General features: G+C 42.9%; 1 protein-coding gene across 6 annotated transcripts; it reads right to left on the bottom strand.

The window, feature by feature from the left end:
• Positions 1–5,930: 5,930 nt before the first annotated feature.
• Positions 5,931–60,064, bottom strand: SCEL (sciellin). Of its 6 annotated transcripts, none has more exons than XM_081198476.1 (23): positions 59,879–60,064; positions 50,177–50,249; positions 48,442–48,559; positions 44,736–44,798; positions 43,896–43,964; positions 40,182–40,250; positions 39,607–39,666; positions 37,836–37,901; positions 35,354–35,407; positions 33,296–33,334; positions 32,752–32,823; positions 24,470–24,538; positions 23,666–23,725; positions 22,429–22,488; positions 21,643–21,702; positions 16,259–16,315; positions 15,256–15,318; positions 14,398–14,484; positions 13,238–13,306; positions 12,069–12,140; positions 10,439–10,547; positions 9,346–9,448; positions 5,931–8,542 (listed from the first exon to the last, which is right to left on the bottom strand). In XM_081198476.1, exons 2-23 carry the CDS (start codon positions 50,217–50,219, stop codon positions 8,526–8,528), a joined length of 1,479 nt encoding a protein of 492 aa, XP_081054602.1. In that variant the 5' UTR covers positions 50,220–50,249; positions 59,879–60,064; the 3' UTR covers positions 5,931–8,525. The 6 variants fall into 6 exon arrangements, with proteins under 6 accessions (XP_081054602.1, XP_081054603.1, XP_081054601.1 ...); XM_081198477.1 differs by having other exon boundaries at positions 12,069–12,143; positions 22,429–22,485; XM_081198475.1 differs by having other exon boundaries at positions 12,069–12,143; positions 59,879–60,053.
• Positions 60,065–62,567: the final 2,503 nt, after the last annotated feature.

Genomic DNA, 62,567 nt, shown 5'->3' with positions numbered 1-62,567 from the left:
GGATTATCTAAAAACACTTGGTTATTATGAGTGATTGTTTAACCCACGCTGTGCAGGAGGGTAATGGACTGTGGCTGAAATCTCAGGGAAACAAATGGGGTGGAAGTAAATTTTGTGCGGTGGGGATTGCAAGCCCTGGCATTGCCCTTGGCATTGTCCCTGCTTCTCAGCGGACCTGTGAGTCTCCTGAATGCATGCGAGGCAAGAAGGCTGCTCATACGCTGAGCCACTGTTTGGAAATGGCATTGAAGCAGGACGGGGTGTCGGTTGTGCACCTCTAGCCAAGCAGCGCACCATGCTCTCTGGCAACCGGATGGAGCAGCAACTCTGGGCTCGGTGTGCATCGTGATCAGCTTCCTACTACACAGTAAGTGCCCTTGATGTGGAAGGTTGGCACCTCTCCCTGCCACCTTGCTGCCAACAGCAATCTTTGTGCTGCTCACCGCAGCCTGGTATTCTGATGTTGAGAACAGATGAAGTGGTTCCTAGCATGGAGATCAAGTGATGGGGGAAGCAGCCTGTGCTTAATGTCTGTATGCTGAAAGTGCAGAAGCAAGGTCTCTGCAAAAGCAGTGACCCAAAAGTTTAGATTAGGTTGCAACTTTGGTTGATATCCAGTGCTAGTTATCTACAGAGCAGGACCCAATGAAATTCATTGATTTCAGTGAATCTGCTTGGCTAGCTTATGCCCACTTGCCACCTGGGAGTAAGCCCCAGCTGAGCTCAATGACTTTATGAGTAGCCGTGTCTAGGATGTGCACGTCGTTTCCGGTGAAATATGATAGCTGTGACTAACTCATCCCACTGATTTCAGCTGGAATGAACTGTTACTTAGGCTGCAATCCTGTACAACCTTACCTGAGAACAAGTGCCATCTTACTCTCAAAGGCACGTACTTCTGAGTAGACATTATAGGATTGTGCCTTTAGTCTGGATACAACCCACAGTAAAATCAGAGTTCAGAAATTATCCCATTCACAAGTGTTTCTGACAATCATTTGGTAGCAAGGTATACTTGCATAAAACTATGGAAAGCTGGGATGTTGTGTTTTCTTTGCTTAGTCTCTGGGACAAGACTTACTCAGACGTATGGAAGCTTTGGCCCTCAATATGCTGCTAAACTACAGTACCCATCACCCCTGGCCATGCTTGGTGGGGCTGAAGGGCATAGGCGCCGACTCCATGGGGCCTGAGGGGGCTCGAGCCCCCTCAAAAATTTTTTTGGGGGGGCTCAGCCCCCCCAATAATCTCGGGCGCCCTTCCAGCAGAGCGCCGCCGCCGTCCCCCGCCTCCTCCCCACCTGCTCCTTCGCCAGCCAGCCAGCCAGCCGCGCGCCCTAGTCGGAGAGCCCCGGCCGTCCCCCGCGAGATTAGGGAATCCCCGGGGGCGGGGGCTCCTGCCTCGCTGCTTCGCAGCACCACCGCCACTGCCAAGGCACTGCCGGAAATCCCGCGAGAACAGGGGAATCCCGACTGGCCACACCTCCCAGCCAGCCAATCGGCTGGCTGGGGGGGCGTGGCTTGCCCTATTTAGGGCCGGAGCCACTTTATTTGCATATTCATGAGCTTATTTATTATTCATGAGCTTTCCCGGGGCCCCCCCCCCAATATTTTTTATAAATCCGCGTCCCTGCTGAAGGGAGTTGTTGTTCAGCAACATCATGAAGGCCTAAGGTGCCCCATGCCTGGACTGGATGGCCTTCAGAAACAGTACTAAAAACTATTGATCTAAATGCACCACAAAAATCTAGGCTTATATCCATTGCTGAATTAGGAAGCTCCCAGAATTACGTTCCTTCAAAAAGGGGGAGAAAAGATAACAAACCATATAATTAGAAGCTGAAACTGCTAATTTCAGTGTTGTAATTATGCAAATATAACATTGCTGAAACACAAATCACCAATATAGGTTGATTGTTTTAAATGACTGATAACCTAAGGGGAAGCTGCACGTGTGCTTTCTATACCCAATCATTTGGAGGGAAGAGGTCCTTTTAATTCATATGTATTAACATGAAATGATTCCATTGTAGATGCACTGTAGACAAAGAAACACTGGAAAGATAAGAGTTTCATATTCTAAGACTGTGTTTTCATGAGCAAAATGCTAACATTGGGAATAGAATGCACATGGTTAGGATGGTAATTAAATTGCATTTACAAAATGCTTTTTTGTTTAAAAATACACAAAATGTACAATAAATCAAATAATGGATTTGATTTCTATAGAGCTAACTCAACAGAATGTATCTTTCTTATAAATGAATAGTTTTGCACCGCGATTGCAATTTACTCAGAACTGTTCATTGGAGTTGTCCTGAGGGTTATGAAGTCCGGGTCATCCAGACTCAGTGGACGGCATGTTGTAATTTATTTTCACAGTACAATACTTTGCAGATAAAATTGGACGCCTCCACCTCAGTCTGAAAGCCAGTTTTGTTGCAACTAAGTTGCTGGCTGCTACTCAGAAGGCATCTTGTTTGGGTTCAGTGGATCAAGATATTGTTTTTAATCCTGTAACAGAACCTGGGACCTTACGTGAAGGGCGGAAAAGTCAATCAATCAATCAATCAATCAATCAAATCATGTCCATAAAGTGCACGTTCAGTCATTCTTTGCTGGGGGAAGATGTCCATATAGGTCTGGAAGTTACTAATGCCTCTTTAAGAGATAAGATGGTCCCAGCTGCTTGGACCACTCCCCAAGAAATTCTCTGAAAACCTGAAAATTGTTCTAATTGCTGGCTAGTCTCAACTCTGCACATTTTGGTTAAAAGTTCCCAAACACTCTTGAAGGACACATTATGTGGATCCATTTCAGTCTGGCATCTGGCCTGGGTTTAGTCCTGAAACTACATTGGGTGTCCTGATGGACAACCTGCGCTGGGAGAAAAAGGAGAACCATGGTGACCTTTCTAATTCCCCTGGGCATCTCAGTGGTTTTCGATATCATGGGCCAAGGTATTTTTCTGGACTGTCTAGGTTAGCGACTGGGAGTATAGAAAGCACCCGTGCAGCATACAGATGTGAAGCTATGGGCAATCCTAACTTGCTGGATAACTTTGGCTCAACCCAGAAGGAAAATACCCACACAACTTTTGTGGTAGCAAATACCAGAAGACATGCAAGAGCTGTGCGCCATGGCATTTATGCTATGCAATACAGAAGGACCAAATATTGTCTTCTGTGCTATTTCACATCTACCTCATGGTTGGGGAACCTTCAACCCATGAGCCAAAGTTATCCAATGAGTTCAGATTGCCCATAGCTGGACCTTTGTATGCATTCACCGTCTAGTCTTTTCCTTTTCTATCCTATCTGGGATCAGTTCTCATAGGGCAAAAGAATCTATTCAGCATATCCTGAGAGGTGTGGTGGCAATGGCGGGACTCAAATGTTCTCATTATTTCAATATTTATTATTACCATGTCCGTAATAAAACCAACCCGTATGTTACGCCATATTTAAATAATGCATAATCTTGCATTCTTGCTATTCGATTATTGCGAATGTATCTATCATTATGGACACTTATGTGTTGCTTAATGGGTAGTTTGGGATTTGACAATATAACTCCATAATGTCCCTTTAATGACGGTTTGTTTCCTCAGTGAGTTGGTTTGCTTTATTGTCTTGATTGGCTGTTTGAGCTTCAGGAGTAAGTGCTGGCAGTATGGGGGCTGATATGCCTGTCAGAAGTAGCACAGCTGCAGAATTTATTAACCATGCTGGCCCCTATTAGCCTATTACACCTGGCAGGTGATGTAACATCCTTCACACCCTCCCAATAACTTACGGAACAGGTGTGAGGCATTTGGTCTAAGGTATACACAGTTCCCTGATGGAGCCTGACCTTTTGACATAACAGGAGGGGGAAGTAATCTATCTTGCTTGTGCTATGTTATTCTGCTTAACGACTGCTCCACTGCTTTTTATTATGTATTCAAGCCTGCTACTTAATAAAAGCACTGAACTTCTTTCCGCTAGAGGCGTTATTGCCCCAAATCCAAAAGAACTATTGCATTTGGCAAAACAACATCTTGTTCTGCCTCAGGTCTCTTGGCCTCAGTCAGGTTGTGAAGCTCACTGGGTCACCTTAGCTAGTCACTGTTTCTCAGCATCTACTGCATCACTGGATTTGTGAGAGGACAGAATTTGGTTTAGTCTGACATATACCAGCCTGAGCTCTTCCAAAGCAAATGGAATAAAGACAGACACACCACATGAAGCACAAAATGCCACAATGGGCCAAACATGCAACACATAAAACCTAGCATATAGAATAACTTAATCACCAACACCAGCTTCAAAAATGAATGCTTGAGTAGTGTAGAACCATGCTCTGCTTTTTTAAAGTTAGGACCATCCTCTCTCCACACAGGAAAAACCCAGGCAGGGGAGAGAGTGGCAAAATGAATGGCCTTTTTTCTGTTCTGATTGATTCCTTTGCTTTAGGAATTGTGCCTTGATTAGTAAAATAAAGAAGTAGTTTCATTATGTGAATGGGAAAATGGACTTGATGAGTCACAGATATCCCTATAATTTATGAGAGCATTCTTCAATGTGGCTAATTTAATCTGTTATTGAAGAAAAACCATTCGTTAAAACAGCTGCCAGCAAACCATTCCTTTGAGGACTCCATCATAAAAACATCCAAAGAAAAATGAAAGCCTCAAGGCAAGTGATATGTAAAACAGATGTAAAAAGAACTCCTGGGTTGTGGGGTTTTTTTTTACATCAGCATTGAAATGATACCCCCCCCATTTTTTTGTTTTAAATAAGAGATTGTGTATCACTATCCCATCCTATAATGTTATACATTCCAGAATCCATTAAAGCATCCTTTATTTCATGGCTCAGTTATTAGATAACTTATAATAAGAGCAATAAAACACAACATGGTGCAGTTACCACAGCTGCTTAGCAAGGACTCGTAAGTGTGAACCAGCCCTTATTGTTCATGCCTTGCTGTGTTCTTGTGGAAAAACAAGCCATAGCCGGCTTATGGTGTCGATGGTCTTTGATCAAAACCTTGCAGAACAGATGCTCCCAAACATCTTTAATTTTTGAATCACTCGAAGGGCAAAAGAGCTCGCGTTCTTTCTCAATGGCCTAGTGAAAACACTGGATGCAGCTCTCCTCCAAAGCCTACATTCACCAAGGATGCCAAAATAAAATGTCATCCAGTTGAGATCAGGCTTTAGAGAGAGATTTTTATTGCTAGGGGGAGAAAGGCTTACAGTGTGTTACGGTAGGTCCTACACAGTATGTGATTTTGACGTAACCAATTAGCCATGCTTAGAAGCCGTGCAACGTAGAATCAGTTAGGAAAGGTGCTTGTGTAAATTGCATGTAAGAGGCTGCACACATTGAAGGGGCTGCTCTCCCTGACATCCACACACTGGGCAGGGAGCATGCATAGTCTTCCACAATAACTAGAACTCCAGTGGCACAGATTTCCAGCTTGCATGGAAAGTCTACAGGCATTGAGATTTGAATGCTTGGGGTTTCCATACATTGTCTGTGGACATCAGTGTTTGAGTTCAGTGAAGTGCTGGGGACAGCCCAGCAATGCAGCCCTGCTGTGGCCTAAGTTGTCCAGAAATGGCTGTGGTCCTGAGGAATGACAACATTTCTTAAATAGAGAGGCAGGGAAATCTCTGAAAAGGTATCTCTGCCTGACAGAACAAAATGCATGCCTGGTAGACTGTGTTCAGCAAAGTACATATAATAAAATATCACCTTCTGGTGTGGTTTTCGGTATTCTGACTATTTTTACCCATCCTTGTAGAATTATATTTCACTTTGAAAAGAGCTTCTAATTGGCTTTCCTCCTTCCCCACTGCTGATAAATCTCCCCAGAGCAGTCTGTTATGTACATACTTTGAAATTCGGCGCTTCCTTTGAAAAATGTATTATTCCCTAGTCACACTTGATCTTTAGTAATCTTTATTGGAAAGATTCAGGCAGGGGAAAATCAATTTCAAACAACATTGATATGAGAGACAAGTAACAAATAAAATAACTGTACAACCACTTCTTTTTCCAATGTCACTGAAACACTGTTCTATGTGGATTATTTTTAGGATTGTATATGAACAAATAGGTTTTACTATGCACTAAATGGTAACTTTAATGGCTGCATCGCAATAAACCTCAAGCTCACACACTTCCACCCCCAGAACAATCATGGAGAAACTGGAAAACTTTACTTCCATTTTTGGAACCACCAGGGTTTAGCATTCTGTCCAAACCCTAAACTTTGGTTAATTTTAACTATGGCCTGTGAAGGAAAGCTAGTTCCATAGCCCATTCTATTAATTTGGCTTGTTTCAAACAAACAATAGTTAAGGTTCATGGCAATTTGTCTGGTTCACATGAAACAAGCTGCACTTAATCAAAAATGGAAGCAAGAGCATACAGTCTCCTTTGTTCTAATCACAACCATGGTTTATCTCAGAATGTCTGGATTCAACCAAGATCTTATTTTTAAAAATCTTTTATATCTTTAGTTTAATAGGTTCTACATAACAGCGAACTTTCTCTACTCTTTATCACTAGTGAAGTTAAGCTGTTTGCATGCACTAAGACTGACAAAAGAGAGAAAAGAATTCATGTTTACAATTCTATACAATTGTAAATCCATGAGTTTTAAATAAAACACAGTGCAAGCTGAGTCCCAATCCTTAGAATATTTATCTCTCATATGTGGAAGATGAGTGTTTGCATGATCATTGTATCTGCAGTAGATTTTAATGGAGATGGGCTGAAACTTTCCAAGCCAAATATATATATGTATCCACCAGGGTGTCCAGTCCCTGCTGCTGCTTCTCTCACAATCACCACCTTAGCTCACATTAGCATTTATTTCAGCTGCCATACTACTCCACGCAGAGGTCCTGCCTAAAGCATAACTCATTCATTGCATACTCAGCCCAGTGATTACCGGAAGACCTCTATCCCACGGGTGAGCAACCCTCAACCTCATTTTGTGCACTCCATCACTTCCTGAAACCGACCCCTTTCTGCCATCCCATTAGACCGTCTTCCTGTTTGTTTCCCTGATTTTTTTTAAAAAAGTGTTTCCTCCTGCTTCCTTTCATTGCAGGTTCAGTACAATTGGAAGGGGGAAATAATTTGATAAGAACAAATTGATGCCTTAAAAAAAATGTTTGTCCTGGTTGTGTGGCTTAAGGAAAAGACCTCCCCTTCCCTGCTGCCATGGGTTTGCATAGGGCACCCATGTCAAAAAGGAATTACTTTCACTTGCTTTCCAGAATAGGAGCTGTATCAATTACTGTGTTGAATAATAATAATAATAATAATAATAATAATAATAATAATTAATAATTCTGTACTCATTTGAAAGTAACCCCCTCAAACTCAGTGGAGCTTACTTCTTAGTAGAGCGGAATAGGATTGGGAATTCTGAGACAGCCACAGAAGCAAAGCAGTCTTTATTCTTGATTAGTTAACCCAGGACATTTTTGTCTCTCTCTGCCCATCATTGGTTCTGTCCATGCTCCCTGCAGGAATGTGGCCTCCCCCCGCCCCCTGACAGATTACCTCTGAGCAACTGTGGCCCTGGAAAGAAAATAGTTTACTAACCCCTGATCTAGCTTGTGATGCTGCAGACTGTGTTGACATGACCACTGTCGTCTCCTCTGTGTATCTGGGGAGAGGATGTGGTTGCATGGTAGAATTCTGTGGATGCCCCCAATCTGTCCCATGATCAATCCATCATTGCTTTATTTACTTTTCTTTTAATTGCCTGGGAACTGCAGAAGGTCAACATGCAGACCTGTCCATGTGGCCATTAGGCCGAATAAGATGGTTGGTTTTGGCAGCAGGCTTTGGACACAATTGAAAGAGTGCCACTCACACACAGATACCCAAACAATATTGTACCTTCTGCCTCACCTAGTGCTGCTCCTATTACTTCCAGTATAGCAGTAAAATGATGAAAGGGAGGAAGCCCTTATGTGGTAACTGTCTCATGATTTCACTTCTGACCCACTGATTCCCATGGGACTTAAAACACAACTCAAGTTATCTGGACTGGACCCACTGAGCTGAGATGTTGTCTTAGATCTATAATGACTCATTTACAGACACAAGTATTCAGATTATAAGCACGGGTGTGTGAATTGTTTCAGAATGAACAGGAACCAGTGGAACCACAGTCAAGAATAGCCAAGATACACTTTCACTACAATCCTATGAGTGTTTACTCAGAAAAAATAAGCTGTACTGTTTTCGGTGAGACTCATTCCTAAGTAAGCAGACAGAGGACTGCAGTCTTAGACGTTGTTTACTTACTGATAATGCACACACACATATTCTAGGCAGAAGCCACCATGCACTTCCTTCTTTTTAGAAGTAGTGTTATAGTTTCATTTTTCACATCTTCAAATGTCTACCATTTATTATTATTCTTGGAGTTCTTTACTCATCCTAAAAAAGCATATGATTTTCAAAGATAAACGCATGCAGCTGATCCATCAACCTGAACTGTCTTCAGTCAAAATTAGTAGGCCCATGATGCTGTAAGGGAAAGAAAATGCCCATTAGAAACTGAAAATGTGCACAGCCTTATCAAGTCAGCCATTTCAGACCAATGTGTTAAGTTTCTCTAAACACAGAGCTATTTCAGTTCCATATTATTTGAGGTATTCCAGATACTGATTGTCTTTTAAATGTGATTCTTAACATTCACTGGTGTTCAGGGATGGAAGGATCTCTCAGTTTCAGATCTCTCAGTTTATCATTTTTCCAATCTTAAATTCAGTTCAGCAGTTTGCACTTTAAAATTATCATGACATTTTGCCAGCATTTTACTGGGAATTTCTCCTAATCCACACATTTTTGCACAGTTGTGACTAATGTACCCAAATTTTGCAAGCCATTCCCCCTAAAATAATGCATGTTACTATATTATCTTAACTAATGCATTCATTTTAATGTGTATCTTTACCTAATATATGCATTTTGTAAACATTGTTTGGTTAGAGAACGGTATCACAAAATTTGGATAAGTGTGAATTTAGAAGGGTAACTGTGTCTCGGTTTGTGTGTTGTTTCAGAAAGCATGAGTTTGATATATTTCTCTTTACACGCAAACTGAACTGAATTTTCTCCCTACCGGTGTTGTGAATATCAAGCAGGGAAACATATATTTGGACATTCAATAAATGTATGTTGGACTTCTGCATTCACCAAATCCTGCAATCTACAGCACCATAAACAGGAACTGAACTGAAGTGTTTCAGAGGTACTTTGAACCCCATGCCTCCCTGGTTGTTGTTAACAACTGAACCTTCAAGCAGGTGCCCTCCAGTACAACTTACATTTAACTCTGGAATAGCATGGTTCACAATGCACCGTGTTCTTGTAAATCCAAATGCTATCTCCCGCCTTCACGTTTTCCAAAGGTGCTTTGCAGATTTCGCACTAGGAACACACAGAGTTAAACAAAAACCTTTAGTTATTATTTATTTCATCAATTCTGAGTCAGATACCAACCGGGATAAAAGCTTTAGAAAGCTTGTTGAAAAAGTGTGAGCGCCTTTAGCTGGTGCCAAAAAGACAACAGAGAAGGTGCCTGCCTGATATGAAGTGGGAGGGAGTTCCAAAGGACAGGTGCTGCCCAGCTTCAGCATTGTGCAGGACACACCTCCTGACAAGGTGGCATCTGCAGGACGTGTTTGCCTGCGGAGCACAGTGACCAGCTGGGCATGCAGGAAATGATGCAATCTTTTAGGCATCTTGTTCCCAAAGCTTTGCAAGGCTTTGTACACCAAGACCTTGAATCCAGTCCAGTAGCTAATCAGCAGCCGTGTTATGAAAATGCCTGATAGCGAGTCATCTTTAATATACGTTATGGTGTGCAAAACATGGAAGACTCACTAACATTTCAGTACAACTGAACTTAAGATCTCAGAGAAATTCAGCCTCAGGGTTTTTGCCCTGTACAAATATAGTTTTCTTTATTCTTTGGCTGTCATGTGGAGAATGCAGGATCTGTTTAAATGCCATATCCCCATGTTTTTCCCCCCTTCCTCACTGCACACCGATGCTACATTTTCTTATAACTTGGTTCTACAGAAGGAAAATCAGTGTAGCAGCTTCAGGGCTAGTATACTCCCTCTGCTGTTATGGGTGCTTCCTCCAGTCTGTCCCATGATGACTCCATTGTCATCTCCATAAGAGTACCAATAGCAGAGCAGCAAGAGCAGTGAATATTTCCACCCGTGGACCTCCCTTTCCATGAGACAAAGAGGGAGATCTGCCCTATCCTATCATCCTTGGGATGCCCTTCCAGGGACCTTAGGGTTGCTCTCTAATTTGATTTAAAACCCGGTGCTTTGATCAAAATTCACAATCGTCATACTACAAATCCATGCATATTTAACGACAGTTGGGTGAAAGACATGTTCCTACCTTGAAGCAAGTTGCATGACAGCAAATCTGCAAGGCATCAAGAATCATCTTTGTGTCTATGCCCAAGGGCTTCCGGCAGTAAGTGCACATTTCTTTTTCAATAACGGCTCTGTATAAGAACAGGATTCATTGAGTGAATACTACAGTACTGGAAGGTTTCACTGTGCAAATATTCTCACTTTTCCATGCCTGCATGAAGTTGTGACCTTCTCACCATGGCTCGATGTGCAAAGAGCAGGCTAGAACCGGTTTCAAGATTGAGTTGTCTGAAGGCATAATGCGCAAGTCACCTGGGCAAGCCCATGAATGGGAGCTGCATAACTGCACTGCTAAGCTCTTGCACAGCTCTCATTCATTCAGGAAGGTAGCCAAAGCACAGATAAACAGATCACTTGGAAGAGCTGTTGCTAAACAGTGAATCTCCCAAGGCAGGTATGGGGAACCTGTGGACCTCCAGATATTGATGGAATCTGGCCCATCAGCCCCAGCTAGCATGGTCCATGATTTAGGGATAACGGTAGCTGCGGTGCAGTAACATCAAGCGACAACTTAAATGTATGAGTGGATTGACACAAATCTAACACTACAAATTTTCATATTCACTGACATCATCTTAGTAGTCATACCTTTTCAGTGAAATCAATTCACCCACTCTACTGCTAGCAATCTAGCATACAGTGTAGAGAAATCGAGTGAAGAATGTGGACATGTGAACGGGAAAAGCTTTCAGGTAATAATAATAATAATAATAATAATAATAATAATAATAATATTTTTTTATTTATATCCCACCATCCCCAGCCGAAGCTGGGCTCAGGGCGGCTAACAACAATAAAATAAGACAACATTTTAAAGTAATAAGTGTAAAAACTTGGGTATGGGGCAAAACGGACAAGATGTTTCTCACTTTGATGTAAAGAGACAGTAGGAACATTCTACCACATGTGGCGGCCTTGTAGGGTTATTAAAGACTACTGGGAATTAATCCATAACGAACTGGAAAAAAATGTTTAAAAGATCCTTTACGAAAAACCCAGAAGCTTATCTTCTGGGTATAATATCGATAGAAGTCTCAAAAGAAGAAGAAGCAAGTGAGTCTATTGCAACTGCGGCCATGTGGATTTTACTTGCACAAAAGTGGAGAACAGACGCAGTTCCAAGGAGCAGTAGCATCATAAACTGCTGGAATATGTGCAACTAGCGGATATGACTAATAGAATAAGAAACAGAGATTTAAAAGAACTTAAAGAGGATTGGATGTTATCTATAGAATATATGAAAAAGTATTATAGTAAGACAATGAACCTAGCGAGATGAGTATAATTCAGCAGCGTAAGTTATAACATGAGATAAAGAGAAGGAGAGAGGAAAATTTAGAACAAGACAATGTGGATAGTTTGGGAACAGAGAGGAAACTTGGGAAGGAGTGGAAGGGAAGTATATGAAAAGAAGTTTTCTTTCTTATTCTTTTTTGAACGCAACAGTTGTACTAATGTGGATCTACTAATGAAGAACTGCAGCAGAAAAGCAAATAATAGATGATAGATAAAAGATAGATAGATAGATGTTTCTCTCTTTGCTTTCTTCCTCTATATTTCTTCATTCTACAGTGTTCAGTATATATACCCACCTATCAGAAGTAGAGTAAACAGTTTTGATAGATTTTCCAGGAATGTTGTCTTCATAAGCATCATGAGGAAATCTGCTGTGATAGAAGGAACATGTACCAAGTGATGAACAATAGGGTTGGTTTTTTTTTAAAAAAAAAAACTTTTCAAGTTTGCACTCCGACAAAGAGAGTGTATCATCAATCAACATCAAAGCCATCCACAGAGACTTGAGGACAGACTTCAAAAATATACAGATATACAAGAAACCGTTTTAAAAGAACAGTTGGGGGAGGAGGGCAAGATGAGACTTGTACTGCATTATACAAAAAGGGCACAAAACTTGCCTTTGCATGGCTCCCATTATTCAGCAGGGCTCATGCAGAATGAGGATTTTGCCCCCAAGGGGCTTATATCTTAAGAGCATGCTTAAGCACTCGATATTTTAGAAGTAATGGATTTCTAAAATAACAGAAAAGCACACAATAGTGTCAGATAGAGATGTCATATGTGAAGCCATTCAGCAGAATGAAGACAGATAAGGCACAAGGTGAAATAAGAAAACATAAAACTGTGCTATTTTATGTTTTGCAACACTGTTCATTTATGAGACTCAGAAATTTATTGCAGGGCCAGAAAAGAGTCAATAGAAATGCTGCAATCATTGTTTACATGTTTGCAGTCCCAGCCAGGCCAGCAAAACCAGGAGATTTATGATACCCCTGATGGGTTCAACAAACATGACTGCATTCATCTTTGTGGGTCAATGCATGTCTCCCTCCATAAATCCTAACTATTATCTTGTGTTTACATGCATGTATACATTCTTTCTCTCTCCACATAGATCCCAGCATTAGACATGCTAAACCTCTATAGGAATCAATGAGCTGAGCTGAGCTGTGTATTGTACTGTGGCTATAGTCTGGTAATATATATCTAGCCATTTTGTTTTAATCCCTTATCACTTGCATTTAATTTCACATTTTATTCTGGGATGACATAAAACCATATATTGTATTAGATTATATTCATTCTATGCATTCAAGAAACCAGAATATTAGCCATGCCATAGCTGGGGGTGGGGGAAAATAACATTGCTTGTGTTTAAACAAATCATGTTTAAACTGTTATTTTTGGAATTAGTACACGAGGAAGTATTTCTGGAAAAATACGACGTGTATTTTTCAGGTACCTATTCTCATATGTCCTTGTGTACACAATTGTGTCCTTTGGACTTGAGTAACTGCTTGAGGCAATACAGCTGAAACACATACAAAAAATGAGGAGAATTTCATTCTCTAAAAATAAACATACAAAAGCGGTAAGAAAAAGCAATGTCATAAGAACAGAGCAAGAGATCCCTGATGCATCAAGCCAGAGGCCTGTCTTGTTCCACCACCCTGGTTCAGAGTGCCCAACCTGATTTAGTTGGGCAGGGACACAATAGCTGTCTCCTGGCATTATTTTCAGCAACTGGGATTTGGAGGCAGGCTGCCCCTGTTGCTGGGGGGTAGCTTATAACCACTGTGACTAGTTGCCATTGCCTCAGCCTTTAAACTTGCTGGACATCACCATAGCTTGGGTAGCAAATTCCATAATTAACACTGCATGGTGTAAAGAACTGCAATTCCATTTGTCTGGCCCAAATCTCCCGCTATTCCATTTCAGTGGATGGCCCCAGGTTTATTAAGAGAAAGGAAGGGAAGCTTTTCTCCAACCACCTTCATGATGCTACCTGCAAAATACTACAGGTTCCATTGTTCACTGTTTAGGCCCTGGTCTTGACCACATTTTTGAAACACTGGATTGATACGGACAGATGTTTAACAAATGGTAACTTTACACAGGGCACAAATATTTGTTTAGAAAGCTGTTCCTGTTTCAGGTTTTACCTGATGGAGAGAAGTTGTTTTTTTAAAAAAATCACAATTCTGTGTAGGATCACGGGCGAATACAATCCTAAACTCAATGGAACAAAGCAAGAATACAGAGTTCCAAGGTGGTAGAATGGACGGTAACACTTCATACTGTGGCCAGAAAGAACTATGGGAAAGGGAGCTTCTGAGAGAAGCAGTTTGTTCTCTGATGCCTGCCCAAGCAATTCTTTTAAATAAAGGGGTTGGTTTGTACATGCAGAACGCTTCTCTTCCCTGAGATTTACAGACGGGCAAAGCTACGTGTGTGTGTTACCCACATTGAACTTCCCCACCTGTACTCAGAAAGAGTTGCTGGACTGGGGAAGCTGAATTTCTTCTAACACATTTTCCTTGGTAGGAGTTTATAGGAGAGATAGCCTTTTGCAGCTGGGGAAAAAGGAAAAACACTCCATTTATTGGCTTAAGAATACTGTACCTGGATCCTCTTGTGTCCTGGTATAAATGGTTCATTTCTGACGGACCATCTGGAATACTGGCAGATTCATGGTCCTGCTCTGGTGCCCTGTGGAGGACAAGGTTGGAGTAAGAAAAAGAAGTCTAGCCATGATTTATCTTCACCACCATTTCTCTATTCTTCTACTATGCATGTAGCAAAGGAGCGGGATTTAAAATATTAAAAGGGGAAAGAGGAGGGTGGGAACTTAAGAGGGAAAACTCTCAGAGGGAATGCATTCATCAAACACTGGCTACTCTGCCTTTATTTTGAATGCCTGTTGTTTTTGTGCCAGAGCCTTAAGCTCTGCTAAATGAATAGCCATCGGTGCCAAGCACTGTTTCATATGCAGAACATGTAGCCTGAGAGAGGGCCTCTCTGCTGTTCTTCCAATCTAAAGCAATGAGGCTGATCTGAGAGCAGAGAACGGAGCTCATTCTTCACATACAATCTTTGGCTGCAGTCCTACTCTTGCTTGAGCTGACTCTGAAGTTAGAGAGGTTTCACCCTTGCCACCATTCCACCAAAGGCTTCATTTAATTAAAAAACAACAACAGCCAGCAGCCTAAGGGGTTTATCAGACCCCGGAGAAGCATCTGCAGTGGTGAATGGAGAAAGGAAAAAGGAAGGGGGAAAGGCAACATTGTATACTCATACCAAGTCATACTGGCGAGGAAATGGAAAGTGTGGGATGACATTGGCTTGAAGCTTCATCTGACCTCCCCACAAACAAATCAGAACAAATGCACAATAAACAAGTCCTCTCAATTAATAAACAAGTGACATGAATTAACCTCTACAGGACTGCCATGGTTATAAGAACTAAGATTTAAGACTCACCTCTTTTTGTTTTGATCCTCAGGAGAGGATTTTACTACAATGAGATCATCTAGTTCTTGGCTCCTGTCAAAGATAAAGAGCAGAGCCTGATGACTACAAAATACTGGATGTTTTGCTGGACGTTTTAAAAAAATGCAAACACGAATGTTACTTTATCAAGTCATCAATGATTTCTGTGAGGCAGAATCTGTTTTAATTTTTATATCAGATTCAAGCACCAGACAAAAAGTATGAAGCATTATCTGCTATGAAGAAATATGGCCCCTTCATTACAAATCAAGACATTTGACTTCATGTCCCATAGCCTGATCCTGTGTTTATTTATCAAGACATAAAGCCTACTGTATCTAATAGGACTTGGTCCCAAGTCCTTACACATTATTGCAGTAACTTCTTAGAAAGTAAGTGTGCTTACAACCATCCCACTAATCACGCCTACAGCTCACCAAGCCCTAATTCCATGTATCAGTCATTTATTCATTTTTGAAGAGGCTTGCTTAGTTAAACGTTTGGAGCATAGCAGCCTACTGCCCTCATCCTGCAGACTTTACAGGAAGGAGTGCTCCACTCCAGAGCTTCGTGTTCACAATGATGCACACAGAACTCTTTCCTGACCTGCAGGACCCCACATGCTTCTATCCTCCTGGTCTCCAATCACTGCCATCTTCTAGGCCCCATTTCCTGCCCCTCCCAGGCTATCCTTTTCCAGGTTCCCTCTCATGGAGGAAGGGAAAATTCTGGACATGCATTTGATACAGAAGTAGTGCTGCATGGGCATGGAAACCATGTGCTCACAGCTACACATATGTGGGATGTAGCCAATGTTAGTTCTACTCAAGGGTAGACCCACTGAAATTAATGGCCACGACTAACTTAGGGCTGTTCATTCCACTCATACTCTGAGGAGAACTTAGTTGGCTACAAACCCTCCCTACATTTTTAACTCAAGCCACAGGTAACAGATTTTCTAAAGTGCAGGAGAGATAAAATTTAAAAGAATTGCCTTTTGTTTTTCTGAGCAGTGTTATTTACAGCGATGAGGTCATCTAGGTCTCTTCCTCTGTGAGAAAAGCAAAGAAACAAAAAAATTGGACTAGTTACTTTTGCAAGAAACGGACCCCTGATCACAAATACTCTCAGGGAAGAGCGAGGGGAAGAACTTAATGCATTAGGTAATCGTCAACTCATACGGATATTTATTACAGCTAATAATTCCACCAAAATGTTTTCCTTCCAAGATTTAAATATACTAAAATTATCCTGAGATTTGTTTCTCTTTTCCTGATTAAGCGACATGATCAAAACTAAGCTTCCTGAAGAACTCTAATGCCAGCACATAAACCTACCCTGATATAATGCACGACATCCCATTTATGTCAATGTAAAGGAAATGCAGTCTGAATTGGAGGGAGGGAAACATCACTAAGTTTCATGTCATTTGCGGACAGAAAACAGCAACAACAGTGAATATCGATGGCATTCGCTGAATTGATTTTGTTTCCAGACCTAGGACAAAGAAGCCATTTCTACTCCTGTTCCCGTTTTCATCGGAATTCTCTTCACAAACTGGCCTTGTTCACGGGTCATGATAAATTAGATTAGCCTCAACCAGAGCCAGGGCCTTTTCAACACTGGCTCCAGCCTGGTGGAACACTCTGCCTCATGAGACCAGAGCCCTGCAGGATCTGATTTCTTTCCGCAGGGCCTGTAAGACAGAGTTGTTCCACCTGGCCTTTGGATTAGAATCAGTTTGATTCCCTCCCCCTCTTTCTTTTTCCTTTCTCCTCCTGTGAAGAGGCTGCATCCTAATGTTTTAATGTTGCATCTTAATCTTTTAAATTGTATTTTAATCAACTTGTTTTTATTATTGGTTGTTAGCCGCCCTGGCTGGGGAGGGCAGGGTATAAATAAAATTATTATTATTATTATTATTAGCCGTCTTGGCTGCGGAGGGCAGGGTATAAATATTATTATTATTATTATTATTATTATTATTATTATTATTATTATTATTATTATTATTAATATTATTAATATTATTATCCAGGCTAACCACATGCTATAACACAGGTTGGTCCTTCCCTGTCCAGTATTTATCTCCCCTCAGCTACTCTCCCACAGGTGCTTTTATCCCGGTAGGGCTCACTATTGGAATTGGGAGCTCAGTTGAGGGACGAATTATGTCAGCAGGGAAAGTGAAGGGAAGGAAGTAGCAGGGAAGTGCCGGCAAGATCCTGTGCTCACTCACACATCCCTTTTGCTCTTAAAAATCAGACTCCTTATCCACACCGGACCTACTTTCTTCTACCTGACTGCAGCCGATTCAGGTTTGACCATTGGAGCCTGCTACCATAAAATGTAGCTTCAGGAGCTCTTGCTGTTTGCTCAAGTAACTGACACTTTGGTGCTAAGTATTTTGAATCTCTATGCAGCCACCGGAACATTGACTTGAGGATAAGCGTAGATACTTCCGATGCTAAGCAGCTTGCATTAGCGCACCATGTCTCAAGGCATAAAAATCCAATGCGCTGTCTTCTTAATACAGCTATTAATATAAGCATTTCATAACCTTCCTGTTGTTCAAGAATTATGCTTATAGCCAAACCATAAACAAACTGCAGTGCAATAAATACAACATTAGTTCGGGAATTCTATTGGAGCAGAGGATTATTTTTTTTCTGGAGCAGAGTTATGAGTCATATATCTTAGGGGGAGTTTTATTTTATCTATTTTCTTACAGGTACATTCTGCCTTTTTTGTACCGTAAGAGGTTCCTAAGCAGTTTCCTACCCAACTATTGACCAGACCTAAACCTGCTTAGTTTCACCAACGTGGTGGCCTCCTATAACTTCAGACCATACCCTGGGACATTCTAGGGAGATGAACATCTCTGAAGACTTGTTCATTAATAAAAACAGACCAAACTAGACTTCTAATGTCAACAGAATCAATGTGGCTGCCTAGTGGTTAGGGCACTGGACTCCGAACTCAACTCTCTATTTGGCTACAAAGCTTACTGAATGGCCTGGGTTCAGTTAGTTGTAAGTTGCCTTGAGCTGCCTTTGGCAAGAAAAAGCGATCAATAAATTTAGTAATAATAATGTACCACATCTGAGCAGCCTTTACCTTTCAAGGGGTTGCTGTGAGGGCAAAAGCTCTGATTTATTTATTTTATACATACATACATATACACACACACACACACACACACACACACACACAGTATGTCTATGTCTATATCATCTATATATCTATATATCTATCTATATATCTATATCTATATATATCTATATATCGATCTCGATATAGATATAGATATGCTTCCCTTCAAATGAATTTGCCTCAAAAGCTGGCTTATGGAAAAAATGAAAGACAATAGCATGAAAACAGAAACAGGAAATTTGCAAACATTCTAAACAAATTCAGGAAACATCCTAAAATGAGAGTCAGGCACATAACTTGCCTGCCATCAGTAAGTCAAATGGTTGATAGAACAGGAACATTTTTAATCAGTTGGTGGGAAACAGTAAGAGAGAGGTCCAAATGGATCTCCCATAGAACCCCCCACCCCAGGAACTGCTTATTAAATAAATAATATCTCTATGCTCTCAAAATGTAACATAAATGAATACATACATCTAAAATCATGGTACAAATAGTGCCAAACTGATAGCTAACAAAATGAGGAAAGGGGTGGAATTCTCACCGGTCTTTGGGGATTTCTGCAGTAAGTGCCAAGCCCATCACGCCCACCAAACGTTCTGGGCAGCCCAAGCACAACAGCTGGGTCTGATGCTACAGGAAAGAGCCCAGCCCTTTTGTACCAAACATGTTTACAGCCATTCGGAACACGTGCAGATATAGTCTTACAACTGGAAAATCCTGCTAAGTCCTCACCTAAACATTTTTTTTAACATTCCTTGTCAACGTGTGTTATTTTCCCTGCTTTAACTACAGTGGTACCTCAGGTTAAGTACTTAATTCGTTCCGGAGGTCCGTTCTTAACCTGAAACTGTTCTTAACCTGAAGCACCACTTTAGCTAATGGGGCCTCCTGCTGCTGCCGTGCCACTGGAGCCCGATTTCTGTTCTCATCCTGAAGCAAAGTTCTTAACCTGAGGTACTATTTCTGGGTTAGCGGAGTCTGTAACCTGAAGCATATGTAACCTGAAGTACCACTGTACCTCCAAAAGCTTTCCATTAAATGCCACCTTCTCTGGTCTTTTAAGAGTGCAATTCTAACTTTCCCCCAGCCCAGCAGGGCAAGGCCATTGCTGCCTCTGCAATCATGCCAGAAGGTGGGGACAGAGGCAGTTTTAGGGTAGCGTATGGTTACCAGATGTCCCGTTTCCTGGGGACAGTCCCCAGATTTACAAATCTGTCCCCGGACAAAATCCATCCCCGGAATGTCCCCGGATTTCATTTAATGTCCCTGGATTTATATTTTAACTGATGTAGATTTTTTATTAGGGAATGAATGTTGTGTGATTGGTTCAAGGGCACAAGACACATCATATGGGGACTTCCGGTGAGGCAGAATGGCGAGCGCCCCGGCAGTGAGCAGCTCCTGAAGCCAGCCAGAGCCAACTGTGCTACCAGTCTGGCTCTGGGCTGCTGAGACTGCTGCTGCCACTGCCAAAGGGGAACCGGGGATGCCTAGCGCGTCAACAGGGGGAACCACTGACACACACCCGCGATCCAAATTGATCTGGGAGTGAGAGCGCCTGGCTCTGCCCAGCGGCACTCTGGGGCCAGTAAAAACCCTGGAGCCGACACAGGGAGAAGGAGGAGAGGAGAAAGAGAAGGAAGAGAGAGAAAGAGGAAGGAGAAAAAAGAGGGCAGCCCGTGCTTGTCACGCCACTGCCGCCACTGAGGCGGAGAGGTAGGAGAGCACCAGGAAGGCAAGGACACGTGGCCGAGCCCAGGCCTGACCCAAGCCTACTCCACAGTGGCTAACACTCCAAGAGAGCAGGCCAGGGCCCAGAGGAAGGCCACGCAACACAGAAGCGAAGATATTACTTCTTTTTTTAAAAAATAAAGAATTTTAATAACTTTTTTTTCTCTTTTCAAAAGAAAAAGTGCCCCCAGATTCTTTGAAAAAAGTCTGGTAATCTTAGGGTAGCGCAACCAGTTTGGTCATGTTTATTCAGGAAGCGCTGCAGCAATGTTGCAGAATGGAGCACGAGAGGTGGAGGGCACAATTTTTTAGTGGTGCACAGGGCGCCGCTGAAATTTGAGAGCCCAAAGTCTACCATTGGTGGGGGTAAGCGGGTAGCTGAGACAGCCGGGCGCTGACTCAGGCCTGAAGTGCCTATTTCTGCCCATCCATCTCATAAAGAACTGGTTCACACAGTAGGTTGGGTCCATAATTAAGGTTGCAACCCTCATCATGTTTATTCAGTAAGCTCTGCTGAATTCAGTGGGGCTTACTCCCACTTGGAGACAATCAGTCAGGTTGTGTATCCACAGCAGTGACCAGAGGAGGAATGACCTTTGGGAACAGTGCAGACGGAGGAAACACCATGGTACACCTTTTAAGTTAGTCATGGCTACAAGTCCCATTGATTTCAATCTACTCTGTGCATGGCTAAATCTGGATTAAATGATGCACACTGGATTAAATGATGCACAATGATGCATCTATGTGGGAAATGTCTAGCATAAACAGGGATTTCCATGAGTACAACTACCATTCTTGTTTCAATTTCTTTAATTCTCCGGGTCGTGAGAATTGTCCCTGAGAAACAATGGTGGTATCTGTGGTTCATATGAGAAATTCTCTATCTACAGGGTCAAAACTGGCAACATAGACCAGCCCAAATAGTTTTGTGGGAAGATACCACCCACGTTTTTGATAGGGAGTTAGATTCACTGGCTTTTTATGTTTTCCTACTATTCTGTGGTTTTATGACCATACAGGCTATTTTCACGTGTGGATTTTTTTTAAAAAGAGGCATTCCATCTAATCCTACCTTGGGAAACTAATCTTTGGATGCCTTTTCTCTTTTGTTGTCAACTCCTTACACCTGCGAAAAGGAGATCTTGCCGATATAAGGAGAAAACTCTGTACTATATTTAAATTATGTTGCCTTCTTTTGAATTTGTGCAGTTACACAGCACTTGAGCTGGGAGGTGGGGGAGTTAACTACAGGCATGTCTATCCGACAAATTTAAACAATCACTTAACTGTTTCAGTTCCCAACTAAGATATCATGGAAATTCTAGTTCAATTAAGGAGCTATCAATTGCCTTAAGTCTCTTACAAAACCAACATTTGCAAAGTTGGGTGGGGGAAGGAAACATTAGAAGTCACACTGTTAAAACCAAAAACCAAAACCAGATTAAGCCTTCAATGCATGTAAATGTGCATCTCGATGACAAGACTCACCCCTTGGCATGTCCATTAGATGTACGGTTCACTTTGATGAAATCATCAAGATCTTGGTGTCTTAAAGAGGAGAGAAACACAAAGAAGGTTATGGTCAATGTACCGGACCTTTTAGGTAGCGTAGGCACCAAGGAGGAAGGGGAGAAACCACCACAGGTCCCTTGCCTCACATCCAAAACTTTAGGACCTAAATGCCATGGATTCAACCACAGCCACCTGACACCAGCGCAACTTTGCATGAGTAAGAAAGCGCAACAGAAGGGGACCGGTAGTGATTTCTCAAAAAATGCTCTGTCCCACTTGGCCTTGCAGAATCTTCAACTTTGCTTCTTGCAGTGCAAGCCTCCCTTAGAATTAGACTGCCCCACAAACCATGGACTTGCTTTGAACCACAGACTTGAAACAAGAGTTTGTATGACAGGGGCAGGGAGATTTATATGAATGTAGTATTGATCCAATGGCTTTCCAGGGTCTGGAATATATGCCAGAGGGTCCTGCTTCTCTTGGACCTTCTGAGGAGACTTCAGGTTCAACGTCTGGATGGGACTGGGCAGTTACAAACCTCAGCATGTTACAGATTCTGGGAGCAGATTGGCAGGGTAGGGGGAGTATTGTTGGAAGAGAATTTCATAGCATTAGATCATTCCTCCTTTGCTTGGAATCCAGTGTTTTCCTTCTAATTGATTAAACTGCTTTATGAAATCGTTCTTGGCATTTATCCCGTGCCCTCTCCACAGCTTAAACTTCGGAAATAAATTAAGTGGTAAAGAAACTTCCGAGACTTACCCTTTATCACCTTTATCGCTTTTAGTTTTGACTTGGATGAGATTGTCCAGCTCTTGACTTCTTTAAACAAAATCAGTGGGAACAAGTACAGAGATATTTCATTTCTTAACGATGATTTTGATATCGAAACTAAATAAACCACACAAAATATCTTACAGCTGGAGTATATCCACGGCAATTTATAATTAAGATAGATTTGATTTTAGGCAACAACAACAAAAAAGTCTCTCAACTGGAACCTTTTGCTTCATAATGTCCTGCATAAATAAATACTATGTCTTGTTCCTTAATAGACTATTTATCATATTTGTATCTCGCCCTTCCTCCACAGAATTTGAGACAACAAGGTCCTCAACTTCTACAGGTCTGATGACATCCAACTTTAAGACTAGGGCAATGGCATTTCACTAAGGGAGATCCAAGATGGGGTGATGGATCTACTGTGTAGTGGGCAGAGATCTTAGGTCAAGGGATGGCTGGAGTCCAATTCTCAGGTGCCACCTATGGGTCCTTTGAGGGTTGGAGACTGCATGTCAACTCATTCCCAGCAGCTAGCTTAACAACTATACCCCACTCCCAGGTGAGCACTGTAGGTGCTCACAGATGGTCAAGGTAATTAGCTCCCTTGGACATCCTTTCCACTCAGGTACCCCAGGAGGTAGCTCTTCTGTCAGCAGATGGGCTGCCAGGTCCTCCCTGACCATGTGTACCAAAATTCATGTAGCCTGATTAAACCAATTTTTCCCAGGTTTGCATGAAAGAGATGCCTTCTGCCATTCCGAACCCTGACCTTCAGCTTTGCGTCAGTCAGCAACCCAGATGACCCTAGTGACACATCAGTACCTACAGGGTTTTTCATGTTTGCACTTAGCTGGCCAGCTGATTGGGTCTTTCTCTTTGTCCTGAGCCCACAAGTCTTGCAGGATTCACACTGCCTTGCCTAGAGTCTCGTGGTTTGCTAATAAACTACTAGAGGAGCCATCTGGAAGCCTTTCTGGACACTTTGCAGGACCAGGTCTTATTGCTGGAGGAGAGAACTTTGAAGCTATACTGGAAAACAAGCAAACTTGGTGTCTTTCATTGTTTCGGTGTCATGGACTAAGCACATGAGCTGGGCCTTATGATATCCATGCATTATTTATCTTTCTTGTTCTCATTCCCATGCCTTCCCTGCTATGGTCACAATCCATGCCCTCTCCATCGCTTTATTGAAGCCATAGAGCCTTTCAAGACTTACCCCTGGTTACTCTTATTGCCTTTGGTTTTGACATCAATGAGATCATCCAGTTCTTGGCCTCTTCAGAGATTAAGCAAAATCAGTGGAAGAAAGTACAGAGATATTTCAATAGTCAGCTAGAATTTGACATTCAAAGCAAATAAACCACGTGAAATGAGGCTAAGCCTTCTGCTTCATGCTGTCCCATATAAATAAGCACTGTGCATCATGTCATGTTAGTATATTTACTATATCTGTAGCCCAGCTTCCCTCCACAGAGCTCAGGACAGCATATACAGGCTCCTTTCTTGACAACAGTCTTGTAAGGTTAGTTATGGTGAGATATTCACTGAGTCCAATCAATGAGCTGCCTAGCCAACTGGGAATTTGAACCCTGGTTCCTTGAACTCACGTCCCCCTACTTCATGTTCACGTTCCACAGTCTGCACAACGTGGAACAACTAGGCTGAACACAACTTCAAACATCACTCTTTAACATCACACATCCTCCTTGCTGGCTTTTGAAGTCACAGACTGCCAAACAAATAAACAAAGACTTCTCAGGTGGTCCCTAGTGAGCTGTTATACATGGCCAGTGAGCTGCATTTAGCTTGACGGGTCAGACGTTGTACGGGCCTGTTCTGACCCAGTTGCCACTGACAGTTGTAAATAAAATGCATCCTATCCTCCTTCAAAGAAGCTCAGAACAGCAAACATGGTTATCCCACTTTATCCTCAGAACAAGCCTACATGAGGTGCTTAGGATGTAGTTCACACAGTTAGCTCTCATTCTGAAAATGACACATCAAACACAATAGGGCCTACCTCCCAGCTCTCTCTTTTGTCATGGTTTTGTTAGCATCTGATTCGCTGGGTTTTGCTGGGCCTGTCTGCCTAAAAAACAGAGAAAATAGGTTCATCTAAATAAATTTGAAAGTTGGGTTGTGCATGTTCAATTATTCAGCTCGCCCAGATTAAGGAGAGAAACCAAAATGATATTCCAGAGAAGTTAGAAAGATTCATCTTGACACAGTTCAAACTCTGAGAATACAAAGTCTAGCAACTGCTTGGATATGTGAAGCACAAATGGGTCACTCTGAGAGTTGCTAGTTGTCTAGTGGTTCTCGCATTGCAGTAAGTTTGGACTGTGCAATGAAGGTTGGCTATCAAAGGAATAGCTAAAAAAAATTACAGTGGTACATCGGGTTACATATACGCTTCAGGTTACATATGCTTCAGGTTACAGACTCCGCTAACCCAGAAATAGTACCTCGGGTTAAGAACTTTGCTTCAGGATGAGAACAGAAATCGTGCTCTGGTGGCGCGGCAGCAGCAGGAGGCCCCACTAGCTAAAGTGGTAATTCAGGTTAAGAACAGTTTCAGGTTAAGAACGGACCTCCGGAACGAATTAAGTACTTAACCCGAGGTACCACTGTATTGTAGTGACTTAACCAGGTCAAAACGAAGTGATTATGAGAGAGAACTGAATACCATCTTCTTCTGCAGATACCTATTATAATAATCCACCATAGCTTCTACAGAAATGCTAAGAAGCATTTATCACAAGTTAAACACACACATGCACACATTATTATTTATTATTATTAAATTTGTATACCACCCTTCAGGGCTCAGAGTGGTTCACAGGATAAAATCAGAATAAAAAATAACAAAATACATAATCAAAACAAAAACAAGAACAACCCAAGAACCCCTAATAGGGACCAGAAAGGAATGCAAAAACTACAAGTGATCCCTGCCATTCTCCCATGCCTGTCTTGCAGTTTTATTTATATAACTGCTTATAAGAGTTAACCCAAAAGCTAATACTTTGAAAGAGGAGGTTACATCATTGGATGTTGTGTCTCAAGAGAATATTTTTAGAAAAGGCATTGTAAGGGACAGATCAGGCTGCTCTCTCCGAGATAAGGCTATACTGAGTTCTGATCACACCAGGTCAGTAGCAAACATCTAAATGAGATATTGCCAGGTTTGTTTGGTGGGTTCAGGGAGATGTTAGATATAAAAGGAAACATTTCCCCCAAACTCTTTTGACAAAGACTGCATAAGCAATGCACATTGCACTCTCAAGCTACTTCATGGAAAAGCACTTTGAGACATTTAATATAATGAGATGCATTCAACTAAGTAGTCCCATGCCTGCCAGAAGAAACCTACACAATAAAGCTTCCCTCCCTCCTCCATGAAACAGGCTCTGGGGGTGTCAGAAGACGCTCCCCCCCCCCCGGAACAGCATACAGGGGGAGAAGAGAGCAGATCATTCCACCAAGCAAGAAGAATCTGCTTAGCGCTACACTGAACCCCACCCATTAGGAACAGGCAGAAGCAGGGCAGACAAAAATGTAGAGATGTTCAGTTTCATACAGTGAGGAAATAACACACAAAAAACCTCCAGGCTTCTATAGCAGTGTTTCCCAACCGGTGTTCCGCGGCACACTAGTGTGCCGCGAGACGTTGCCTGGTGTGCCGTGGGAGGGAGGCGGGCGAGTCGGGCGGCGAGAGGCGGGGCGGCGGCAGCGAGGAGAGGCCGCCCAGCGCGGGGCTCTCGCCGTCTGCCTGCCTGGCTGCCTGCGTGGCGCTGACGTGACGGGGCTGTAACGTGCCCCACATAGGCACACGCGGGGCGGCGAGCGAGCTCCCTCCCACATCCCATCGCCGGCTCTGCACCAGGCGGTAGAGCTCGGCGAAGTCGCCGCGCTGGAAGGCCAGCAGCGCGCGCGCCTTGGCCAGGCTCTCGCCCGCCTGCGCCTCCAGGCACGGCGCCTTGGCGTCGGGCGGCAGCGAGCCCAGGAAGCGGCCCAGCCGGCCGGGGTCGCCCGCCTGCAGCAGCGCCTCGCACACGCACGAGACCTGCTCCGCCGAGAAGCGCGGCGAGCGTGGAGGATCGGGCGTGGCGGAGGCCAGCCCCGCGCTTGGAGAGGACACAGCAGCCGTCGCCAAACCCGATCCTCCTCCTCCTGCTCCGCTGCCGTCCTCTGGCTCTCGGCCGGGAGGAGCCTGCGGCGACGGGGCGGGCGCCGAAGTTGGCAGAAGTTGGCGCGCCTCCTCGGCAGCGCCTTCGTCCTCCTCCTCCTGCCTCTGCTCTCCTCCGGCGGCGGGGGTGCGCTGCCCTCCCCGGCCGGGGGGCTCGGCGGGGCCCGCGGGGAAGGAGGCCATGTTCGCGGCGCGCAGGATCGCGGCCCCCCTCGCCCGCCTCCGGCCCGCTCCCCTCCCCCCTGCGCGCTGCCCTAGCCGTGCGGGTCTCCTCCCCCTGCGCCACCGTCCCCTTTCCACATCCTAGGAGCCGCGGTCCGCCTTCCGCCCCCGGGCCGCGGCGCGGCTCCCAGCCCGGGCTGGCCTCCGCCTCCTGGGACGCGTGCCCACCCCCGCGGCCCCCCAAACTTCGGAGCAACTCTCCAGACGCTTCTCCCCCGCCTCGGTCTCCCTCCTTTCCATTTCTCTTCCCCCCTTCCTTCCCTCTTTCTTTCTCTTTCTTTCCCACCCGCCTTTCCTTCTATTAACTTTCCTTTCCCCTTCCCATGTAGAACAGTCCCTGCAAATAAAAACCTAGCATATTTGGAAGAGGGATGCTAGCCTAACCATTACCTTCTATGCTGTTACTATTTTTTTATTTTTTTTTACATAAGTAAAAAGTGACCTTTCCCCATCTGGCATGGTGGTGTGCCTCGAGATTTTTTTCATGAAACAAGTGTGCCTTTGCCCAAAAAAGGTTGGGAAACACTGTTCTATAGAACCCTAAATGTAAACAAGGGCCTGTGTACATAAATTTGTGCAATATGTGTTGTGATCTGCCCACCATTAAAAAGTATTGGGTGGGTTGCACGAACAGGGTTTGTGTAGACCATGGGTAGGCAAACTAAGGCCTGGGGGCTGGATGCGGCCCAATCGCCTTCTTAATCTGGCCCACGGATGGTCAGCGTGTATTTACATGAGTAGAATGTGTCCTTTTATTTAAAATGCATCTCTGGGTTACAGTGGTGCCTCGCAAGACGAAATTAATTCGTTCCGCGAGTTTTGTCGCCTTGCGATTTTTTTCGTCTTGCGAAGCACGGTGTCGGGAAAGTTTTGGAAAAGCTTCAAAAATCACCAAAGTCTTTAAAAACCTCAAAAAAGGCTACCACACCGCGTTCTATGAGTTGCTCCTCGAAGTCAAGTCGCAACTGTATTAACGGTGTTAAGAAAAAGGAAACAAACTTGCAAGACGTTTCCGTCTTGCGAAGCAAGCCCATAGGGAAAATCGTCTTGCGAAGCAGCTCAAAAAACAAAAAACCCTTTCGCCTAGCGAGTTTTTTGTCTTGCAAGGCATTCGTCTTGCGAGGTACCACTGTATTTGTGGGGCATAGGAATTTGTTCATGTTTTTCTTCAAAATATAGTCCGGCCCCCCACAAGGTCTGAGGGACAGTGGACTGGCCTCCTGCTGAAAACGTTTGCTGACCCCTGTAGACTCTACACTGTATATAGCATTTGCACAGAAAGGCTGAGGTTCCCATAAAAGTTTAGAAGGGTGAGAGACAGTATAGAGCTCAAGACTTGCTTTCTCATCTTGTAACACGTATGACCCCTTTGCATCAGAACTATGTGTCAATCAGCTCAGTGACTGAAACATCTAGTGAAGATCTCAAACCGCAAGCAAGATCAAGCAAGACCAGATTTTCCATGGAAGCCGTTTACCATTTCTGCAGGATGAATCACTAAGTGATATATGTGAATGTGCACTCCGGCCATCTCAACATCTAACCCAGCCAACTCAAGATGAAACACTACCACTTTCCAGGCTTTTCTGATTTGTCTAATAAATCACTGCCCCTCTTTTCCTCGTGGATAAAACTTAATGCTGATTGAGTTGGCTACAATTCAGATCCCCATCCAGAAACTGCAACGCAAGATGCCAAGAATATTTAAACAGGATTTCAGACACAGGAACATCTCACAGGAGTCCAATGGCTAAGAGAACTAACAGTAAGTGCTTAGGATATGAACAGTTGCAGCTGCATGTCAAAAATATGATATTACACTGGAATTTCAGGAACAAAACCCCATCATCTACAGGTATGACAGATGAACATTTGAGACTTTGACACCAGTATCATTGGAGCAGGAAGTACATGAACCATGGTTACAAAATGTGGTTTAGGGGAGAGGCATGTTTACTTTCAAAACCACCAGTGTACTCAAATACTGCTGGCTTTGATAGCAGCCCATAAATTGAGGAGACCTAGTGGAGCATCCTATACATATCTCCTCAGAAGGAATTCTCATTGTTCAATTGGATTTACTCCCAGCAGGTAAGTATAAAACATATTTACCATGGAGCAAGCACCAATGGGGACAGGATGATAACCTGCAGCACATTTGCCTCCCAACACTACTGCCAGGGCTTTGAAAAATTGAAGAACCTGAAATGAAGAACATGGGCAGATCCTTTCCTCTTCCTGCATGTTCCTTTTATAGATAACAACAACCCAATTCCAAACGTCTAGTGTCACCGGCCACAATAAATAGTCAACCTGACCCTTCTGTGCAAGGCCACACACCTTTGCACCTGCTGAGCTTATGTCTGCACACACAAGGCTCTCCAATTTACTCCAACATGCCCACACAACTTCCCTGATGCTGCACTTAGCCCGTACTAAATGCCAGACAATTTGTATGGAGGAATTAGCTTAAGCTATAAAAGAACCAGCAATAACTATCTATTCCTATGCGGGAGTTGGCGATGAAAAGTGTAATCTGTCATAATAGAAATCTCTGGCCTCAGCAAAAGAGGATTGCCTTCTAACACGGTGTCAAGAGTGCATCGGTAATGTCTGGATTTGATAGGCCAGGGCTATTTGTGTCCAGGACGGCCCTCACTCACAGGGCAATTTGTAAGCTAGCCAGCAAATGAGGCTGATACAGGAATAGCATTTGTTCCGATTCAGGACGCTGTTTTCATCTCTGCCAAGACATTGACCAGACAGTGCCAGGCTGATTTAAATTCACCTCACTGAAGGCTGGACCACAAAGAGTTGCCAAGAATTAAGAAACTAAAGAGCACTGTAGCAAACCATGAGAGCACATTTACAGCCTGCCAAAAATACCCCGAGCTGCTGAGTACAGTAATTTTCAGAATTAAACGGATGGGAAGAAGCTGTCTTTCAGGATGTTTTGAGAAGTAGCATGAGCAAACAATTACTGGGAAAGGAACGCCAACTTGCTCAGTTATGCTTTCAGAATAAACATAGCCTACCAGGCTCTCTATTGACTTCACAACTATAAAAAGCACACATCTGAGCACTCCGCAGCAATTCCATAAAACGCAAAACAATTAGATTATTCATACAGAGAAGTCCTTAAAGATGGAACATTTGGCTGCAAAGGTGAACCAGGTGGCGTGCTGGTTTCAAGTTAATTCAAAGAACTATTTCCCCTTGCGTTAGAATGCAACCCACAGGCCAAGAACCATTTATTTGCAGGATCAAAAGGCAGGGAGGGAGTCATAGGAACAAAGGAAGCTGCCATATACTGAGTCAGAACATTTGCCCATCTTGCTCAGTGCTGAATACACTAACTGGCTTGAAACAGGACCGCGTGTTTCCCTCCACTGCTCCAAATTACACACAGCGCCATTTCCCTAAGAGCTTGCATCACTGAATCCTACTCCGCTCTGCCCACCCTGATAATTTTTCCTAGCGTTCATCTTGTCGAATGAATAGGATAGGTAGGCTGGGATGGAATCTATCTTTGATAGCAAGTTCAGACTGATAACCAAAGTATTTCCATAAATACTGCAGGTTATTAGAGGGACAACTGACCCATTTAACAATCAGGTTGTGCAAATCGTTCATTGGTGCTGGTGTGAGCGAAAGCAAGGTAGAGTTAGCATTAATTTCACAGCAAGGACAAAATTTTGGTTTTTGTATTCCCCCCCCCCTGCAAATGGATAATACATTTTCGACATCTTCGCATCTCTTCTAACATTACTACACTAAGTTGGGTTTTTAATAAAAACCCTTTAAAATAAGTAAATGAACTTAGTGGGTTTAAAGCAAAACAAAAAGAAGTTTCTCTTGACAACAGTTAATATGGATGCATCTTTCTGGTGTCATCAACTGGATTTTTGAGCCCCACCTTGCCAGGTGTCAGATTTGCTCCCCTCCCCCACTGCCTGGGGGCCAAATTCAAGGATGTTGCACCAGAATCATGTCTCCCAATTAAGCTTCTCAAGCTGCTTATGGTTTAGATACTGACACAAAATAGCCATATAGCACGGTTACTATAGCAACTTGTAGCTCAGTCAAATACTGTTACCGCAGCTCTCTACCAATGGTGAAACCGGAGCAGAACGCTTGATATGCTAATAAAAACCACGGAGGAGAGTGAATATGAAATGAGTGAGGAAGGGGATTAGGAAAAGGCTTGAACAAGCCTTTGTAAGTGGGTAGCGGCAGCAGCTTTTCCTAGTTAATTTGCCGATGTTTTATTCTCTAAGATCTCCAGATCTGACAGCAGAAATCTTTAATCAACATATTGTCTCCTTCCTGGAAATATTTCATGACTCAAACTCTTTCAAGAGGGGAGATCCCATTGTATTCCAGTACGTGGGGTGGGATTTATTAAAGACGTCTGGCTATGCACTTTAGACTAGGAATGCACACGATGCCAGAAATAATCTCTAAGATGTGACCCAAGTAAATTAAGACTAGAGTTGCTAGGTTGGAACCCAGAGATTACCACTGTAAACAGACTTTAAGTCTGATGCTGGGATAAGCTGTCAGTTGAATGTTTTCCTCAGACACAGTTGTTTTTGGTCAGACGCTTCTGCAGTATAAATCAGCCTCTGCCAACCTGGTATCTTGTACAATATTGTTGGACTACAACTCCCATCATCCTTAACCATTGGCCATGCTGGCTGGGCACATGGGAGTTGGAGTCCCACAACATCTGGAGAGCAGTGGATTGTGGAAGGATGGTATAAGTAAACTAAGTTGCATTATGATGATATACGGGATCTGTATTTGCCTACTGTATTTCAGCTGCTTCATATGTTTGTATGGTATTCTTTCTCTAAACATCATCTCTCTCAACTTTGACTTTTTCTCTTTCAAAATGTCAGTCTTAATGTCAATCTTCATACGTATCTACAGTTCTTTCTCTTGGCATCCCTCCTCTTTCCCCAACTTCAGATCTGCTGGGAATCTGTTCTTGTCCATCTGGGCTGGGCTGTAGCTACTCTGGGCTGCTTTGTAAGAAAACACATGAATGTATATTGCAGCAAAACTGTGTATCGATGCATATGTCTAATGAAGTGGATGGCTTTTCTACTGTGACAAACAAGCACTTCTGTGGATTGTCTTTGCAGGACCAGGGCCTAAGTGAATAATATAACTTTACCATCAAAGCCGAATATTGAACTACAAATTACACCGAAAGGGGCATAATCAAATCCCAAAGGTTCCTTGCAGAGAAAGCACCTTCAGAAGCAAACCACCTTCACGGGTAAAGTACTGGAGAAAGGGGGAACTTCACCCTTTTCCCCACTGCCACTTTCACACTGGAAATGTCCCCAATCGACCCCTTCCCACATGGTGTTCCAGCTGCATGTTTGCAAGGTATCCCCAGAACATGAGTTATATCTGGACAGGCTAAGGGTTACGCACTTTCTCCCTCCCACTGTTTTCTTTTGCCAAATCCCCCCTCCAAAAGCTACTTTGCCTAGAACAGGCATAGGCAAACTCGGCCCTCCAGATGTTTTGGGACCACAACTCCCATCACCCCTAGCTAACAGGACCAGTGGTCAGGGATGATGGGAATTGTAGTCCCAAAACATCTGGAGGACCAAGTTTGCCCATTCCTGGCCTAGAAGAAGCAGAATAAGGTTTTGATGCAATTTTCTTACATGAAGTTTGCCCTGGATTTTGGGGGCACGGGTCACAGGGGATGTATAAAACATTTCAATGCTGTTACTGCTACTTTCCTGCTTACATCTCTTCCACTGAAATCAGCGGGGCTTATAAGTGTTTTGCTTTGCACCCAGTAGCACCCATCATTGGTTACTGTGTCATCACATAAAACACCAATCATTAATCACACCACTTTATGTTACCTAGTTCTGGCTGGGTCGCTCACGGCAGCATTTGACTTTGGAGATGTAATTGGTTCCGATGAATAGATAGTCCTGCAGAATGAAAAGGGAAATTCATTTTTTTCCAGGACCCCACACTGAAGGGTGTGAGGAACCTGTGCTCCTCCAGATATTGTTGGGCTATAATTCCCACCAACCTAGGCTGGTTGGGGCTGATAGGAGTTGGAATCCAACAACATCTGGAAGGCCAAAGCTTTTAGACAAACACACAAAATGTCAACATGGTAATGGCAGTAATTGCCGTCCCAAACTCAAACATTGCTGCTACTTTTGCTGTGATGCGCAATTTGATCAGTGAAGCCAAAAGATGACAAACAGAATCATTCAGCAACCACATGCCCCCGCAAGGTAGACCAGTCTTCTCAATACACTTGCAAAGTAATGGCTGTCTTTCTTTTCTTTTCTCTTTCTTTGGATAACTATGAAATAAACTATAAATAACAGGTGCTGGCCTGTACACTATTTCCAAGTTTAAAGTCTAAATACTAGAAACGAAAATACATACATCTTTGGTCCTCCTCCTTTGTTTGAAGTAGTTGAAACTCTGAAGCAACAAACAGACAGACAGACAAACCTCTGGTTAGAAATCATATATACGTTATGATTTCTATGATTGTATAATGGATACTGTACTTTCCAAATTCCCTTTTCAGGCAGGGATCATCACAACATGGAGTAATTCCAGGACTGAACTGAACAGCAATGGGAATCTTGATTTCTTCTTGTGGTGCAGTCAATCAATAGATGCAACCCAGAAACTGATACCAAGGAAGCCCTACCTTTTCTACTATGGGTAGTATCTCATACCCATATGGTTGCAATGCACAGAAATTATGAGTCATATCTCTGACATCCCTCAGAAAATAAGTGTGTTTTTTTAATTGCATCCCTGCTGGCTGCCCCTGCTGATCGTCTGTGGAAGAATGTAAGCAAATTTAACACAGAACGAAAATCTCAGGAATAAAACCCAAGCTTTGAGCACTTTGAACACTCCTATGGGGAGGAAAAGGCATGCCTATACCATGGCCCTCTTGGTAGTTTCCACCGCTCTCAGAAATTTGGGTGGGGGAGCCAGGGCATTCTCTGGGTTAGCCCCCTAAATTGTGGGATTTCCTCCCCACAGAGGGAAGCAAAAGAACACACCTATTTACACAGGCAGTTGACACCTGAGATAGAGTTTTTTTTTAGGATCCACTACATTCTCTTCACTGTAGGTTGTTTTTAAATGATTTTAATATTATTATTTTTTAAAGTGTTGGAATCTTATGGTGAAAGCCGGGAAAGAAAGGAAGATAATGGAAATAGTAGTAAAAGAAATTATATTTGAGGGTATCAGAAAGTAGACGCTACTCTTCTCCATTTTGCCTGGTGGAGAATAAGTTCAGGGAAATCTTTTTCAGAGTTAGGGATGGCTGGAGTCTTATGGGTTATTTATAACATCCATTTACAAAGCATCAAGGGGAGATGGGATGGGATGAAAACAGTAGTCAGTTTATTAAGAAGATTTCTATACCACCATTCACCCAAGGATCACGGGGCAGTTTACAATATAAAAGCACAAAAAACATATAACATAATAACAAACAAAAACAATGCACCCCTAATTTTAAAAGGCAATAGATTGTATTATTATATTCTGCAGACAGTGTTAGGCTCAAAGAGCCTCAGCATCCACCTAGCTTACAGGTAAGGAGGATCTGTGCCTCTCTCCTTTGAATGACCTTACGTGATGAGCTTTCTTTGGTCTTGACTCACTCTCATTCAAGCCTTCTCTCTTTGCACGTATCATTAATGCTCAAAGTCATTCAAAGTCCATCTATTTCATAGATGACACGGCAGCAAAGCCAGGTTTGCCACCAAGTGTGCACTCAACGAGGGAATGAAAACCACTCAGTCTCCCTAAATATGCTTGAATGATCTACATGTTTGCAAACGAACATTTCATGGAATTTTCAAATTGAAGAGTTGGAAGGGACCACAAGGGTCATCTAGTCCAACCCCCTGCAGGGCAGGAATCTTTTGCCCTACATGGGGCTCGAATCCACATCTCTGAGATTAAGAGTCCCATGCTCTGACTGAGACTCATTCACACCTTACATTATTAGATAAAGGTAAAGGTAAAGGGACCCCTGACCATTAGGTCCAGTCGTGACCGACTCTGGGGTTGCGGCGCTCATCTCGCTCTATAGGCCGAGGGAGCCGGCGTACAGCTTCCAGGTCATGTGGCCAGCATGACCAAGCCACTTCTGGCGAACCAGAGCAGCACACGGAAACGCTATTTACCTTCCCGCCGGAGCGGTACCTATTTATCTACTTGCACTTTGACGTGCTTTCGAACTGCTAGGTTGGCAGGAGCAGGGACCGAGCAACGGGAGCTCACCCCATCGCGGGGATTTGAACCACCGACCTTCTGATCGGCAAGTCCTAGGCTCTGTGGTTTAACCCACAGCGCCACCTAGATGCACACATTTAAAAAATGAGACACATGAAAATGTAACATAAGAAGAAGTCCCGCATTATGTTCTTTAAAAAAAGAATAATCCAATAAGCACTGTATACTTACGGTTTGTTATTGGTGGCTACAGCTGTAGTTGTATTTTGTGAGGCCCAGGAATGCCTGTGTGGTGGAACAAAAATGCTGAATTAATTTGTGTGCTGAACATGTGTATTTAAAATATGTACCCCCAGAAAAAAGCACTGCTGCTTGTGTAGCTTTTTGAAGCACATGAATCTTATTTTGGGGCAGTTTGTAACCCTATTTAACTTACCAAACGTGTGGTCTTTTTTCTATGTCATGGGAAGAGAGAAACGTTGGAATTCACTTTAAAGGGCCTATTTTAAAGGTAAAGGTAAAGGGACCCCTGACCATTAGGTCCAGTAGCTGACGACTCTGGGGTTGCGGCGCTCATCTTGCTTTACTGGCCGAAGGAGCTGGCGTACAGCTTCCAGGTCATGTGGCCAGAATGACTAAGCCACTTTCTGGAAAACCAGAGCAGCACACGGAAACACTGTTTACCTTCCCGCCGGAGTGATACCTATTTATCTACTTGCACTTTGAGGTGCTTTCAAACTGCTAGGTTGGCAGGAGCAGGGACGAGCAACGGGAGTTCACCCCATCGTGGGGATTCGAACCGCCGACCTTCTGATCAGCAAGCCCTAGGCTCTGTGGTTTAACCCACAGCGCGACCCGTGTCATACTACATTTAAAATTGCAGGAAAGATCTGTATGCCCCAATGAAATTAAAATGCAAAACTCCCATGATTTTTGCAAATCATAAAGGTAAAGGTAAAGGTACCCCTGCCTGTACGGGCCAGTCGTGACCGACTCTGGGGTTGCGCGCCCATCTCGCTTAAGAGGCCGGGAGCCAGTGCTGTCTGGAGACACTTCGGGGTCATGTGGCCAGTGTGACGAAGCTGCTCTGGTGAGCCAGCACCAGCACCGCACACGGAAACGCCGTTTACCTTCCCGCTATAAAGTGGTACCTATTTATCTACTTGCACTTAAGAGTGCTTTCGAACTGCTAGGTGGGCAGGAGCTGGGACCGAACGATGGGAGCTCACTCCGCCGCGGGGATTCGAACTGCCGACCATATGATCGGCAAGTCCTAGGCACTGAGGTTTTACCCACAGCGCCACCCGCGTCCCTACTTTTGCAAATCATACAAACAGGTTTATTTTTCTGGAAGCGAAAAAACATGGAAATGAGCACTAAACTTCCATGAGAAAGAGGACAGAAGCAATGGTTGAGTGAATGTGGTCTGTCCCTGGGCAGATGGTGAAGAGCTCAGTTTTTTCAATAGAGGGAGATATTTTACCATGCACTGCCAAGGTTTACAAGAATTATTCTGCTGATGTGCAGGAAAATGCTTACCCACGCTGAAAAGCCATGACATGGCTATGTGGTGAACAAACCACAACACCTCAAGTCCACACACCAACAATTCACATTGAAGACTTTACTTTCAAGGTTGTGTGATTCAGTTTCTCTGTGTGCAAGCTAAAATCCTGCACAGCAACTTACTGTCAAAGGAGAAAGTGCTTGCCTAGATGAGCCATTGGACTGACTCCATGTAACGCAGCTCCTTATATCCGTCCATAAGGGTGTAATACACATTGAGTCAACGTCAGGATAGCATTCAAAACCAGCCAAACCAAAGCCCAAACCACTTTACACCACAGTCATAAACATTTCTACTCAAATTTTCAATAAGGTTACTCCCAAGTAAATGCACAGAGGTTTAAAATTCCAACGTCTAACTGATTTCAATGGGAAAGGAAAACATGAGCTCTCTTGAAATCACACATAACCGTCAGCCAAATTATGGCTTAGCAAATGTGTGGGTTCCCACAGCAAAGATAATAGCTTTTGCTGCCAACATGCTAATTTGGCCAAACCATTGTTTGGCTTCATATTACCCAGACTTGTGGTTTAGAATCCCCAAATAAACCATGAGTAGTAAAAACAAACCTTGGTTACAGCTTGTGGTTTGTTTAGAGTGAGATAAACCATGAGCCCAAGTTTGGACATAATGCTAAAACAAACCATAGTTTAACTCCAGGCAGCACAACCAGGGGAGGAGCATAGCAGCCATTGTCTTCATTCCAGGAATCTGCAAGCTGACTTGTTTGCACCCAGCTATGGTTTGGCTTAGCTGCACATGCAGTCTGGGTTACTAGGGTTACTTTGCCTGGATCTTACTCAAGATATGTATTTTATTTAATTTGACATTTTTATCCCACGGTGTTTAGCTACCCAGAGGCTCTCATCATGGCAGACAAGCTTAGAATATTTCAGGATGCAATTCTGAACAGAATTAATAAACCTCCATGAATATAATGGGTCTTTCTTTTGAGCAAAGATGTATAGGATTACACTGTCACAGATTTTTTCAAGTTTGTATCTAAAATTAGAACAATGATGTGGGCTAGATATTCCTCAAAAACTCAACCAAAGCTGTCAACATAACAACCAAAGAGAAATTCTTTTGAAGCATTTCCTAACATTTGAGAGCTGAACATAACTTCGATAAAATTCAAATTCTTACCTTTTGTGTTGTTCATCGTCTATGGTGACCTTCTGACTGGAGACTGGGGGAGGCATCCATGACTGCCTAATAATGCACAACCATATAGTTCATTTTACAGGCCTTTTGTATTTGGACCCAAAGTCTAAGAAGTTTATGCTGCCTGTTATCAACTTAAATCCCATTGTTTAAATCCTAATTAAAATTAAGCACTCAACTGTGGCTTGATCTTGCTTATAGTGATGTTCCTTAATACGAACTGCAAAGCTGTCACTGTATAATTCTGCATTTTTGTCTCCCCACTGAGAATTGCTGGGAATAAATTTATTTTTTGATGTGTCTAATGTTTCCTATCGCAGGAATAAGGCTGCCACTTCTCTTAAGAACAGAGGAAACCCCGTAGCTATTGCTTGTTTGTGTATGCAGAGATTCCTAGAATGACTTTCCCATCCTTTGCTTGCAGAAGATTTTAGGTTCAATCCTGGATAACTTCAGATGGCAAGCGTGGGAAAGAACATACCGTAGTTTGGCTTTCGGGAAGCTTTTAATGTTTGATGTATTATAGTATTTTAATATTCTTTTGGAAGCCTCCCAGAGTGGCTAGGGAAGCCCAGCCAGATGGGCGGGGTATAAATAATAAATTGTTGTTGTTGTTGTTGTTGTTGTTGTTGTTGTTGTTGTTGTTGTTGTTATAATTTTCCTGCAAATGGAAGCAGCTACTAATCACATTCTCACCTCCAGGGAGAGGAAAAAAACCACCTTTCAAACTATTAAATACGTAAAAGTCTATCTACCCTATGCCTGTCATATGAAAAAAAAATTGTGTTACTAACTCAGATCAGCGTGGAACTATCCTTGGCGGTAAGAGGGTCCCATTCTCTCCCATCCCCCATGTTTTACAAGATCCGTAAAAACATTTGCCAAGTATAGAGTAGCATAGGGAGCAACACTATTGAGTCACTACTACAGTGGTACCTCAGGTTAAGTACTTAATTCGTTCCGGAGGTCCGTACTTAACCTGAAACTGTTCTTAACCTGTAACACCACTTTAGCTAATCGGGCCTCCTGCTGCCGCCACGCTGCCAGAGCACAATTTCTGTTCTCATCCTGAAGCAAAGTTCTAACCTGAAGCACTATTTCTGGGTTAGCGGAGTCTGTAACCTGAAGCGTATGTAACCTGAAGCATATGCAACCCGAGGTACCACTGTACTTAGTCTCACTGAGGTTTCCTCAGTGTAAGTGCTCTTCAGATCCATCTTTTACTTGTATGTTTCACTTAAATTTCTCTTATAAAGGATGAGCAGAGCAGTCCTAATGAGGGGTTGGGGAGGCACAGATTTGCCACAGCACCCAAAGTCCTGCCAGTTCCTGCTGAAAGGTGGGTGGAGAAGCCGTTTCTTTTCCTACTACTTTGGCTCCAGACTGGTGCAGCTGAAAGGCCTGAGGACTAGACCCTTCATGGGATATGTGGGTCTTCGAATCCAGCTGATCCAAAGCCTCTGGTGCCCTGCTGCTGCCCCTAATATCCTTTCTGCTGGTTATCCTCAATGGGAGAACCGCTGGTGGAAGCTTGAGACTTCTGCCATGACACAGGTCTCCCACTGTGTCGGTGAAGGTTGGCAAACCGGCAGCAGTACCCCATCCTAAACCCTTCCCCAAAATATCAACATCAGGGGATTATGAGGGCTCCACTCTCAGTTGGAGTAATGATTAGAATCAATTTCTATATTAGATGGATAGCTTTTGCGAAAACGTTGATATCTACAGTAAAAATGAAGAAGGTCTTGAATACCTTTTCTTCTTCACAGGCGATGTGGCGTTGCCAGTGTTGATAGATGCATCCAGCTCCTTCCTGGAAAAATTATCAACCAAAGTTTAAAGTTTTGTCGTTTCAGTTATACATAAGGATAACTACTTTTTCAATGGTTAGAGACGACAAACTGTCTTTAATCAAAAACAGAAGTACTCTAAAGGTGGTTGTTGTTTTTCACTTTTTACTCCTCACATCTGCACTAAAAGAGGAGAGGGGGTGGACTGCTTGCTTGGGCTTCTAACAATAAACCATTTGATCTGAATGAGGCCACTGTGGTTTGTGTACAAAGCACTGACAAGTGATGCTTAGAATCCAGAGTTGTTGCTTAAGGCTTCACCCTTAAGGCTTCCTCCATGACCAGCTCCAACGGTATATCAATAACTTCTGAAGATCTGTATCCTAGATCTACAGTAAAGTACGTGATCTGCTAGGTCCCACACCAGCACCAGTGGCTCCCAGGAAGGAAGGATTCCTACAGAGATCCACCCACTTGATTTGTACTAAACCTGAGGTGACCCCTAAACGGATGACTATGAAGCACAGCTTACACATACCTGCTACTTGGCTTGCCATCCAAGGTGGAAAGCTTATTTGCTTTGTCAGCATCACTGTTGCCAGGAATCCTAAAAAAATAGCAAAGCGAGCTTTCACCAACAGTAGAAATTAGCTTTTCTTAAAAAAAGAAAAAGATTGCCTGAATTAAAATGTCAACATCTAATATTTCCTAGCAAGGCAGAAAAAGCTTCCCGTAGCTTCTGCACACACTTCTACAGTGATAATGAGACCAGCATACTAGCTGACTCAATATAACGTTCGTGCTTATTAGTTTTAAAAAGTTTTTTCTGCTTGCTGAAAGAGTATTTTAATTAAGTCTTAGAAAACCAATGAATTATTAAATATCCAGAGATTATTACACGCTCTTTTTTAAACGAGTAGTGAAAAGCAGCAAATCCTTTGAGAAGCCCCTTAATAAAGAACTAAAATGCATCTTCAGTCGAAACAGTTCCTTGTCACTCCCTATATATTGCTGCTCACCCCCCACCATCAAGTGTTTCCGGAGATCAATATGGTTTGAAGTTGCCCATTGTGTATAATTCCTTGTGGAGCGCAGCCATTGCATCAGACCAAGGAGGCCAGGGTAGCTGTGCTTACCATTGATTTCATTAAGCCATTAGATTTACATTAAAGAAAAAACACAAGCCCTTTCCTAGCCTTTATGGATTTCAAAGTCACTGCTGGAAAACCGTTTCCTGACTTCCACTTAAATGGAAGGCTCCTGCTGTCGGAGCTGAATTAACCATTTAAGGTAGCAATGCCATTTATATCTGCCACAAAATGGTGCTTCTGAATGATCTCATGCTGAAGACTGAGCAACATGGAGGCAACGCAACAGATCTGGGGACATACTGGGGCTCACAAAACAATTGTTGTGCTACAAAAGCGTAAGCTGAGTGAGCATTTTGAATCCTATGAGCGTTGGACCTAGGAAGCAGGATTTTACTCAAAAAGGCCTTTTATTTGACTCTTATGCCCCCATATGGGTTTGAGGAATTTCAGAAATACAACTCCAGCGAAAGGGAGGCATGCTGTTATAATAATGTGGTAGACTGGGGGCAGTTATGATTCCTTGTACTTCTATACGTAGGCAATATCCCATGGTTTTCTCTATGTCACTTCTTCCTACAGTTTTGTAAGGTAGAGGAGGTTGCTGCACCTAGCTGAGGAAACCTAGTTGATGTTTCATCATCAACACATGACCACATCTCTCCTGTGAGAAAATGCTTGCTGTGAAGGCAACAAGCTGGTTTTGAGGAGGAATATCCTTAAGAAAAGTCCTGGGGGTTGTTACAAGACACACGGGAATCTCAAAGATCTCTGGAATTCACAAGAGCTCTGTAATTTACCATCTTGCCCATCATCTAGTTATATCTGATGTGCCCAGAGACAGTGTGTAAGCAATAAACTAAAGGGCAATCTGAGCTGGTCTTTGTAATATGATTTTACTGTATCCAGGGTAGAATTCGCTGCAGAAACTAGTGGTTATCAATTGACTCACTCAATGTCTTATTATGATTATGACTATATGCTGCAATTTCACTGTCTATAACGAACCAACCAAGGATATCCAACTCATTCAACTTTCTCTTTTCAAACAGACTTTTATTAAAGGCTGAGCTCCGTGTTACCACAGGGCCATCCCACTGAAGCAAAATGAGACGATTGCCTCAGGTGACGGACATGGGAGAACAGCAACACGGTGTCTTCCTGCTTCCCCCTTCCCTCGTGGCAAAATGGATCTCTGTGAAAATTATGTGAGGCTAATCTCTTCCAACCTGCCTCAGTCTGAGAACGGGCTTTGAGGGGGGTCCATCTTCAGAGCAAGGCATGCCGCGCCTTGCTGTGGTAGCTAGAAGTTCTGCTGAGGTGAAAAACTAAAGTCAACTGGCAGAATCCGAGACCAGGGAGAAGAGTTGGTGGAAGAAGATTGGAGGAAATTTAAAACTTATTTACAGAAATATTGTAAAAATTTTGAATGCTGATGACATTGAAATGAATCGAAGGGGTTCTAGCAACAAGGTAAAATGTAAGATGGGATTGATAATAGATAAACTAATAGGACATGAATTTGCTGAACCAATTTTTAAAAGGGATACAAAAAAGGGAGACGTGAGGAAGTCAGGAAAATAAGTCAACTAAAGATGAGAAATTAAGAAAGAGGGAGTTTTTGTTTACTTTTATATGTGTTTTTTCTTCTTGTTTGTGTTTAATGTTTGTATTTTTGTATTTTGTAATTTTGTATTTTTCTGTTTTTGTATTTTTCTGAACTTTTCTATTGATAAAACTTAATAAAATATTATAAAAAAAGAAAAAAAAGAAAATCTAAAGTCAAAAGATGGCTCTCGCCCAGCCGAATGCCTCACTCGGAGGAAGGACCCTCTTGGCGCTTTTGCAGAGCGAGGCAGGGAGTACAGGAAGGGGAAGGGGAAGTGCAATGGCAACAGTGGATGAGAGGAGGTGGCTCCTGTTACACACCTCAGGCAGAATGGCCCTGTGTTACAATAAGTATAGAGCTATTACTAAAAAAGGCAGCCCCATGCCACGTTCTCTGCTAATATGTACAGCCGTACCTCGGAAGTCGAACAGAATCCATTCCGGAAGTCCATTCGACTTCCAAAATGTTCAGAAACCAAAGCGCGGCTTCCGATTGGCTGCAGGAAGCTCCTGCAGCCAATCAGAAGCCCCGGCGGACATTTGGGTTCCAAAGAACGTTCGCAAAGCAGAACAATCACTTCCAGGTTTGCGGCGTTCGGGAGCCAAAACGTTTGACTCTCAAGGCATTCGAGGTTCAAAGTACGACTGTATTATATACTGCTCTGTGTCTGGAGTATTTTACGATACTGTATATTTATTGTTATTATTAATATCATCATTAATTTATTAATCGGAGGGCCGCAACAGCTTTGTGGGGGACCTATGGGAGCAGTCAGTATTTATTCAAATTAATTTTAAAATTAAATTAATTAACAAATAAAATTGGGGGAGCCCCCCCCCCAAAATACATTTTAGCGTTATGACTCATAGTGGGGGACCCATAAGAACAGTCAATTTATGACAACTTTGGGGAAACTCACTTAGGGGGCCATATGCAACCCACAGGTTGGCCACCTCTGCTGAATAAAAATTCACAAAGATTGAATTCCACTAGCATTGCTAGGTGGGAAAGTCCCATTCCAAGAGGAGAACAGATGTTAGGATCCAAGCCAAAGCGTCTCTTAAGACAAGAATGGGAAACCTGTGCCTCTGCAGACGCTGCTGGACTCCAACTCCCATCAGCCTCAGCTAGCCAGGCCAGTAGTCAGGGGTGATGGGAGTTGTAGCCAGAAACATCTGAAAGGCCACAGGTTCCCCTTCACTGTCTTAAGGCAGATATTCAATTTAATTATCAAATGTGTACCCCACCCTTCTTCAAAAGAGCTCTGGATACATAAAATGATATCATTTTATTCTTGTGAGGTAGGTTAGGCTATGTGACAGCAACTTTGTAAAGGCAACTTGATGAGTTTCATGGCTGAATGGGGAAGTCTGAATCCAGGTCTCATCTATCCAAAACACTACTTGTTACACCAAACCACAGTCTCCCCACAACACAGTAATAACATGTGAATCACATTGTAAGCGTAGCAGGATTTTGTAGCCGGGTACAAAAGCCCGAGAGCATCCAAACTTTATAATACAGAACAATAAAGCCATCTATATAAAACTCTTACCTGTCTAAAGTTGTATCGGATCTATATCGGCTAAGCAAAGCTTTTTGATCATCCTTTTCATCGGTGCTCCTGACATTAAGAAAGATTAATTAATTGTAGTAACTGAGGGATAGTAATGACTTTAAAGAAGATTTTCAGTCACCAAAGTATCCAAATTAGATCTGTCAGATGATTAACCTCTGCAATTTAACAACTGATCTTTTGAGATAAGAAATAAATTGAAATATTCCAATATCGCAGTTGAGGTGATCATTTCAAGATACTTAATAAATATTTTGATTCTCTTGACTAAATTGAACAGAAAAAATGTTGAGAAATTATCTTCACATTTCCAGAGAATCTAGTATCATGTGAATACATGGCAATATCCTCAATAGTCAATATCCTTTCACAGCTGTCTTGTCCAATTTAACGTGGGTCTAATTATGTTACCTATCTCTTCAAAAGTTTGTTGGAGTTATCACATATTACAAATCCATTTTCCATCTTCTGTTCTCATTTTTAAAAGCAGTGGATGAGAGGAGGTGGATGGGTAGATGCAGCACATTTTTAACTTGAAATGTAGAATTCTGTCACTAATATATGTAATTTGCAATCAAAGACATAGACTTTGCTGAACCAATAAAGCAAATTCTTCAGATGTTAGTCTCCAACTCCTATCAGTCCCAAGCAGCATTGCCAATGATCAGGACTGATGTGAGTTATAACAACACCTAGAAGATCTCAAGTTTCTCAGCCCTGCTATAGGTTATTAATGAGAACAAACAACCATAGCTTGCATATATTTCCATAGCTGGGAAAAAGTGGAGGAAACTTATAGAGATTAATAGGGTACTGTACCTGTGTAAACCATCTTGTGATTTGTATTGATTAAGGACCACTCTGCCATAGTTTTCATCAGCGCTGCAATAAACCAAATATTTCATATTATTTTCATTTATATAGTGCCTATAAACTAATGATGATGTCTGAAGGCCCCGTTCAAGGAAGTGTGTCAATGTAGGAAGAGGCTGACAAAGGGAAAATACTCAAGGGGCTATACACTTTTCTACTGATTCTACTTCTAAATGTAGCATATATTGGTAATGTAATCAGATAAAAGCCCTGGGCAGCTGTTCAGATGCACCTCCTCATTTTTACACAACGTTTTATGAATGAGTGTGGATCCTTTCTGGTCCATAAATTGCTATAAACCTTTCACCAAGAGCGTGCGCGCGCGCACACACACACACACACACACACACACACACAGACTGAAGCTACAGCATATGAACATACACTCAGATTTTATATAGCTATCCATATGACTTCTTGGAAGTTATAATTCTGCAGCTACAATGCACAAATTATGGAGCTATCGAGCTTTCTTGAGTTTCAAGTTATTAACGTAATACAAATAAATGAATTCTGTTGCCAGAGCACAAAAGATTGATTCTTATAATGGAGTTAAGGCCTTCATCTTGAGTTAAATATGGAAGGACCCAATGCCAACATGTGTGACAAAGTTCACATACTTTAATCATCAGGCTTTGTTTGCTGAACTTTTCCCTTGCTCTACAGATAACTCTTCTGCAAAATACTGTTTGATTCCTTTCAGCCCTCACCTTCTGGCTATTATAAACTAGATCAGGCATAGGCAAACTCTGCCCTCCAGATGTTTTGGGACTACAACTCCCATCATCCCAGACCACTGGTCCTGTTAGCTAGGGATGGTGGGTGTTGTAGTCCCAAAATATCTGGAGGACCGAGTTTGCCTTTGCCTGAACTAGATCGCCATAAACCCTATGCTTCCATTATGAAAGCAAAACCAGTAAATTTTTTAACTTTCAAAACTTGAGGGAATCCCTTCCAGTCAGATCTGTTGGTCAAAGGAGTTCTGCACATCTGCCCTAGAACTCCTGCATCTACAATGTCCAGATTTGGAGTACATGGGTCAGTCTGTTTCCAGTCTCTGTTGGTTTTGCATGTGGTCATTTATAAATCCATTCCATCCCATTTTCACATTAATTTGCAAATTTGTGCTATCACAAAATACTCATTTAAATATGTATTATTTCAATGAATGCATTACTAAACATATACATGTGCAATCCCCCCCCCACACACTTTTTGGTAATTTTTTTTGAGCTAAGAAACTTTGGAAAAGTGCAAAATCTGAAGGATAATTAGCTTCTAATCCATGTATTTGCCTGGGAGCTGTGAATTAGGTCGGTTTGCTCAAAAACGAGTATGGAACAAAATTCTGTTCCAGATTTGAGAGACGACAAAGGTGATCATTTCAAGATATTTAAAAAATATTTTGATTCTGTTGACTAAATTTAGCAGTTGCGTCAAAGCAGGAATTTCAGCAGTTGTTGATTATAATATTGTAGCTGTAGTCTATATGTGCAGAGCAGAGAATTCTGGGTTTATACTGTCCATAGTCAGTTCATGCAAGGTATTGACCAGGATATTTGGACCTCACCATTACACTATGTTTACAGAGAATGTGCTTTAGAATATGGGTAGTTGTGAGCTAGCCGTCTTTCAGGTAAGCTTGTTTGTCTGTACTGATCATTAAGGAATGCCTGGAGAATTTATGAGGCACCCCAGGGTTCCCCGGAACACAGTTTGAAATGCACAGAGTTAGACTCACCATTGGATATGCAATAGATTGGATGTAACAGATGTTGACTGGACAAAGGAGACTTTACAGATGCATCCCAGGCCTCTCCTACTTTTACTGTTTTGTTTTTAAGTGTTAAGTGCCCTGCCACTTGGAGTGAAACTCTGACATCTGCATGCCTTGGCAATATGCTACATACTACAAGCTTTCTCTAAAGCATTTTTAATCTTTCTATCTCTTGTGCTACCTGTGTTTAATTTAAACATCTCCTGCAGTACTTTGATCTTATCCTTTGATCTGCAGCGCCTAGCCCTGGGAGAAGTTTTATTAAGATAACACATAAAACCACAGACACACACGCCTTAGTGGCCTGCCTTCCATCCCTCCTCTCTCTGAAGCTGATGGCTGCATCAAGAGCTGCAAGCACAGGCAAGCCTCACAGAAGAAGCAAACTGGCTGCCCAACTACTGTAGCAGCCAACTCCTTTCTGTGTCATTTAGCAAGAACTTGTTGGTTTGGGGCAGGGATGGGCAACCAGTGACCAACATTCATGAAAAGTGAGGACTGCAGTCCAACAACATCTGGCAGGCCACAGGTTCCCCATTCTTGGTCTAGGGCCAAGATTCAAAGAGCCCATACAACCGAGGAAAAGGTGGGCTGGTAGACAAATTCATGGAGCATCAATCCAGTAGTGGTTATTAAACATCATTGATCATTAGAAACTCCTTTTCAGAGGCAGGATGCCATGGACTGGTTGGAAGCAGAGGAATGGTGGGAGGCACTGGCTGGGGAACAGCCAAGGTGTGATGGCCTGGGATTCGGACTTGGAGGCTGAACCTGAGGAATCCCAGCCTGCACAGGAGTCCCCGCCTCCAGAACCAGCTGGGCTGGGGCATGAGCCTGAAGGGTCCTCACCTGTGCTGGGTCCTCAGGTGCAGGCACCAGCTGAGTCTGCTCTGGCTCCTGAGGTGATGGAGGACTTGTTGCCTGCAGGTGCTCCATCCTCAGTCCCATCAGAGGAAGTTGAGGTTGCCTCTGGGTCCGGTAACCCTCCAGCCTCTCCTGAGCTGCAGAGGCTCAGGGCAGAGAGGCGGAGGGAACTAAGTTCCCGCAGGAGGAGTGCTCGCCTCCAGGCCAGGAGAGGCAAGTCACCTGTGGACCGGGGCCACCCTATGCCTCGGGGCAGATAGAAGCCAGCCACCCCAGTCCCAGGTTGCGGGAGCAACATTGTTGGTAGCCCGTTCCTGCCTGCACCCTGTCCTGCTCTTCTGCCAGAGTTCCTGACCTCACCCGACTCCCTGCCTCGGACCCCGCTTCAGCTTTGATGGACAGCCTCCTCGACCTTGGACTGGACATGGACCTCACCGCACGGTTAACCCTCGGGACCAGCACACAAGGGAAGAAGGCTTCAGACTGGGGGTGGGATGATGGTGAATGATCAGAGGGAGAAGAGAGGCTGGGAGGAGGAGATGTTGGAAGCCGAAGAGGTAACAGGTTTTAGTGAGCAGGGAGAATCTGTGGCAGAGAGGAGTGCAGAAGCAGAAACAGGAGAGGAGGGAAGTCAAGAGGCAGAGATGAGTCAGGCTGGTGAAGAAGCCAGGGTGTCTCCCACTCCTGCTGCGACAAGCTCCCCTCCTCCCTGGTCTCCCAGGACCAGGAGAGGCATGAAGTAGGTGCAAAGGCAGGCATGCAGGTGCAGTCTCAAATTGCTTGGGGAAAACCCTGGACAGGAGGAGACTTAGGCAGCTGGGGGAAGTTTCCACAACTGCCTCATAGTGACAAGACCTACCGAGAAGAGTGGCTGTGCCTTTCAAGGACTACAAAACATGAAGTTTGTCCACGGCAAGCCTCTTGGCAGGCCACAATACCAAGCTGCTAGGCCAAGTTTGGATTAGCAGATCACAACAAGATAAAAGCCAAAATGTGTCTCCCCCCCCTTACTTTTCCTCCTCGGGTCTTTTCTTTATCCAGCTGTTATCTTGTAACAGAGTCCTCTTCTTGTTGACCTCATTAATAACTTGTTGTCTACTCTTCATTGCAATGGAAGCATTCTTCGTATCTATTAGTGCACAGGCAAGAAAATTAGAAATTACATACCAAATGTAATTTTTGATCAAATATTTGCATTGTTCACTTTGCAGATTTCATTGATGTGTGCTATAGTTTCTAATAAAATATCTATCTTAAAATAGTAATTAAGAGAAGGAGTGTGAGACTTGGAAAGTTCCCAGATAAACCTCAAAGCTGAAATCAGGGTGGTAGACTATTGCCTGCATGTCACACAACTATTAACTATTTTGCTAGAGTGCAACCCTGAACATTTCTACTGAGACACAAGCTCCATTGAGTTCAGTGAGATTTTCTACCAGGCAGGTTTGCATGGGATCAGAGCCTGCTGCGTGTGAAATCTCTTGCCACACTATACCAGGGTTCGCCCTAAGGATGAAGTCCTATAGGCTTAGCATGTTGATCAACATCATGATGTTATCTTTCCAATGCATAATTAAAAGCAACAACCAAATTTTCAGTAAACTAATTTTTTTCATTGTCTTCCTCCATAAATGCTTCCAAACAGGGCAGAATTCAATGTCAAGCCATGACAAACGTTATACTGTATCTGTGCAAGCATTTTGACTTGGCTAATGGGACTGTGGCCCTTTTCCTCCTCCTGCCCCCCCCTGCACTGTTCTGGGGGCTCTGCCAGTCCTCCCTTAGGACCAGCTGGAGAGCATGGGGGTGTGGGGAGAGGAAGAAGAAAGCCCCATGACACAAGTGGAAGTACTTGCACATGGCTTCCACTTATGGGGCCCATTAGGTGAATCCCATCCAAAGTTCCATACAACATAATACAAAAATAAGAATCAATATAAAACTTTTTTAAAAAAAACCTATAAACACATCCCATCCAATATAAGAGGCCACCATATCTAAAACTCTCCAAATTCATCTTATTATTTACTGCAGGTCTACTCAGAAGTAAATCTCACTGAGTACAACGGAGCTTACTTCCAGTTAACTGTGTAAAAGGACTGTACTCAAAGTCTGTTCACACACTTGCCATATTCCTTGAAACCTCTCTGAGCTAGTTCCCCCGCCCCACCATAAGATTTTATTAAAGCTGTAATGAAAGCTAAACCTCTCTGAGTAGAAACATTTGCTTTCTTCCAGTTTGCAGCTCTGCACAAATGTACTGTTGTCAGCAAAAGCTCGCTATTCAGTACATTTTATTGTATTTTATTGCTATGGCTAGTGGCTGATGCAAATAAAGATTCTTTTGCTTTTGCGTGATAGAACTTTAAAAAATGATTATATTGCATTTGTGACGTGCTTCTGGCTGAATGGAAGATATTGACAGCACAATCTTATGCATTTTTGCTCAAAAATGTGTTCAGTGGGGCTTCTGGATCCCCTTGTAGAGGAGTAGCGGCAGCCATCTCAACTGATCTCAAGACCAGTTTGAAACTCAAACTGGGACCTCATAGCATAACCAAAAAACAGACAAACAACAAGGGTTAATCAGCATGTAGTTAAATTTGAATTACAGCTGACACAAAATGCAAAGGGCTGGAAGACGTTTTGCCAATCTGTTGGTTTGACATTTAAAAAGAGGGGGCTATGTTACCCCCCCCAACCCCTTGACTAACTCAGCAGAACAGAAAGAGTGCTAGCACATTACCACTTTTGTTAGGGGCTGATTTTCCTACAGTGAAGGTTGTCATTTTGTTCAGAGGTGCTTTCTTTACGGTGCACTGAAAGAAAGTAAAAATACGAGAGATTAAGTATGGGGTGGTGGGAGGGTGGGAGGAGACCCAATCTGGCAAAAGAGATAAATGGCAGGCTAAAATAATGAGCCCACAACTCTTCCTCAGCCTCACTTTCCAGATGCCAGCTTTCATATAACTGAACATAAGAAGAATCCTGATGGCTATTTAGCCAAGTATCCTGTTCCCCACAATGGCCAATTGGCCAATAGCCCTTTCCTGTTGTTGCTCCAAGCAGCTGATATTCAGTGGGATATTGTCTCTGATTCAAACCTGGAGTTACACATAGACATTTTGACTAGCCACAACCCAATACATCTCAAGCAAGGACCCAAGTCCTCACTTAAGCTGTCAGTTCACACAGGCCTCAAATACAAGAATATGAATGGGCTCTTTGCTTCTCCGAGATGTGGAGGAATGGGAGAGACTCCTTTTCAACAACATACAGAGCAGTCAGCTGCTGAAAGAGAGGTTTCGATATTGGCTTACTGACATTTCCTCTTCAGACAGGAGGCAGGAACGGCTGTCCACCCTCCTCAGCAGCTTCTGTTGTCTTTTAAAGCTGGTATTCCTTATTTGCTCTGCTTTACACTAGTCAGCAGAGACCCTCTGCTTTCTGATTCCTGACCACACAACTAAACAAGCGCTTAGGAGCTTCTATGCCTTATGCATGACCACCGCTAACTAAAAGTCTGGTGGCAATTTTTAGAAAGGGAAAGAAGGGAACGAGCGAAAGTATCAAATTAAGTAAATAATGGTTGGCTTCAACGTCTCTCCAACTGGCTGGGTACATGTAAGTTATGGTACTAATGACAAAACAAAACCAGTTTTTTAGATACAATAAATGACTGTGCCATAGAACAAGGACAAAAACAGGAGAAGAGAGAATATATTCAACGTAATCATTCACACACTGTGACTGCAACATTATTAAATTTAAAATCAAGTGCTACTTTCCACTTGGGAAGATGAGGCTCATCAACCTGGGAAGGTAGTGTTAAGTTGTGGGTGAACATATCAGACGACACAGCGATTCTTCAAACAGCTCTTGGTTATTCACAGGCCAGAACAGAACTGAGCTGAAGGGTTCAGCCAACCTGGTTATATAGAGCGCCACTACAAAAGCAGCAGTAACAACTTTCTGTAACATCCAATCACTGAACGTCACTTTCAATTCCTTATTTACATATGAGGCCCTGAGTGAAAACTATCTACAGTAGCCCCCTGCTGGCCCAGGGTGAGAACTTCAGTACATAACAGGTAGCCCACCTAGGAGAAGGCAAACTCTGATCCTAAACCTCTACAGTGGTACCTTGGTTTATGAATTTAATCCATTCCAGAAGTCCATTCTTAAACCAAAGTGTTCTTAAACCAAGGTGTGCTTTCCCATAGCAGCGGGGGACTCAATTTACAAATGGAACACACCCAATAGAAAGCGGAACATGTTCTGCTTCAAAAGCAAAGTTCACAAACCAAAACACCTACTTCGGGGTTGGAACGTTCTTAATCCAAGTTGTTCATAAACTAAGCTGTTCTTAAACCAAGGTACCACTGTACTGCCTTGCAGGACATATTCAGTAGAAGAAACATCTATGGGGCAAACCCTACACAAATCTGGAGTGGAGTCCCTAAGACAGTTGGATAGTGCCAAGTTCTCCACAGGAAACAAAGCAAATGCCAGTACAGTGGTACCTCGGGTTAAGTACTTAATTCGTTCCAGAGGTCTGTACTTAACCTGAAACTGTTCTTAACCTGAAGCACCAATTTAGCTAATGTGGCCTCCCGCTGCTGCCGGGCCACCAGAGCACGATTTCTGTTCTCATCCTGAAGCAAAGTTCTTAACCCGAGGTACTATTTCTGGGCTAGCGGAGTCTGTAACCTGAAGCATATGTAACCTGAAGCGTATGTAACCTGTGGTACCACTGTACACTGATCAGAAGGTGCCGCACAACACCATGTTTTACGCTCCATTCCCAGGGTGTCCTGCAGGAAGATAAAGGGGCACGAGACATAGACTCTTCCACCAGTTCCAAGTGATTCTAGTTGATTCTTTTTTCAAAAGAAAGGAGAAAGTTTAAATCGTTTGCTATCACAAGTATTGTAACAACCGAGGCATTGAACAACAGGCCTGAACAATTGTGACTCATCAAGCTGACTGCAGATCATCAACCTATGGGAGAACAATACATCTCCTGTTTTTAATGCTTGCTGGAGAATGTGACACCAAGGCTATTTCTGAGCATCCAGCAGCGCACCCAGGTCAGTAGGTAGCAACTGGCTTGGTGGATCACAGATTGTTCAGGCCTTTCAAACAAGTATTTCATAAAGGACTCTGAAAACAGTATCAGACTGAGGCAAAAAACCTTGGTCCTGCCACACCTATTAATTCACACCTGTCTGCATAAGCTTCAGAATTCTACTTGTTGATCATGAAAATGTTAGCAACACCCTTGCCCTTTCAATTTATGTCAAATTCATTGGCAAAGTGCAACAGGCAGAACATATGACGGGAAGCTTTTCTTCTCACTCAACAACAACAAAAATGTTCAAGCCTTCTGTAAGAAATTGTTTTGAAATGCTCACTGGGCATTAAGCCAACACGGAGTATTTCCTAGTAACCACTCTTTTTATACTATCAGATAAGCTTTGTTGGGGACGGGGTGGGATAGTTGATTTTTGGCTTCAGGTTTATGTTGTTTCGGTAGCTACTGCCATTCCAAAGAAAGGCTATACCAAAGTGTGCTTGATCAATTTAAAAGCAACAAGAAAGGTGCTGAATGTTCATTTCCATGCTATCTGAATTAGAGGAATTTTGTTTTTATAAGCATTCGACCCTGGCAAAGCTTTCATTGCAAGACTCCACCTTCACAGACTGTTGACACTCTTTGGTGTGCCAACATATAAATTAAAGGCTCCATGTTGCAAATTTGGACTTCATTTTGCATTTGCATTTCGCTTTTGGTGTTTAGGAGTCTCTTCCAGAATTGTTAATGCTGTCATGCCTGTGCTGTTGTTTAATATTTTTTTCCTGGGGAGCCAGTCCTTTAAAAATGATCACTCTGTGCTGCTTTTAAATGTTTGCAATGTGGTATTGCTGTGGTACACTACCCTGATATTTTATGAAGTCTCATTATGTAAATACTTTTCTAAAGGAAGGAAGGAAGGGAGGACATTCTTGTCAACTTTATAAACCTCCCAAAGCTATATCAAGTGTGTGAAGAGGCAAATGAACAGCTCCCACAACCCCAAATTCCCTCCCAAGTTATGGCTTTGCTTGCTCTGGGACACAGTGCAAGCAGGACATCTTAAATGATGCATTCTACCAATTTCAGTTTTCAAGCCAGCATATAAGACATTTGGTATATAATTCCCATTGACTTGTCTGGGTGTTTTAAAACAAATGGGGAAGGGTGAGGGAAGCAAAAAGAATGACCCCCCCCCTCGATTGTTTTGATAATTTTAGTGACTAAGGTTGAAACACACACAAAACCCATTTCCTTCTTACTTGTTCTTATTTTAATTTTCCCAAAGGAGACCCAACTAATATTTTTTCAGCATGCAGCTTGAAAATGCTGTAGTTACAGCCCCTCGGGCCAATATTCCTCTGAGCTCTAGCTCACGGTGGGATGATCTGAGATGAAACAATCTATATCTGCCAGATGTCTTGGGATGGTGAATTTGCATTGCAATTAAAAAAAAAATGCTTCTGGGAAGGCTGGGGGGAACAGTACAAATTGTGACTGCAGCCTTGTGGCCTGGCCTTGTGACCTAAGAGGGCAAGAAAGTAAATGGATGGGAAGGTCTGGATTTCATATGCTGATTTGAATTTTTAGACCCCTAGAAGCAACAAATGCTTCTTCAAACAATCGAAAAAGTAGCTTGGAGCACATAATGGAGTGTAAAACAAAAAGGCTGAAATAGAAGGGGTTAAGCACCTCCCCTGCCCCACCTACTTTCCCACCACCGGGGTCTCCTTTTTCTCATGTACTACGTAATTTAAACATTTGGCTACAAGAAGTCAGAAAAGTAATTTGACCTGGTGGCAAAATCCATCCGTTCTTTATCACAGACCAAAAGAAACTGGCAAGATCTATTTGATAATACTGCCAGTTGTCTGGCTAGCTAAAGATAGGTTTTGATTTCACTGCAATAGATCTTGATTTGTTTTATCCACATTTGATAACTGTCATTTATGAGGCTATGGTCTCCTGCAATGGTTTAGCTCCTTGCTCTCTGTAAGATTAAGCTCCCAAGTTCATTTATCCCTTTCTCTTCATCCCAAGCTGAGAGATCTTCTGCAGATGCGCTGTCTGATCGATCTACGGCATGTATACCAGTGACCACCAATTACTTGGCCACTACTTCACTTGTTTGTCGTACGCTGGTGAGTCATAGTTTCAGCATGCCCCAGGGTACTCACAATATGACAGCTCCGCGACAGGCACCCTTGTATCCGGCTGACAAACAAACATGAACCCAAAATAGCAAACAATCTTGGGTGGACTCCCATCTCCAGGTCATCGTGATGTGAATAAGCTTACAATACCAGTCCTCAATGGCTGAAAAAATGATGAAGGGCAGTTGCATTTTTGTGTTGCTGTCATGGGGGGGTGTGTGTTTTAATCCACACATTTTTAGTTTTGATAACTCCATCCTGTTTGGGCAAGGGAGTGTGGTAATTGGGCGTGGTGATTACTAAAGGAATGATGGCTTTGGGGGGAGGGAAATGAGCTGGCGTCAAGGAGGGATGCAAAAGGTTTTTCACATGTGAGGAGTGCAAGTCTGGCTCCAAAATTGGCACGGAAAAGGCACGCAGGTGAAATAAGGACCCTGGCGAAGCTGTTTCCCATGCAGATGCTGCTGGAAATGGCCTCTCTGTAATAACTAATCTGTAGTCTGGCAGGAAAATTTAATAGGGTGACCACTTAAGCATGGGACACGGGTGGCGCTGTGGGTTAAACCACAGAACCTAGGACTTGCCGATCAGAAGGTCGGCGGTTTGAATCCCCGCGACGGGGTGAGCTCTCGTTGCTCAGTCCCTGCTCCTGCCAACCTAGCAGTTTGAAAGCAAAGTGCAAGTAGATAAATAGGTACCGCTCCGGCGGGAAGGTAAACGGCGTTTCCGTGCGCTGCTCTGGTTCGCCAGAAGCGGCTTAATCATGCTGGCCACATGACCCAGAAGCTGTACGGCAGCTCCCTCGGCCAGTAAAGAGAGATGAACGCTGCAACCCCAGTCGGTCACGGGGTCCCTTTACCTTTACTTAAGCATAATAATAAAAAAGGGGAAATGCATCACCTAAAAAAGGAGGGCAAATGAGTATTTGCATAACATTTGTGCATAAGAACTTAAGAAGCACCTCCTGGATCAGGCCAATGACCCATCTATCCAGCATCCTGATCTCAGTGGCTGACCACATAAACATTACACGTGCTAGCTTGTACGCATTAGCAAACTTAGATATAATTCCTGTAATTTTTAAAAGAAATATAGTCTTGTCACATCCACAGCTCAGTGTTAACCGCACCCACACTGTACATTTTAAGCCGTCTTATACCAGTTTGCTGGTTATATCTTTCCCCCAAAGAAACTGTAATCCTTTAAGGCGCTGAGAGCTGCTAGGAGACCCCTTGCACAAAACCAGAAAACGTCAAAGGTGTGTGCTGAGAGTTCACAATTGCCTGAGACTGTGAATTATTTTGTTTCACACTTCCTGGGTGGAGAATTTTTGGTTATTTTTCTGAATGCATGCCCTGTTGGTCTTAATCAGCATAATATCATCAACAAATTAGAAGGTGGGAACAAACACAATAGGAAATTCCTATGCGCATTAACGGACAACATCAAAGTTGCTCTTCATATACAAATTCAAATGCATTGAGGGGTGGAGTACTCCGGTCTAATTTGAATGGTGGGGAATGAATCAACAGCTAAATAATGCTCAAATGTGGAAAAGATATTTATACTGTATAAGTACTGTAGCTCCTAGGTAAGCTCAAGTGTGCCTCAGATTGCTTTTGCTGCTCCTACAACACACCCCTGTCCTTATGCCCTTGTTCCTATGTGATTAGACTGAGCAAGGGCCCTACTCTGGCCCTTCACAGCTCCGGACAGGACTTCTCCTTTTAGCCAACAAGGCTTTCACTATCCTCAAGTTCCGGCTGCTGTCCAGCTACCATACATGATGGACCACATTGTACCAAGTTGATTTCCCAAAGTGTACCTCAGCTGTCTATGTGAACTAAATAGCCAGGCTCCTGGGGAGGGAGAGGCAGGCGTGTGAACAGTTGCTAATGCTGGGTTGTAAACTTCGTGCTCCTTGTTCTTTATCGCAGGTCTACAAAGAATCTCACCCTGGCCTAATTCTCCCATCTCTATTTTACCTATTATCCTGTGACTCCACAAGATTTAATTTCTCGCTTTGCCTCAGGCTCCAGAATCCACGCCTTAACAAATTAAGGATAGTTTCCTGTAGCACTGAGAAAAGAACTTTTCTTTCAAAATTGTGGTGGATGACAAAATCACCACACACAAAAAATAGGGGTTAATTGAAGGGGGCAACATTTAAAAACAAACAAAAAAGAGGTTTACTATAGACAAATAGCAACATTAGAGCTGCCTTTCTTTTATCCCTGCTGAAACTTGTGGAGATTCTAAGTTCTCAGTATTCAAAAAAATAATAATAATTGCTACTGTCCCACAATAAGTCAGCTCAGCCCAGATCTGTTGTAAGGAAAAAATACTGTCAAAATCCTTGGTCCTTTTGGTTCACTCAGGCACAATTCTCCTGCTTCTATCAGCTCCCAGCTCATCCCTTCTGCTAACTGCTCCTCAGTGTCTAGGCTCTGGGCTCTAAGGTGAAGTCTTCAGAACCCTCCCTGGTGGGGGCTCTTGGGAGGAAGGCTCCCATCACTCTTCTTCATCAAGCCGGTCCCTGACATGCTTCATATGTGCCAGGAGAAAGAGAAGAGCCCAGTTATGGACCACCAGAGCTGGAACAACCTTCACAGTGATGCTCTAGGTGCTGCCCTCTGTGAGAAAGAGAAGAAATGGCTTGTGGGTGAATGGTGTGCGCTCTTGGCTGCATGCCTGCATGTGTGTGACATTTGTGTAAATGGATGAGAGAGGACAAGACAATGGGTGGATGAATGGGAATAATGCTGGTGTTGAGTGTATGTGGGTGGGTGGGTGGATGGGAGATGTTTGTGTGGGAGAAGGAGAATGAATGTATGAAGAAGAAGAAGAAGAAGAAGAAGAAGAAGAAGAAGAAGAAGAAGAAGAAGAAGAATAGAGAGAGAGAAAGAAAGGGGTTGCACCCTCAAGGAAATGCATCCATTAACTTCAAAAAGATTACTCATCCCTGCTCTAATGCCTACCCTCCAACATTTCTCCGATGAAAATAGGGATGTCCTATTCCAATAATAATAATAATAATAATAATAATAATAATAATAATAATAATAATTTTTATTGTTTATACCACGTCCATCTGACTAGGTTGCCCCAGTCACGCTGGGCAGCTCCCAACATATAACAAAACTTTTTAAAAAATAAACATTTTAAACTTCCTTATGCAGGTCTGCCTTCAAATGGCTCAGGGTTCAGATATCTTCATACCCTCCAACATTTCTCCAATGAAAATAGGGATGTCCTAAGGAAAAGCATGACATTCTGGGATCAAATCAGAAACTGGTACATTTTCTGTAAATTTGGGACTGTCCCTAGAAAGCAGGGATACTTGGAGGGTTGCTAATGCAGTTTTTAGGATAGCACGCTGAAAGTACTTTGTAAAGTACTTTGTAAAGTATATAGAATGTCAAAGCTTTTGTAAAACAGACTTAAAACAGGTGAAAGTCACTGGCAGCAGGATCCCCTAAGCAAGCACAATCTGACCCTTTTACATAGAGGAAATCATAATAATAGCCATTCTAACTACTGGCGTTTTAAGAAGGGCATCTTCACACTTTCAACTGCTGAGGCAATCATTTAAGCCATGTCAATGCCTCATGCAGCAAACAATATGTAATACACTGATGTATGCACATCTTTAGATAACCAGCAATAAAGATCTGGTCAAAAGCAACTAGGCAGTGGCACCCAAGTCTATGGGGAGCACTTAAATCGGGTTTATCCATTACTGTAAATGTGCCCAGCTTGCCACAGAAAGGTTTACACCGCTTCAAGAGCTCTGGTTTGCCAGCAACTGTGTTCTGTAGTAGCTTAATGAGCATAGTAGTTAATACTATGGGAGCCAAAACACTGTTTATGCAGAACAGTTAAGTAGAGGGAAGAGAAACAAAACCTTCTCAGCCAAAAGTTTCTCAGCGTAACCATAAAGACAGTTAGGGTCTCCTTTCGATTGGTGTGTTAAAAGCTGAATTCAGCTCATCACGGTGGTGGGCAAATAGTCATGAAACTAAATAACCATCTGCTGTATCTCTGGACTTCCTTCCTCAAGCCGACTGTTGTACTAGATAGTCTACAAAAGAACCCTCCAACTCTATGGTTAAATGAATCTGGGCCACCTACAGTAATCAGAGGTTGTAGTGACTCTGAGAACAGGTCTTCAGGGCACACAGTTAATTAGATTAGGCCAAAATGGCAGCTAACTACATGCATGTTTTAGAGACCAAACTGATCATCAGGCTTCAATCTCATCTCACAAGCTTCACACCCTAAATAGCATTTTTGCAGGCAGACATGTATTCTGTTTTGCACATAAGGAATGACGTATTTAGTAAAATATGATCATCATTATCTCAGTCATGGGAGATTACAAATACAAAAGAGAAGGTTTAACGACCCAGTACAAAAGTGTAATGCTGAAATCACTTGTCTATTCATAGCAAAGCAAGCTTCTGGAACTGGTTTTACAGGATTTGGGTGGAGAGGATTCTGCCTTGAAAGAAATTAATCTTTAAAATTGTACATAGCCTGAAATCAGCTAGTTAAAGATGACAAAATTTTGATTTGTGTGAATTTGTTTTCCTTCAAACACTCCTGTGCTTCAAATGTAAATTGTTTCTGCACGGTGGAACATTTTGTACAACTTGAAACTTATTTCTTTGTTATTTTGAACAAAACAAAGCAAAACACCTTCCTTCAAAGATCTGCTACATACTTGCAATAAAGCAGAACTTTTAATCCCTGCCATCCACCCAATTTATTTCATACTTTGTTTTGGAAGACATGTCTGATTTCTATGTTCCTTCCTATGAAAGGAATGTACTGGTACATTTCCACCACAATGCACATAAGATTAACATGCGAAAAATGCTACTCCTTCCACCATCTTCCATGTGTAAAAATAGATAAAAAGATTAAGCTGTTTTCCTTCCAGGGTGAGTGCACACTAGAGTTATCATTTAAGCAAACAACTACAAATTAGAGAATCGTTTGAACAAGCAAGTTTTCAAAACTCTAAAGCGATTTTGACACCCCAGCTTTTGTGTAGCCTTTCAGAGGTTCCATCAGATTATACAGAGGTATGTGAAGCAGGAATGTGGTAGAAGAAGAATAAAACCAGTCCTCAAAACTGAAGTTGGCTGCTGTAAGTCCAAACTCACTAGAAGAGTTTGGCCTGTAGCAATTCCCAGTATATATTAAAATCCATGCTTACCTCTTCAAACCATGAATGAAAAGGTCCAGAACCCAGCACCCAGTGGTCTCTGTTACGCAGTTCAGTTTACAGAAGAGCAGGATCGTCCTCCATCTGAGAGTCTTAACAGCTTGGAGGCTTCTCTACCAGAGGCTGACTCATTCAGGGAGGAGAAAGGAGGTGCAGAAGAGGGAGTTCACCTTGCACAAATACCAGTTCAGTTAAAATCCACTGGCATATTTTTGTACTCTAGTCTCTGCTAAATTCTCTCCTGTGATGCAGAGACAGGCCGCAACAGACAGCAAAAAACATACAGGTTGCTAACGATAGCAATACATTTTTGTTACAAGGTGCCTAATCCCATAAAAAACAACAAGCCAGTTGTCACTGTACAATAGACCTATCACTTTAGTTGGAAGTTGAATGTATATATATTTTTTTAAAAAAAACAAAAAAACCCTGCCAAGCATGTGAGGAATCTTCAGGGCTGTAACCTGAGAAATTTACACACTGCAGTCCTATGTCTATTGGCTGAAGAATTTCAGTCGTTTTGCTGAAGCCTTCTTAGAAGCTGGCATTGTAGGAACTCCAGAAGAAAACTTGCTCTGCTCTGGAAAATCAGGTTTAGCTATTAAGCAATCTGAAGTATAACCAAATAAAAGGGCTACAATTGCTGTTTGTATGGAAACAGATACTTTTATTTATGCACTTGCTCTCCAAGGATGTAATTCTAATTCATGAAGAAGGTGGACACCCCATAGAGGATGTGAGGCAACCAACATATGATGTCAGATTATGCGCTATCATTCAGCATTAAACACCCATGCCAAGAGGTGAGCCAAACAAATATATAGCAAAATAATGCTTTTTTTTTAAAAAAAACAAGGCATTCAGGTTACAGGCGCTTCGGGTTACTTCCGGGTTTCGGCAGTCATGCATGTGCAGAAGTGCTAAATCGCATTTTGCGCATAAGTGCCGAATCGCAACCCGTGCATGTGCAGATGTGCCGCTGCGGGTTGCGAACGTGCATCCCACACGGATCACGTTCGCAACCCGAGCGTCCACTGTATTTAATGTTGCATATATCTCTTTTGATTAAAATAAATCCTCAAAGTTACGGTAATTCCTGATTTTTTAATTGTTTTCCGTTAACCTAACATAAGTAAGGGGTTACAGTGAGGGGGGGGAAGTATTTGACCCCCTGCTAAATTTTCCCGTTTGCCCTCTGAGAAAGAAATGACCAGTCCATAATTTTAATGGTAGGTTTATTGTAGCTGTGAGAGACAGAATAACAACAGGAAAGACCCCTGTTTACTTTTTTCTGCCATGACTGTTCTCAAAACAATTACTTCAGTTCAACCAACTTCAAGGTCAGAGCTACCAACTCTTATTTCTTTCCCTCGGTACTGGAAAATTTCACTTCCAAGCCCACCAGCTATGTCTCACTAACTCCCAAAATTTACAGCGTTTATACACAAAACAATTCAAAAACTATATATGCACAAGGTTAGAAATATCTCACCCAGGAAAGAAGCAAGCAAAAAGGAAAAACAGAAAAAGAAGAAGGAATTTGGCTATTAAATAGCTTTAGCATCTAACTCTTCTTCCGCATGGGAGACCTGTTCTGGCATCTACAAATAATAGTGGCTATCTCTGTTTTGGTGGTAACATGGGTGGCGCTGTGAGTTAAACCAATGAGCCTCTTGGGCTTGCCGATCAGAAGGTCGGCGGTTCGAATCCCTGTGATGAGGTGAGCTCCCATTGCTCTGTCCCTGCTCCTGCCAACCTAGCAGTTTGAAAGCACATCAAAGTGCAAGTAGATAAATAGGTACCGCTCCGGCAGGAAGGTAAATGGCATTTCCGTGCGCTGCTCTGGTTCGCCAGAAGCGACTTAGTCATGCTGGCCACATGACCCGGAAGCTGTACGCTGGCTCCCTCGGCCAATAAAGCGAGATGAGTGCCACAACCCCAGAGTCAGTCACGACTGGACCTAATGGTCAGGGGTCCCTTTACCTTTACCTTATCTATGTTTTGGTAGCCTTAGTATACGTTGTAACTAAGTTGTGGCATGAGGTGCTGAATATAGCAAAATGAATCAGAAATTCTAGGCGATCTACTGCAAATCAGTCTGAGATCTACCAATCAGTAGATCCAAATCCAAGTCCAACCAGGGAGCATTGGACAAAGTGGACTTCAATATGATAAATATTTGTTTTTACCCATGAAACTCAAAGTTGGGCAAGCCACATTGGCAGCATAACCTGCTTCACAAGGTGGTTATAAGCAGGTTTAATTTGGGGGGGGGGGATTATGCTATGCTGCCCTTTGGAGGAATGGGAGGATACAAAAGTGATTGATACACACTCTCTGAGCCTATTCCTGGAAGGGAGGCTGCAAGCTATTAATAGAACTGCAAATGCAAGAGTGAATTATATGAACCTAGAACGTGTATATCTTGTTCCCAAGGCTTTGTGCTTATCTTGAGGAGAAATACGCTCGTCTTTAAGTTTCAGGTACGAAGCAACAGCATGAACTGAGCCACACCTTAATCCATACAAGAGAGAACACTGAAAGAGTGGTCACAGGTTGGCAAACACATACTTTAGATGCCAAGAGAGCCTTCAGTGACAGCGAAAAGGCTCCTGGCGATACATTTTATTCCCACAAGTCTCAGCAAAGTTCACATGCCGAAGGCAGAAGGAGAATTAAT

The sequence above is a fragment of the Podarcis bocagei genome (assembly GCF_964188305.1).
Source record: "Podarcis bocagei genome assembly, chromosome: 6".
Classification (NCBI taxonomy): Eukaryota; Metazoa; Chordata; class Lepidosauria; order Squamata; family Lacertidae; genus Podarcis; species Podarcis bocagei.
This window is presented reverse-complemented; position numbering and strand designations above follow the sequence as displayed.

Excerpts from the sequence above, each read along its gene's own strand:
- SCEL (XM_081198475.1), bottom strand. The coding sequence starts at position 50,219 with ATGACAACCTTCACTGTAGGAAAATCAGCCCCTAACAAAAGTG. Across the intron at positions 40,251-43,895 it reads TCCGATACAACTTTAGACAG|GATTCCTGGCAACAGTGATG; the intron begins GTAAGAGTTTTA and ends CTATTTTTTTAG. Across the intron at positions 15,319-16,258 it reads ACTGCTCAGAAAAACAAAAG|GAGCCAAGAACTAGATGATC; the intron begins GCAATTCTTTTA and ends TATCTTTGACAG.